The sequence below is a fragment of the Hibiscus syriacus genome, unplaced genomic scaffold, assembly GCF_006381635.1.
Source record: "Hibiscus syriacus cultivar Baekdansim isolate YM2019G1 unplaced genomic scaffold, ASM638163v2 tig00117048_pilon, whole genome shotgun sequence".
Classification (NCBI taxonomy): Eukaryota; Viridiplantae; Streptophyta; class Magnoliopsida; order Malvales; family Malvaceae; genus Hibiscus; species Hibiscus syriacus.
In genome coordinates, this window is record NW_024063538.1 from 352,412 (window position 1) to 422,824 (window position 70,413).

Sequence of the window (70,413 nt, forward strand, 5' to 3'; positions counted from 1 at the left end):
AGTGAGGCATTAAATTTATAAATGAGACTCTAAATTCTTAAACATGTATGAACATATTACTTCATAATGTCACACAATCATTATATATAATATAATGTACACATATACACATCACACATTATTTTCATTATTAATCTTATTCTATTATCCACATTATTATCATATATATCCTTTAATCATACTTTTCATCAACATATGACTCATTCAAACCATACACACATCATCATATCAATCATATAATACAGTTCATATCACAAAAACATACTTCACAAGTACCATCTTCATTGTTATCTCTTTGTTTAGCCCATGTACACTTTTGAGAACTATAGATATGTGAGTCTATTGAGGTTGTGCACTAATGCTGTCACCACAGCTCGTAAAATGCACCGAAGTGCCACGTAGAATTACACCAAAGTGCCACGTAGAATTGCACCGAAGTTCCATATAAAATGTCCCTAAGGACCACGTAGAAAATTCCTTAAGAATCATATACATATGCAAAGGATCAAGTATGTGTCTCAAAAGACATCACACATGTTCCAAGGAAACATATGTGTCCCAAAGGACCACGTAGACCCTCGGCTCTTTGCATGCTAACTACATCCCTAGCTCTCATGACACATAACATGGGCATTATTATTTATGTCATTTCATGTATTCACATAGACACATAATTCACTTTCACCTTTCACGTATCTTAGGTCACATAACTTGGATCACATATACATATAATCACGTAGATCACTTTTACACAACTTATATTAACTTTACACGTCATTTCACATTTCTTATCACATTGCTTATATCTTATTCTTATGTCTTCTCACAGACATATACTCACATGTTCATATAGTTCACCATCTCATCATATAAATATGTACTCATTTCATTTCACATATAGTCTCATAATTTATCCTAAATAATATAAACATTATTCCAACTCATAGTCAGTATATATATATATATATATATCATTTTATACCTATATTCACATGGTTTATGTTCTTCTTATAATACATATATCATATTTAATAACTTATATAATCTCATATAGCTTAAGCTTCATTCTATTATATTTACCTATATCATGAATCTATGACTTATAAACATGTATCACTTCTATCATTCACTTATATATATATAATATAATCTATTTACTTAGTTCAATTTCATATACCTTATATGTCATAATTTTATTCAAGTACATGAGTTTTCCCCTTATAGCTTATTATATGTTATATTATCACTTATGTTCAAGCTTCCTAATTAATATACTATCTCATTTCATTATATAGTCAATCTTATTTAGTTTATCTCAATTCTTATTAATCATAAATTCGAATATACTAATGCATATAAATCACCTAACTATGTACTTACCCAATTCATGTTTCTATTATCATATAACTTTTATACATGCTTACCCAGTTCATATCACTTCTCATAAACTCACTTATATCATATTCTCCTATTTTTACCTAATCTATCTTATAGACATGTATTCACATAGTCTCATATTTCATTGTTGTATGGATTATATTTTATTCTCTTATTTCTCTCTATGCACATATATTTACACATCTCACCATTTATATGTAGTTTACATTACATTTTCATATATCACATGATATTATTTTTACATAAATCATATAGCACATACAAAAACATATCAATACATATAATCATGAATACATACAAATCAGGAAATTCACATACTTATATTCATGACTTAATGCACTACAACTATAGGAATTAGACTTATCACAAGTCTAATTTCCACATAATCCTATATTAAAATAAGATGCACTAACCTTGGCCTCATTGCTATCAATTATCCTATGGCTTTCTTTCTCTTCTTGATCAATTCTAACCTTTCAATCATTACGGAACTTGCTCTCCATCGATATCTACACAATCATGTATTTATACTATCAGTATCTCATTTGATATACTTAATCTATCCTTTCATAAACTGAAATAACGATTTATTCCATTTCTCATTAAAGTGTATCGATACATTCTACAGTGTATCGATGCATTCCTTAACATGTGCATCGATGCACTACCCATGTATCGATACACAAAGCACCTTCGATGTTTTAATCTTAAGGGGGTGTATCGATGCACTCCCTATGCATCGATGCACTAATTGCATTCGACATTGCATTTTTAAGGGGTGCATCGAGCACTTCCGTGTGCATCGATACACATTGAACAATTTCTGGAAATTTACCCTTGATGCATCGGTACAAGTTGAATATGTACCGATGCACACTAGCCCAAAATTCCATTTCGTGCACGAAAAACCACTCAAATCAACTCAAATGCTTCATCTTTCATCCCCTGTCATGTTCTTAACTCATATACACATGCTTAAACCAATTTTATCCATATAAACCATCTTTAACTTTAAAATTATATTCCTCATATGTAACTCAAGAATTATACCAACTTTGCAACATGTTTTAATTCCAATTCTATGGCTTCTAACTTCTTAATTAGACCATTGACAAGTCAAATTTAACTTCCAATTTAACTTATCAACTTTCATTCAAGATTTCCTTTAAAAACTTCTAATCTTTAATCTCTCTTGACTCATTTATCTTATGGTTTTAAGATAAATTAAGCTTTCTTTAAGCTTAATTATCATCTAATGATCAAAACCAATCTTAAATTCGGCTAAATATCAACCAACAAGAGATCTTACCTTTGCTTATGGCTTCACGTGAAGAAGAAGAAGAAAGGAGAAGAAGAGAACTCTGGAGAAATCTCTCCTCTTCCACGTGGTTCCCTTATCTTATAAAGGGAAATAAAAATCTTACTTGTCAATTGACCATTTTACCCTTTAATTCATTCAATAATTACCAAACAACCTTCAACTATATTTTCAATAAGTCATTAAACTATTTAACTATTCTACTTTTATCACCAAATTTTAAAAATTCTCATTTTAATCAATAACCCGGATTTCGGGATGTTACACAAGTCATTTCTAGAATAATACAAATACGTCAATGACATGAGGCCAGATCGAGTTATGCTACAAAGCATGGAGAAGAAGCAAGCGAAAGTTTCAAACAATATGCACAAAAATGGAGGAATTTAGCTGTGAAAGTTCATCCACCTTTGGATGAGAATGAAACCATAAAGTTCTTCATGCAAACACTTAAGGCTCCTTACTTCGGGCACCTGGTTGCAATCACATCTAAAACTTTATGACTTAGTCATGGCCGGGGGAGATGGTAGAAATGACCATAAAGAAAGGCAAAATTGAAGAATGAGAGGCCAGTAAGAAACCTCATATGAAAAAAAGGATGGAGAGATTAACAACGTCAACGCTTACATTTCCAATAAAGGTGTTACAATCTCCAACCCAAAATCATCTGCAGCTGTACCGCTAGGTACTTCTAGACAAGATTCAAGAGAACTTAAGAAGGAAAGGGAACATTTTGATCCTATTTCCATGACTTATAAAGAATTGTATCAACAATTTTTTGACATCCACGTAATGTCACCATACCTGGTGGAACCCATGAAGCCCCCATACCCCAGGTGGTATGATGAGAATGCTTATTGAGAATATCATGGTGGTGTCCCAGGGCACACTATTGAGAACTGTTTCTTATTCAAGAGAATCATGCAGAAAATGCATAACAAGAATTGGATCGACTTTAACAACTCGGGGACATCCTAATAAGGAAGAAGATCATTTCATTCCATTTGCAACATTTTGTTTGAATTTATTTTTCATCTTTTCTCAGTTTTTTTGTAAATATATTTAAATAAATTTATGTTACTTTAAAGATGGTGAGCAATGAATCAAATTTGCATACTTGAAATTCTTTGAATATTAACTGAATTAAAAACTCTGCAAATGTTCAGAGTTACAGATCTTTGACAAAATAACATGATTAAAATTTGATAAAACAAAAGGCTTTGACTTTACCCCAGAAGACACGCTCGAACATCATACTCTTCTCTTGCAAGAACCGATATAGCCTTCTCCTCTCATAAGGGAATAAACAAGAGGTTTTGTATTTAGGTATGGATAGGAGCGGATAACATGGGGCATCTTTTGCATATAACATTATAAAACTATCTAGAACATACTTGTTGATGGCATTCAATGATGATCATGATCCTTACAGATGGAATAGTCGAGTAGGTGAATCTAGTTTAGGCCAGTTACATGGAAATTGAATTCTAAAGATGAGATTTTTTTACTTTCAACAACAACTAGACTATACTAGGTTCTCTTGACAATTTAAAAAATTGAATCTGCTACGCTGAGCTATTCCACTAAGGCAATTGGTTATAGAGGAAACTCGAAAGCTCTGGTTTTATGAATAGGTTATATTTAAACCATGACATTGCTCGGACACTTGGCAATTCGGTGTTTGCTCCACTACAATTGTTAGGTCGAAGACTTTGTGATGAGATGAACACTTCAGTTAACTTGATAATGATTATAATATTAAGATGTCCCTCTAGAACAATTGGTTAAACGCCCCGGCTTTATGGATAAGATTCAGCTAATCATTAAATTAAACTTATCTAAATAAGGTGTTTCAGCAAAGATGGACTAAGGGAGTTTCAGCAAAGATGGACTAAGGGAGTTAAGGAACACCTGTTATAGTCAATTTCACACGAGCACTCAGGAATTTCATTTTTAGATCGATATTATGCACTGCCTTTGTTAGAGGAGTCTACGAAGATTTAACAAATAAAAGATTTCAGATAACTGAAATAAAAGTGTTCTGGAAAGTCTAATAATTGATTATGTTGTTGCGTCATTTTGTCCACTTATGATTAAAATACCAAGCCAAAAAAAAGGGGCATGTTGCAATGTTCAGCAGGATCGAGGAAAAAATGACATTTTGATGGTCGGAACCTTAGAAAATTGGAGGCCAACTTAAAGCCAACTCATCGATTTTTGTCAAAGAGCTATAACTCTGAAAGCATTAAAGACCTATTGATTCTTTTGATTTTCTGTGAACTCATTTGATTCGATTGTTAGCCTGAATTAAGGAGCAATGTTTTAAAAAATTCTTATATTCTTTTTTTCCTAAAATAAGAGAAAGGAGAAAAACATTTTCAAACAAGACAATCTCAAATGTGAAAGGTTGCAACCCAAGAAGAAAATGGGGCATGATCGATTCCAATGATCAGATCGGCAGACAAATAACGAGACTCCATCCAAGAGATAAAACCAGAACTAATTCATGTTGTATACATCTTAGACATACTTAAGAGTATCACATTTATCATTTTGTTCGTATACATAATTTTTGCAGCTTTAGAGTCAAGTTTCAACTTCAGGATGGAAGATACTCGATTCAAGAGCGCCTTCAAAAAAAGATCGATGGTGGTTGCTTAACTCAGCGGCGAGGAGCTACACCTAAACCAACTTCACATATTGAAATATCGACAGATCTTAGAATCAAATTCAGACAACTTCAAGAGCCAATTCAGAACAAATCCAATTCAGCTTAACTCAACGACAAGTGGCTAGTTTCCAGTTAACGTTTTCAAGCCAGATTTCAACTCCACGATGGATGATATCCGACTGACAGAATATACCACTTGAATTTCCTGTGAAGTGGAGTCATTTAAAGAATTATGACCGGCTTAGACCCGTGAAGGGGAGCCATTTTTCACTTAAAAGAACTATTCGCAGCATAGCTCAAGGTGAGAAGGGCGATCTGCTAGCAAAAAACCTTCGAGTTCGATTCCATTCAACTCAAGGGCATATTAAATTTATAACATAGCTCAAGGCGAGAAGGGTTATCTGTCAAGAAAAACCTTCGAGTTCGATCAGCTCAAGGATATATTAAATTTACAGTATAACACAAGGCGAGAAGGGTTATTTGTCGATAAAAACCTTCGAGTTCGATTACATTCAGCTCAAGGGAATGTTAAATTTACAGCATAACTCAAGGCAAGAAGGGCTATCTGTAACAAACCTTCGAGTTCGATTACATTCAGCTCAAGGGCATACCAAATTTACACATTAGCTCAAGGCGATAAGGGTTATTTGTCAACAAAAAACTGTTGAGTTTGATTCCTTTCAGCTCGATGACATATCAACTGCATGGTAGTAGCGAGGAACTACTTTCTGGTTAAACTTTAAACCGAGGTCTTTAAGTCAAGAGGAAGATATGGGGTAATCTCTCAGCTTAGTACAACATAACTCAAGGCGAGAAGGGTTATATGTCAACAAAAAACTTTCGAGTTCGATTACATTCAACTCGAGGGTTTATCAACCACATGGTAGTGTCGAAGAACTATTTTTCAATCAAATTTTCAAACCAAGGTCTTTAAACTGAGAAGAAGACCAAGGTTAACTACGATTCGGCAACAAGAAGCCACTTCCGATTCAAATTTCAAACTACGGTTTCAATTACATGAAGAATAATATCATTTCAAGACTGACTCAACTTCGCGACGTAGGAGTCATCTACAACACAATTTAATAGGGAGTTATACCTAATCGCAATATCATAGTCAATTTTCAACTCCACGAGGGAGGATATTAGACTCAGAGACCCCTTCATATCGGACGAAAATTTGTGTCATTTTATCATTGTCCTATTTTTCATTACATGAAAAAAGGACAAAGAGAGGTAGTTATAGACACTCATTTTCGTCAGGAAGTTTATATATATATAATATTATCATATAGTTTTTAAAAGATTTTTTTTTTGATTTTTTAAAAATCGATTTTTGAAAAAATATATATAATATATAGTTTTTGAAAACATTTTGAAAATATATATAATATATAGTTTTTGAAAACATTTTGAAAACTTATATAATATATAGTTTTTAAAAAACATTTTGAAAACTTATATAATATATAGTTTTAAAAACATTTTTGAAAACATATATAATATATAGTTTTTAAAAACATTTTAAAAATAATATATAGTTTTTGAAAATGTATATAATATAGTTTTAAAAATATTTTTGAAAATATATATTATATAGTTTTAAAAACAATTTTTGAAAATATATATTATATGGTTTTGAAACAATTTTTGAAAACATATATAATATATAATTTAAAAAATGTTTTTTATTTTTATTTTTATTTTTAATATTATATTAATATTATTTATTTTGTATTTATTATTTTATTAATATTTTTCTTTTTTTGATTTTTTAAGGTCCAATAATATTATCCAAATAAGTCAAACAAGGGTTCAAGTCTGTCTGACCCAACAGACCAAGATCAGGTAAAGCCCGAATACCCAGCGGGTAAACTGGGTAAACAAGGGACCCGAGATATATTAAGGTTTCCACACATACCCATACGCAGCCGCACATGAGCTGTTGGATCTGGCCGTTTGATCCAATGGTCAGAATCCATCAAGAACAACCGGTGACAACACGTGCCAGTCTAGTCACTGACCGGCCGAAATCCTCGGCACTCTAAGCCGAAATCGCAGGAAAATCGGAACCAAGACCAACCATTAAGAGTCAAACACGATCACCAGGACTGAACCTGTAACATCCCAAACTACGGGTTAGTGACCTAATTGTAAAATTTCAGAAATTGATGATTAAAGTGAAAAAGTTAAAAAGTTCAATGATTTATTTGAAAGTATTTTCTGAAGGGTTGTTAGTAATTATTGAAAGAGTCAAAAAGCAAATAGGTCATTGAACAAGAAAAAATAATTAAATAATAATTAATAGGTATTATAATACCCATGTGATACATGTGTGAAGAGATAAGTTTCCAGACTTATCTTCTTCTTTTCTTCAACATGAAGTCCAAGCCCAAGGTAAGTTTGATTTATTTTGATTAATCCTTAAAAATTTAGTATGGGTTTTGATCCTTAGATGATAATTAAGCTTAAGGAAAGCTTAATTTGTCTTAAAATCAAAAGATGAAGAAGTTATAAAGGATTAAAGATAAGAAGTGGATAAGTGAAATTTTGAATAAGGATGTTTAAATGAATTTGGAGGTTGAATTTGACTTTTCATAGGGTGAATAAGAAGTTATAAGTATTAAATCAAAGTTTGGATAACATGGAAAATTTGTTATGATTCTTAGCCTTAAGAATTGGGATGAAATATGGAAGATTATAAGGTGTTAGAATGATAGGAAATGGTTAAAGTTGTTATAGATGAATTTAGTAGCATAATAAGGATTTTATACATGAAAATTTGAGTGAAGAGTTGATGATTTTTGGGTTTAAATAGTAATTTTTGGGTAAAATTTACAGATTATGCAGAGGGTACAGATACCCCATGGGGGGTATCGATTCCCCTAAAGAAAAATGGAATTTTGGTTTATTAAACTAGCTTAAGTTATTAACATCAAGTTTAAGGTTTAGGCTTCTGATAATTGTTTTGAAAATTATATTTATGTAGATATTGAGCCTAAACAAGTTCTGGAACAATCAAAGAATTAGGATCGAATCAAAGAAATGCTAAGGTGAGTGCAATTTAATTTGTACTTAGGTTATTAAATAAACATTGGCTTGCGATGAGCCAATAACGGAGTTACTATGGTAAGAAGTGACTCCTAAAATGTTATATGATTGATGTGATTCTTATATGACATGATTTATATGTTTACATGCATATACAATATATGAATACATGAACAAGATATGACATACGTGCTTACATGAACACATGAGAAATAATGTAAGCTATAGGAATATAAAAGAAACTAGGTGATAAGGATATAGGGAATGAAATGAATACGTGGCAATGAGATATGAGTAATATGTTATTGTATGTGTGACATGATTTGAATAAAATGATATGAGTTATATGGAAAATATATGTGAACAAGATATGATATATATATATATATATATATATATATATATATATATATATATATATATATATATATATATATATATAGGTTTATGTGAAACCATACAAAGTGATACGAGCTATGTGACATATAAATATGAAATCATATGATAAGTGATATAAATTACACGAAAATAAACTATGTGATAATATGCACATGTGATATGAGATATATGTTTACACAATACATCTGGTATGTGATAGAAAATAAGGAGTATGTGAATATAGTATAGGTTATATGATATAAGATATATGGTTACACATACATGTGGTATGTGACAGAAGAGAAAGAACAAGTGATATGAAATGTTATAAATGCTAATGCCCATGTTATGTAATATGAGAGCTAGTGGTATAGTTGGCATGCCAAGAGTCGAGGTTACCTATGTTCTACGGAACATATGGACAGAATTACCTATGTCTTTCGGGACATATGGATAGTATACCTATGTTCTAAGGAACATATGGACAGTTTACCTAGGTTCTTCGGGACCTATGGACAGTTGTCGAGGTTCTGTATGACCTTTGGATAGGTCTTTCGGGACATTTATACGAGCTGTGGTGACAGCATAGTTGTGCACAACCTCAATACTCACATACCTTAAGTTCTCAAAAGTATACATGGGCTAATACATAATCTTTAAAGATAATAAATAACTTGATATGAGATTGTGTGTGCTCTATTGTGAAATGACATGGATGTCGATGGTGAGTATAAAAAGGTACAATATATGATTACATGATAAAAATGAATTAGTGATAGTAATATGAGTACTGATAAGTATGTTAATGATATATGTATATGTGTGCATTGGTTATACAGTGGGAGATATGCTTTTATATGATATGATAGTATTAATTATTTATGCATTGATATGAGTAGAGTAATATCATATATTTTTATACCTCACTAAGTCAACGACTTAGCGTGTGATTGTTTCACGCGTAGGTTCTGAGAAGAGGAAAATTGGTAAAAGTTATGCAAGACAGGTCAGTTTCTCCTTTCCAAATATCATATCAGAAAAGAAATTTATAGTATGTATTTTGTAATAAGGATAATGGTTGGCATGTAAATAAAGGTTTAAATCCGATATGTTCTAATCGATTTTGTAAAATCATATGATTGAGTTTTGTAATGTTTCCCTGTAGCAGGGTATCGGTTCTCCTCTGACAATATGGAAAAATTTAAGATTCGGTACTGTAGCAGGGTACTGTTCACGGTGCTGTTCATTACTGGTCACGGTACTGTTCATACCATATTTTACTGTTCATAAATACGTTTTTGACTTGAATTTTTATACTGAAACATAATTTAATAGAATATTGTGGTATTTTCTTAAAATGAGTTCAAATGTTTTGATATTTTCTAAGAATATCATTTTTAAAAGTTAATGTGACATCTCAGACTCGTATCCGGGTCGGGTACGGGTTGGGGTGTTACAGAACCATCCCGGAAGAATCGACATCAACCCAAAATATCTAGAACCACAACGGGCGGTTACGGGTTTATAAAAGCCTCCGATCATGCAACGAACATAACATAAGGAAAACACACAGAGCAAGCACAACGAAAACATCAAAATATCAACAAAACAACAACACAACAACATAAAACAAACCCGAGCAAAAGTCGAATACACGACGACCACGAAAATACCCAAGCCACATTCGATCGAAAACAAAAAACAACCAAACAAAAGATTAGCCTGTAAATCGAAACTGAAAGGGCAAAACTTTGCCAAACCGAGACTCGGCATAAGTGCATGAGAGCCTCGTCGGAGAAGAGGAGTTATCGGAAAACGAAGAGATGTCGGTTTCAAGGTAAAAAAATAAAAACTTTGGGCGTAGATCTATCCCTATAGGGTTTTTTTAGGACGAATAGGCTTCGGTTTTGTGATTATCGGGTTGAGGTGAGCATTTGGTAAGTTTGGATTTTTTTCCGATCACTGGAGGCGGTGGCTGAAGCGGCAGCGGGCGACGAATTTGTCACCGACGAGTGGTCGGTTTTCAGCCGGCTAGGGGAAGGATTGAGAGCTTTTCGGGAGATAAAGGAATTTTTTTTCAAGGTTAAAAATGAATTTTTTTTCTTGTTTGGGGTTATTTATAGCCGATGGACCATTGTGCAAATACTAAATAATTAAATTTTTTTCGTAGTCCCTCATATTTTGATGTGTAATTCGTTTTGGTCACCTGTTGTAATTCTGTCTCTAAATTTTCAATTTATTTAATTTAATCCCTGTTTATATTTTTTATATTTTACGAATTAACCCCCTAATTTTTTCTCTTACAATTCATTTTTAGCATTAATTTCAGTCCATAAATTCCAATTTAATTATATTTGATCCTTTTTTTATTTATTTTTCGGTTTTTTGTTAAAAAAAAATTTGTTAACATTTTTTCTATTTTTTATTTCAAAATTTAACCCTTTTTTATTATTTGTTTATTTTATTTTTAATTTTTTTATCTACTCAATTTTATTTATCTATTTTATTTATTTTATTATTATTATATTAATATTTTTTTCTTTTTTTCACATTTATATATTTCACAATTTAACACTTTTTTTTTGCTTGTTAGGGTCAATTTTAATCAATCAAAGGTAAATAATTTGAATCGGAGTTTTTAATTTAAATTTAAATTTAAATTTTCATAATTAAGACAACCAACAAATTAATTGGTACTGAAAGGGCAATACAAGGGTGTTAATCCTTCTTTGACTGTAACCTACTTCTGAATCCGACATATTTTTGGTAAAACGCAGATCAGGTAAGATGGTGTCCGGTCAACCTAAATATTGTTTTTAAATGATCGGTGGTGGCTCTAACATTTTTCAAGTCGAAGCCCAATTTCAGACCCACCCGAAAGATGGCAGCGACAATATATATATTGATAAATGAAAAAAATTTATTCATCCAAACAAAACTAAAAGAAAAACCAGTTACAAAGACGACAAAACAAAGCACAAAATCAAAATACTATCAGTTCATTCCTAAACTATATTAGCCCCAAATCTTCAGCAAGAGTAGAGGAGTAAGCAGTGACCTTCGCGTACCCCTTTAATCTTATCTGAACAACCTGCTTAATCTGCAAAACAACTTCTGCAACCTGCCTCAAACCAACCATGTGAATCCTACCTTTCTTCTCCTGTCAAATATAATAAAGATAGCCACACCAAGCTAATCGAATGACAGCCCCCCTCAACGACTTATCCCGACCATGACCCCGTACCCAATCAATCATATCCCCCAGCCAATGACAGACCAATTAACATGGCAAGCTTGAATAACCATCCTCCAAACCTCTCTTCAGAAAACACAATCTGTAAAGAGATGACCCTAGTTTCATCATAATTGTCACAAAATCAACATAAACATCCCAATAAAGCATACAATCCCTAATTGGTAATTGATTCAAAACCACCAGCCAAGCAATAAACGAATGGCGAGGAATCAATAATCCACCCCAAAGGACCCTAAACCAAGGAACTCTAGCTTACTTATGTCGAAGGACATCCCACACCTACCTAGGCTTAAAACTCCCATCAATGTTACCAACAACAACAAAAATCATCCTTCAGCTTCATAATCTTCCTCCAGACCCAGCTGGACTCAACCCTCTGAGGCATCTGTCAAATAAAACGCCCATTCAAGATATAGCTCCAAGTCCAGGCTACCCAAAAAGAATTCAGTCTTGACAAGAAACAACCATAAGCTGAGAATGATGAAAATGACTAAACCATGGTTTAATTTTAAAATTACATAAAATTTGAGGATTAAACTTTTAATTTTTCTAATTTTGTTAATCATCTTTCTATAAAAGTATCAGTTTATTATTAATCATATTGTGAATTTTTTAGATTAAACTATAACGAAATTGGAGTCTTCAATTCTAATATTTTCCTTTTATATGTAATTATATACCTTATAAGCCCTCATCTAATATGAACACGGGAAGGAAATTATTCCAAATCAATGATGAATAATTGGTTAAAGAACTTGTCATATCAATGATCGATGAATGTTAATGCATGTATCTATATCATTATACCATTATGGATGAAACAAAGATCTGAACATTTTACGTGAACTTCACACTATACTAACCAAAACATGGATGCATGCATGGAAAGCAACAACCCATTATATATGCAAATAGAAATAAAATAATGAAGCCTTATTAAATGAACCCAATATTTTGCTCATTTGTAGACCGTCTAATGATAAAATTATATCATCATTCGTATAGATAGTTATATATGTCATGTCATCATTTTGGGTGACTAAAATAATTTGTTAATATAATATTAAAAACGGTATAAATAAGTAGTTGCAATCGAAAATCTTATAAATAAACTTAACTTTTTAAGTTGGACATAATATTTTTTTAGATTGAACAATTACAATGAAATATTATGAATATATATTTTTGAATAATTTTATCTACGAGATGGGGAAAGCGAATTTTGCTCTTGACGAGCATTAACTAACAACTTAGAAACAGGAGTATTAATTATAAACTTTTAATCATATATTCTAGAGATTATTGACGAAAATAATAATATATTATCTTAAATTAACATCATGCAGCGTAAAACTACCCAATATACATATTATATTAAAAGCGCAAAGATTTTAGTCACTCTTTCCATACACGTGTAACAAACTAGTGGACCAAGAAGAAAAATCATCGCTAATAATATGGTTCGTGGCAAATAAAAGTTTTGCCACGTGTAACCATAAATTAAAATAAAGGTCCGTGGCAATAGGCTTTGAAAATGTTAATTGAGACGGTAATTTAATATGAAATCAATAGATTTAGATTCGATCTAATTTAATAGGGTCAAATTTTTAAAATAAATTTTGGGTTTAAGTCGCGTTAAGTCGGATTTTATAAGGAAGTGAGGTCGGATCGAGTCAGATTTGGGTGTAGGGTGAAAAAAGTCAGGTTCGACCTGACTTAGAAGTAATAGTATAATTTTTTTGAATAAACTTCACTATAAGAAAATATATCTTTAATGACACACGAACGATGACACACGTTAATTTATGACTTGCAAAAAATGTGTGTCATAAAAAAATGTCATATTTCTTAAAATCTGAACGATTTATGACTTACAATAATGTGTGTCATATTTAATAGTCATAATCCAAAAAATTTAGCAAACACACAGAGTACACTTTTCATTGTGTGTCATCTCTAAAAGTCGTCTTTTAATTCCCCCTTATTTTCATCCTTTCCCGCTTATTTTCACCTTTTGCCTTTGACTAGGAAGCATCTCCATAATCGAAATTTCACCTTTTCCCCCCTTATTTTTTACGTTTCATTTCTATTTGAAATTGTTTCAGGTTCTCAAAAATGACTCAAGATGTGGAGATGAAAGAACAACCAGCTCATTCCAATTCCGTTACTTCCTCTTCTCCATCCACTTTGCATCGTAAGCTCACTCATCTATGCATCTATAACACCCATCCCCCTCTCGTACGCATATTTTTTACGCCTGGTGGTAGAATTTGATTTGCTATTTTCTAATGTTTCTGAACTGGGAACTTGTGGGATTTCTCGGATTTGAATAAATTTTTCTGGGTTTATGTTAGATCTGAAGGAAATTATCAGAGACCGGTGCATATGACCGTGAAGCTCGTCGTATTTTGCAGGCTATAAGACTTACTACAGCTTTAAGAAGGAAGTTGAAGCCGTCTGTGCTGTCCTCATTCCTCACTTTCACCTTTAGCCCTGGATCCGAGGCCCTTACTGACTTTCTTCATACCTTCCTAAGGTAGACTTTTGATGAGGCATTGCAATATTCAGCTATCATGTGGAATAAATTCTTTTTTTTTAGTTTCCTCTTATGCTAGACTAGATGTATTGGTTAATTAGAAGAATTGAAAATCAGACTTGACTAGCTCGTCACCTTCTAGGAAATGGTTGCTAGTCAAGTTCCTCTCGTCTACTTCATGTTCACCTTAGAAATATTTTTGTCTACAAAGACAGTAAAATGATCTTAACGTATTTAGTCTTACGTTGATTGTTCTTTTAATAATCCAATTGTTGAATTTGTTTCAGGAAGATGAGCATGAGATGGAAGTTGATACTGCAACCTCAGGTGCTCAACCTCCTACTAAGCATTCCCTGCCAGAGCTAGAAATATATTGCTACTTGCTTGTCCTGATATTTCTGATTGATCAACAAAAATACGATGAGGTACATTAGCAAATGACTTCATCAGGATGTTTCCTGTTTCTTTGTACATAATGTTATCTCGTTTCAGGCGAAGGCATGCTCCTCTACAAGTATTGCTCGGCTGAAAAATATGAATAGGAGGACCCTCGATGTCCTAGCTGTGAGGTTGTACTTTTATTATTCTCTTTGCTATGAACTCACAGGAAGCCTTGCTGAAATTAGGAGGTAAGTTATACCTTATTCAATTTGACTTATATCGTATGCTGTCTTTAGTATATATTCTGATGTGTGTTTTCTTTTATGGAAATCTCAGTATGTATGTTTCTAGAATACATGATCAAAAGTATTGTGTGATATTCTAGGCCTAATTAGCATATCTTTAATTGATAGTAATCTTCTAGCCCTGCACCGAATTGCAACATTGCACTATGACGAGCTGGGTTAGAAAAATTTTCAAATATTTGAGCAATTATATCTCTGATGTGTTAGGGTGTTATATATAACTGTTTTTATCATGTAGGAAACTCTTCTTAACCTGCTACTTCGCAATTTCCTTCATTACAATTTATATGACCAAGCTGAGAAACTGAGATCAAAGGCACCCAGATTTGAAGCTCATTCAAACCAACAAGTAAGTCATAATCTTAGTTAACTTTTTGTCTTTGAACAGTAAATAATAAAGTAACCCATAGGCTGAGAATAATGCTCACTTCATTTCATCCAATTGAGCTACATTTTTATGGTTATTAAATGGTTTCCTGGAGGTTTGACATGGTTACCTGTATGGTTGTAGCTTAGAAACTTACAGTTAGCTTTTGCTCATATGAGAAAGGTTATCCTCTGCAGTTTTGTCGGTACCTCTTTTACTTGGGAAAGATTAAGACAATCTAATTGGTACACAGACATCAAAGAGTGTCTCCTCCAAGCTGCTAGGAAAGCCCCTCTCACAACACTTGGTTTTCGGGTTCAATGCAACGAATGGGCCATTATTGTCCGATTACTACTAGGAGAAATCCCCGAGAGGATTGTTTTTATGCAGAAAGGCATGGAGAAGGCATTGAGGCCCTACTTTGAATTGACAAATGTGAGTAAAAAGAGTTTTTCATACTTAAATTTTCTTTTCATTCTACATGTAGAAAACCGAGGCTGATATTGGAAGCATGTCTTTCCTAGAAAGAAAACGGAGAGAATCGTGTGTGTATATCTTCATGTTATTATTCAAATATTAGATTGATGTTATTTAAATATGATTTTAGCACAAAAAACAAAGGGTTATTTAAATATGATTTTAAATATGTTATTATTCAAATATTCAAAGCGTTGCAGATCGATTGTCTCTAAGAAAGGATAATGACATCATCCTAGTGCCATATAATCTCGGTTTTTTTTATTTGATTATCAATATATTTTAGTAACTTAATTTAGTTTTTGTTTTTTATAGAAGATATTGGGTTGGCGGTGATAAATATGAAAGTAACAAGTTGTTATTATCTTGATTCCTTGGGGCCCACCAATGTCCATCAGCAGTTGAAGCAGATTATTGATGCGTAAGTAACATAAATTATCGAAACATTATAATATATTATTTGATATATTTCATCAATTTTTATAGGGCAATGATATTGTACACTGCTCAAAGTGGATATAACAAAAGGGTTAGCCTCGATTGGATCAATATTTTGGTGAGTACTTCGATCGATCATTCCTTGTTTAAATTGCAGCTTTCATTTTAACTAATCGTTTATTGTAAACTGTTTGTAGTGCCCCCGTCAGTCGGGAGGTACCGAGTGTGGATATTATGTTTGTAAGTTCATGAAAGAGATAGTCGAGAACGGACTTGAATTGCTGGCCAATAAGAATGTAAGCAAACTTTTCTGATACACATCTGTCATATCATACATACACATTAATCATACAACTATCATATGGACTTGAAGTAAGATACTATTCTAAACAAATTAATGCAAGTACTTGTTAGCAAGACTGAAAACTATGAATTCGTGCCGTGATAATGTATATAATTTATATGGGAAGTTTTACTAATTAAATGTGTAAAATTTATTTTTACATATGCTTCAAAGAATGCATATGTAAAATTGATCATTTTAGTACTCTTTGATAGTTATATACTTCACTTTAAATAAGTATAAATTATATATTTATTTCATATTTTTTAATTAGGTTGGCGATGGGAATGAAGAATACACGGATGATGACATTGATGATATTCGCAAAGAATGAGTATCTTATGTGTCAAACTTTATTATGCCGTGATATTTTGTATCGGCATATGATTACAATATTTTTGATAACTTAATGTTAATATATTGTATGCAAATGGATTGCTTATATATAATATGATATATATATTTAGTATTATGAGGCATTAAATGTGATTTAGTTTGATTATTTATCAATCTACAACATATATATAATTTACGACATACAATCACGACACAATGTATGTTATCTTTTTTAATGACGTGTGCTTCAATGACACGCAATGTAAGTCATAATTACGTGTCATAAATTTATGAAACACAAATGTGTGTCATTTTCATTTATGACGGGGCTTCAATGACGCACAATACGTCATAAATGCACGTCATAAATGTGTGTCATAGATTTATGATACACAATTGCGTCATCTGATATTTATGTCGGTGGCTTCAATGACGCGTATTTGTGTGTCATCTGCACCCATAGATACGCACAATGCGCGCCATTAAAGGGATTTTTTTTCTAGTAGTTCTTATTGATAATTATTATAATAACTCATTTCTATATTTTTTTAATTAAGTTTTTATTTTATATAAAATCAGATCGGGTCAAATTTATATTCTCAAAATTCGAGTTGGGTCTAAATCAGGGGAATGATTTACATTTTTAGGTCAAATTGGCTAAAAGTATATATTTTTTAGTCATGTCAAAATTTTCAAAAACCCGACGCAATTTGATCCCTTACCATTCCTAATGATAGCTAAGATATTAAGTTTTACATACATATATTTAATTACTTTTCAATGTTAATTCGATGTGAAATTTAACATCAATGCTAATTCTTAAAGCTAATGGAAGGATTTTTTTTTAATTTTAAAGATCAATTAAAATGATTATATATATAATTTTATATTTAATTCGACTTAAAGATTTAATTTAATACTCAAATCGTTTTATGTCTAATTATATATACTTTAATTTAATTTATTGGTTTTATTTTATATTTATGATTTTTTTTTTGGTTTGATTACGTATTTGAATTTCATTTTTTTGATTTAATTTAATATTTTTTCCATTAATTATTACTTTTAATATAAAGATATTTATATTTTATAAATATCAAAATTAATTAAATTCGTCTCTAATTTAATACTCAAATCGTTTTATGTCTATATGATACAAGCATATTTAAAATTAAAATAATTGAACTTAGAACATTTTTTATAAAAGTCTCTAATTTTATTAAAAAATTATATAAAATACAATAAAAGTTTACAACCACAACGGTAAACAAAACATATAATAAAATATTTTTCTAAACACAAAAAATAGTCACTTAAGATTACACAATGACTGTACTAGGAAAAGGTTAAAAAAACCTACCAAAATAAACTTGAACAAGAGATAAATATGAATAGATCCGACTACATCGACAAACAAACCACAAAATAAAATACAAATATTGAAAGACCACCGACATACCGTAAATAAGAATTAAACAATGTGAAAAATACTATCCACAAACGCAAATTACATATCCAAATTCAATATAAGGGTCTAAAGTAGAAAATATCATCATGATAATAAATAAACTTCATATTATCAGTCGTTGTGATGTCAAATCTAACATTGAAAAAAGGTAAACGAAAATAACGACAAACAATCGAAAAAATGTCATAAGACATAAATAAACGTGTCATAAAGACAAAAGAATATGTGCCAATAAGACGAAATTATTAAGATTAAAAACAAAAGAAAACAAGATACACTATAATAAAACAAAAGAAAATAATGTATACTGACAGTCAACAATCAATATCAAGATTAGTACTACTGTCGATCAAAAAATAAACGACAATTATAAAAAAAAGAGAAAAAATCCCTAATTCAATTTGAACATAATATTAAATTTATGTACAATTTGCATTAATTAATTAAAATTATGTGCTCAATTAGAGTAAAGAAAGTTATAATTATAAAATTAAATTAAAAATTCAAATTCATATACCTAATGAGACAAAATGATTTATATACCAAATCTAACTATGAAATAAAATGCAGGTAAATTTACCCATTTGAAATTGAAGCATAGGAAGTAGGGGTGTTCGCGGTCGGTTTGGATCGGTTTTGTAAAAATTTATCTATCCGAAAGTATAAATGTTTGCGGTTTGGATCAGTTTGGATGTTTCTAAAAAAATCGATCCGATCCAATTATGTGCGGCTTGATTCGGTTTGAATTTGTGCAGTTTTTGGATTCTAATTTTTCAAAAATAATTCTTGAATTTTTTCATAAAAAAACAGTATATATATAACAAAAGCAAAGAGAATATATATTTTAACAAATGCAAGCTTGTGAAACTTACAAAGAGAATATATATTTTAATAAATACAAGATTGTGAAGTTTGCTCATATTAATAGTTTAGTAGCAGTTTGTAGATAGAATTAAGATTTTTTATCTTTGGGCATAGATAAGTTATTTTTTCCCTTTTGTAAATTTAATATTGTCAAGATGTAAAATTACAGCAACCACTAAAAATATTACTTTTGGACAGTGGTGGGAGATAAAATATTAAAATATTTTTTATTAAACTTGAAACATATCGTTCTATGCAGGAAGATAGTCATTTATTGTAAGAGACTATCGATTCGGTTGATTTGACTTGGATTGATTTCGGATTTTCAAATCAAAATTGAATCAAACCGATAATTTTAAAAAAACAACACACTAAATCGATTTCATTTTTTTTATTAGTTTTTGGATTGATTTCGTTATATTTTTATCGGATTGAATTTGAATACCGAAGTTTCTTCGTTTGAGATATTTTTTGTCCGGTTTCTCTATCTTTATTACCATGGTGGGGTGGGGAGCCCGAGACTGGACCTCTGCTTAGCTGGCTTCAAGCTCTCACTGTTGGTCTTTCATGGGTCATTGTCTGCTGAGAATTTAGAGGGAGAAACAAGAGAGACAGATAGAAAAGCGAGGGTTTTGTTTCTTTTATAGATAAGTTGTTGGGGACCATACCAAAATCTTCTCTTTTCTCAGGAAAAACAAAACAAAAATGAAATTCATCCATGTCATTTCTCTGATCAGTAGTTGAAACCAACCAAAACCCATAATTATTTTTCTTCTAAATCTTCAGTTTGATTGATCCATAGATCTGCAGATTCCAAATTCCATGGTGAAATGAAATTTTCCCTTTTCTATTCCCAGATCCTTCTCAAACTAAAAGGTAAGCTCTTCTTTTCAAAGTTCTCAATGTCAAACATGAGACCTTCTGGATATTCTAATTGCTGACCAACTACTTTGTTGAAAAGAGAAGCGAGCTTTGACTGATTCTTTTGTTTCAAAAATACCCTTTGTTTTTCTGTTGATTTTCTTCTGCATCATTGATTTGATCTGATTAGTTATCAAACTGTATGGTTCTTTGTTGTTGATGTTATTGCTCTAGTGTTCCATTGTTGTGTTGAGAAAGCAAAGGAGGATTCGGCTAGCAGTTTGTTTTTCTTCTGGGATTTGGTTAAATTTTCAGTCGTTTAGATGAGGATGATTTTGGAGGTTTTATGGATGAGATGAGGGATGTTATCAGGGTTGATGAACCTCTTTAGGTCCTGTTTCTGGCCGAAATCGGATCGACACGTTCGCAAAAGTACAGATGCCGCCGGCTGTCAAGATGGGCTTTTGTGGTACAAGGATACCGGACAGCATATTAGCGGCGAGTTCTCGATGGCGGTGGTTCAGGCCAACAGTTTGATTGAAGATCAGAGCCAGCTTGAGTCTGGTTGTTTGAGTTCACACGAGTCAGGACCCTATGGCACTTTTGTTGGCGTATACGACGGGCATGGTGGGCCGGAGACTTCGCGCTACATCAATGTTCATCTCTTGCAACATCTCAAGCGTAAGCCGCCGCCTTCTCTGGTTGTTTGAGTACATTTGAGCCAGTACCCTATGATACTTTTGTTATTCCGATTTACTTGTTATGTTTCAGGGTTTGCGTCTGAGCAACAGACAATGTCCGTTGATGTAATACGAAAAGCATGTCAAGCGACGGAAGAGGGGTTTACGTCTCTTGTTGCCAAACAATGGCCTATGAGCCCACAAATTGCGGCTGTCGGATCCTGCTGCCTGGTCGGTGTTATATGTGGCAGCAACCTTTACGTTGCCAACCTTGGTGATTCGCGTGCCGTTTTGGGGAGAGCTGTAAGGGAACGGGAGAGTATCTAGCCAGTCAGCTGTCGGAGGAGCATAACGCATGCATAGAGTCCGTGAGAAAGGAGCTGCAATTGTTGCACCCTGATGACTCGCAAATTGTTGTTCTGAAGCACAATGTATGGCGCGTAAAAGGTATTATACAGGTAAGTTTTTCGCTATGCAAAGTTATTTGATAGCTTGAACAAGTTCTTGTTCAATTTGAGCACTATAGAGCTTGCCCTTTTTTAAGTATTTGGGAAGTTTGGTTTCACTGTTGTTCGATAAAGACATGAACCCGGGTCAATGTTTTGCCTACTCATGCTTACCTTCTGAAAACAAATGTTTAACTAATAGAATTCTCGACCTTTCAGATTTCCCGATCAATCGGCGATGTATATTTGAAGAAGGCTGAGTTCAACAGAGAACCTTTATTACCCAAATTTCGTCTACGTGAACCTTTCAAAAAGCCGATATTGAGTGCAGAGCCGTCGATATCAGTGCACAAGCTGCTGCCACATGATAAATTTGTGATATTTGCATCTGATGGGCTATGGGAGCACCTGAGCAATCAAGAAGCTGTCGATATAGTTCAAAAGCATTCACGAAGTGTAAGTTTAAGCCTCGAAAAACGGTCATTTATTCTTGTATACATGCAAAGTCATGACTGTTCAACCGATGAGATGAAATGATTACATATATGCAATTAATCTTTGGATTTTTTGTGCAGGGAAGTGCACGGAGGCTGGTAAGAACTGCTCTACACGAAGCAGCGAAAAAGAGAGAAATGCGGTATTCTGACTTGAAGAAGATTGACCGTGGTGTCCGTCGGCATTTCCATGATGATATCACAGTAATTGTGCTGTTCCTCGACTCGAACCTTGTGAGCAGGGCTAGCTCCATAAAGGGTCCAAACCTATCTGTCAGAGGGGCGGAAGTAACTTGCCTCCTAATACTCTGGCCCCTTGTACCACGCCATCAGATTCGGCATGACCTGATCATGCAACACATGTTTTTCTCTGTTGTATCAGTTTCTCGAATGAATATCGAGTAGCTTCCCGAACCAATACGAGGACCGAGCCTTCAACTCCTTAAGGTACACTGTAACTGCATTTAGCTTGTGTCGAAACACTTTGAAAGAACTAAAGAATACCTGGGATAGTTTCCTATGTCTTCATTTAATTGATGATAGTCTCCTTTCTTTCTTCACTTGGTGCATGTGACATTGTTAATATCTTTTCACTCTTAGAGAAACACCAATACTGTTACATCCTATGGATTTGAAAACAGTGGAGGGCTTCGGCAAACAGGTCGGAAGCAAACTTCATTCTGGTTATATTGTATGTCCGTAGTGAAACATGTTATTTTTTAACACTACTGGTAGGCAGAATGATAATCATGGTTGTCTGGTTGCTAACATGGGTTCAAGCAAGCCCAATTATCGCTGCTACTATGCTAATTACCATGACTTGAAAGATGCAGAGGCTAAACCCACAAGAATCATAAGTGTTGGCAGGATGCACATTATAACCAATTCGACCGTGCCCACGAGAATCTTGTACGGCCTTGATTCCGCTGGATGATATATGCTTAGCTTAACTAATGCTATAAACTCCATGATCATTCCAAAACAGTTCGCAGCTGCCATGATCTACTGGAGTCTCATCCTAGACAGCAGTATAACACCAGATGTGGGGAATGAGATCCATAATGAGACCTCTCTGTGAAAAGCACGGGAAGCATCCCTCGAGTCGCCAATCCCTCTTAGCTGGAACGAATTGCTACTCATCTCGGCAAGAAACATCCCCGTGTTTGATAGAGCGGCTGCTGCTTGAACCCATATTAGCATTCCAGACACCTCCAAGCATTTTAGCAAATGTCAGAAATATCCATGGGTAGCTCACGAACGAGCAGAACTGCACCGGTGCCAATCTAAAGAGAAAAGGTCCCGAAATGACCAACAAAAGAGTATAAAAAGTGATTTCGAAAGTGTCTTGCTCGGATTCTCGACCTCACCAGCAAGAGTATTAACGGGGTCCCAATAATACAGATTCCAAAAGAGAGTATTCAAGAATAAACTCTGGTTTCAATCTCGAAGGGTTCGATCTCGGAATCGCTGCAAATCCTATGAAAATGTTGTCACCCATCCCACAATGGTTAAACCCTCTTTAGCTCATATAAGTGAGAACTACGGTTAAAGCCAACACCGCTATCGTCCTCGGCAGACATCGTTCCAATTCTGGGATCGCTGATTTCAGGTAACAGATAAATAAAACCGGACAAACGCATTATCGGTAACCCCACTTAGCCATTTCATCCATGTTGGAAACCCCAGTAAAGACATAAGGCCGGTGAGACCCAGACAACAAAGCCGCCATTCTCCGGGAACATTTTGCCTTATCTGGCCGTTACTAGTGCCTCCGAAATGCTCCATACAATTGGAACTAGCAAAAAACCAAGGAGAGCTAAAAGAGGACCAGCTGCTTTAACACTATCTTCAATGACAAAAGGATCCCTGAGACCTGAAAGTACTCGGCGCCATTGGCTCGGATCCGCCCTTTCAGCCAGCCGCTTTGGTATTAAGTTTCTCTGTTTCTGCAGACAACATTCAAATCTAAACACACAGAAAAAGTGTGGTATTCATAGGACCAGACCAATTATAGCATGAGCAAAGCTTCTCAATATCATATACAATTGAAGACAAAAACAAGTAATAATCAATGAAATGAAAGGGTACATTTAGAAATTAAAAAAACTCAAAAATCCCAGAATTGTGATGTCAAAAAGTGCAGGACATTGAAGCTAAAAGTGCAAAAAAGAATGTACCTTTAGAACTCAAAAGCACCCAGAATATTGAGATACTACTCTTCAACTAAACACAAGTATATTCATCAATACAAGCATACAATGAGCGGCTCATTATGCAGGCTCTTTATACAAGAAGTATAAACAGTTACAACCACGCTAACAGCATAACCAACCCTTAATAGACTCCTAACAGCTAACTGCCATTTACACAGATTACACCACTCACATGCATACATGCATATTCATACGTACATGCATATACCTCTAATATTCCCCCTACATCTTCTCCTTCCTTCCTTCATCGCTGCACAAGCACACCTTCTAGCAAAATTCTTCAAATGCCTCTTTTGACAGGGGTTTGGTGAACCCATCAACCACTTGATGTGCAGCTGGTACATAATTGACACAAATATGCCCAGCAGCCACCTTTTCCCTTACAAAATGCACATCCAATTCTACATGCTTGGATTGTGCATGATATATTGGATTGGCACTCATAGCCATTGCACTAGTGTTGTCACACCAAATCACTGATTTTCCTTACTGTTGTATGCCTAGATCAGTTAGCAACGTGCTGATCCATGTAACTTCAGCTGCGACATCTGCCACACTTTTGTATTCTGCTTCCATGGTGCTTCTTGACACTGAACGTTGCTTCTTCGAATTCCACGCAACAAGGCATTTGCCTATGAACACTCCATAACCTGAAACTGACCTTCGATCATCCTGTTAGCACCCCAGTCAACATCAGCAAAGGCTGAGATTACCACTCTGTTGTCAACTGGAGAAAATTGAAACCCATAGTTTATAGTACCAGCTAGGTACCGAAGAATTCTTTTCACTGCAGCAAGGTGTGTCACTCGGGGAGCATGCATAAACTGAGCTACTTTTCCCACACTCAAGGATAAATCAGGCCGAGTATGACAAAGATAAAGAAGTGAGCCCACTATGCTCCTATATTCGCTTGCATCCTCTAACAAATCTCCTTCTTTGCGAGTCAATTTGCAAGCCAATGTCATGGGCGTAGAACATGCATCAGCTGTTTTCATGCCAGCTTTTTCCAGTAATTCTATCGCGAACTTCCTCTGGCTAAGAACAAGTGAGTTGCTGGTCCTTAACACTTCAATGCAAAGAAAGTAGCTTAACGCACCCAAGTCCTTGAGGGAAAATCTATCTTGCAGCATATCAACAACTGTTTTGACTCTATTTGGTGACCCTCTCGTGATCAGTATGTCATCTACATACACTAACAAATACACTCGATCACTGCTGCTGCCTTTAAAGAACAAGGATGAGTCTGCCCATGATACATGAAACCCTATTTCCAGTAATACTTCTTTTAACTTGGAGTGCCAATTGCGAGGTGCATGCTTCAAACCATACAGGGCCTTCTGCAGTTTGCACACCATGATGGAACCATCATCAGACACCTGCTCAAAACCAAGTGGTTGTTGCATAAACAAGTCATCCTTAAGGTCTCCGTTGAGAAAAGCATTGTTTATGTCTATATGTCTCAGCTCCCAAGCATTAGACACTGCCATGGTGAGAATTACATTCACTGTGCTGAACTTAACCACTAGACTGAAGGTATCGCAGAAATCATGTCCTGGAACTTGTGTGAACCCCTTAGCCACTAACCGAGCCTTGTACCAAAGAATTGAGCCATCAGGATTATGTTTGACCTTAAACAACCGCTTGCAGCCAATTGCAGTTCATCCAGGTGGAAGCTTAACCAGTGTACATATCTCATTCTTTTGTAATGCACCAATTTCAGCATGAGCATCATTCTTCCATTCTGAAGACTGCATTTCTTCCTTTATAGTCGTAGGTACTGCACTGTCAAAGTGACTTGAGAATGTCTTTGGTTTAAAAACACCGCATTTACTCTTGTCAACATTGGATGAACATTCTGCAGCTGATGTGTTTCATCTAGTTCACTCGATTCTTGCACTGCTGTTTGACCACTGCTACTTGCATCACCATGTTCTTCGAGAGGTTTAACAGTATGTTCTTCATGAGTATCGCCAACCTCATTATTTAGTTATCCTGAGTGCTGTTCAACGTGACTACTACTGCTACCATGTAAGTCAGCATTGTCCTCCATGTGTAGATCAGGCTCTCTATGCGTATTAGCATTCTCCTCACACTATGGTGATGAACTCTCCAGAAATTCATTAACATTTTGATTATTGTTACCTTGACTGTCACCTTGCACATTTTGAAGCAATCTGATATTTGAAACAATTTCAAGTTCCTGGGGGCAGTACATATTTTTATCAGCATTAGATGAGAGGTTGCATTTTCCTTTAAAAGGAAATGACCATTCATTAAACATCACATGCCTCGATATATATATACGACCATCTTGAGCTAGGCATTGATGCCCTTTATGTTGTGGACTCACACCTAGGTATGTACAGGGCTGAGATCGAAAGTCCAACTTGTGCCTCTGAAACGATCGAAGGTGGGGAAAACATAAACATCCAAAGACTTTAAGCATGTTGTAATCCGGTTGTTTACCATACAACTTCTCAAATGGAGAAACTCCTTGAAGAACTTTTTTTGGTAGCTTGTTGACAACACTTACTGCAGTAGTCATAGCATATGACCAGAATTTAATGGGCATTGAGGCTTGCGACAACAACACTAGTGCCAGCTCAACCAAGTGTCGATGTCTCCTTTCAACCTTGCCATTTTGCTCAGACGTATGCGGGCATGTTAACCTGTGAACAATGCCAGCCTTGGCTAAAGTATCAGTAAAAGATCTAAATTCCCCTCCCCAGTCACTTTGGACTGCTTTGATGGGCACTCCAAATTGTGTATGTATCATTTTATGAAACAAATGAAACGCTATAACAACTTGAGATTTTGTGCGAAGTAGATAAAGCCATGTATATCGAGTATAAGCATCAACGAACGATATGTAGTAGCGAAAACCATTTGAGGAAATATGAGGAGGCCCCTACAAATCAGTATGTACAAGTTGAAAAGGAGAGTTGTATTCAGTAACAGATTGCACAAATGGCAGTTTGTGACTTTTGCCTACATGACAGGCAGCACAAGTTTTGTTAACATCAAACGAGAGTTTTACATCAAGAACCTTTGCTATTTTGTTGAGAGTGTCAAACGAGGGATGACCTAGTCGCATGTGCCACAACTCAGCTACGGGTAGAGACTTTGAAACTACATTGACATCACCTTTGTTTACTGTACAGGCTTTTCAAAGGAGTACAAACCCATCTGCCTCTTTACCACTCAATGAGACTTGTCAGTCGCTTCATAACGAACATAGCATTTCGTTGCATGGAATTCAAGAAAGACTCTATTATCCTAGCAAGCTTAGAGACCGAGAGAAGATTTTTGGTTATATGCGGGACATGTAAGAGTTCATTTAGCATCAATACACGTGAAGTAGAAGATAAAACAGCTTTGCCAATGCTATCAATACCAAGTGCTACTCCATTACCAACAGTTAGCTTACCTGGCCCAAGAAATTCATATTGGCTTATCATATTAGACGTATCCGGAGTAACGTGGTGTGTCGCCCCCGAGTCCACTGCCCATTGATCAGCAGCTGCAGTAACCATTTTTCCTATGGTTGTGTGCTCAAAGAAGAACCATCCATACATCCTTTAGAACAGTGTTCACAGTATGAACTAGTTTTCCCAGAATTATAGCGCGAACTCACTGGACCTTCTTTAGTCGAACCATAGCCATCAGTTACTACAAGTGAATTCCTCATCATATCGATGTCAGCACGATCGACTAAATGTCCAAGCTTGCCACATAGTTGGCATTGTAATCGGGTTCGTCCACGCCCCCTGCCATGGTTTCTCATACCAGGTCCAGGAGAAGACTGACTTGGCCTATAGTCTTGGCGATTAGAACCATTGAAATGTCCTCGACTTGTACTGCCCTGTGCTAGATTTGCACTCACTGGCAGTAAATCAGTTTGTTCATCAAAACCTGCCAGTTGTGACTTTGCATCCATTAGCATTGTATAAATGCTATCTAAAGACAACGTTTCTTTCATAGTTGTTAAAATGGCCATGAAAGGTTGGTATTCACGAGGCAACCCTTTCAAGATTGTAACAATGTTCAACATGGGAGATAGCACTCCCACATGAGGCAAGCGCATCACACACCTCTTTTACTCGTGTAAGGTAGACACTCATGTTATCCCCACCCTTCTTCAACGAGTGAAGCTTGTAATGAAGGTTCATTAAGGTTGTCGACCTATTTGCAAAGAATTGCAGCACTGTTTGCCAAACTGCTGCACGGTTTCTGCTCTCACGAACTAAGGAAGGAGGTGAGGGCTGATGGTTGAAAGCAGCCAAAAGCTACAACACTATCTTGTACAATAAACTCTTATAGTTGTCATTAACACGTTCCACACCACCTTCATCTACCACAGTTTCTGGTGGAGGAATCATGGCTCCGGTTAAAAGCCGTTCAAGACGATGACTCCGGATCGTAAACAGAATATGCTGCTTCCACAACAAGAAGTTGTCTCATCCAAGACGATACCAACCTTCTTGTTCGAGAAATTCTTCGCTCCTCTAATTGCAAGATCCATACTAACAAGAACTGTACTAGCACGGAAAGAAAAAAAAATGCTTCAAAATTACCAGAACCGTCGGCGACTGATACCATATTGAGATACTACTCTTCAACTAAACAGAAGTATATTCATCAATACAAGCATACAATGAGCTGCTCATTATGCAGGCTCTTTATACAAGAAGTATAAACAGTTACAACCACACTAACAACATAACCAACCCTTAACAGACTCCTAACATCTAACTGCCATTTACACAGATTACACCACTCGCATGGATACATGAATTCATACGTACATGCATATACCTCTAATACAGAAAATCCTAAAATTGTGAGATCAAAAAGGGCCTAGACATTGAAGTTAAAAGAACCATAAAATGGGTATATTTATAACTAAAAGAACCCAGAAAATCCCATAATTATGGAATCAGAAAGCGCAAAGCATTGAAACTAAACATGTAAGAGGAATGACGAAATGGCTGCAATTACATTCCTTTTCCATTTGTTCTTCTGGGGGGAGTTGACAATAGTCTTAGCCGAGAGGCAAGGAGGTGTGTCGGCATTCAGCAAGAGTGAAACGTGACGAAAAGACCAGCTTATCACGGGTCGTCGTCTCTTTGAAAATGTTTTTTCTGATCGTACGAGGTACAAAACTGGGTTTTTCGAGAAAAATGAATACTTGGTATCAGATCACAAAAGAAAAAAACTGGAGTCTAGGTGATGCTCAATTGACAATACATAATTCCCCATATTTCTATATTTTACAGTTATTTGTTTCTCGAAAAAGCAAAGAAACACTCTTCTGTTTTAGAATTTATTTTTCATAGAGAGATTTATTTCTCCTTCAAATGAGTAAATCACAGACTAATTTTTTGTTTCCAAGTAGAAAGGATTGCAAGAGAAAAATGAAGAATAAAACCAGTTCCTGAGTTCCATCGGGCTTTGGATTTCTTTAGGAACAGAAATGGACTTAAGACTCCACAATGGTTCAATATAATCCTTCATAAGTTTCTTCTAGTTCAAAAATGAAAATTTCATTCTTTAAAATATTTTTTTGATAATTTGACAATAGTTATTCAGATTTTTTAACCATTCACATGTATACACATTATATATAATTACTTATAAGGCGTATGCACTATAAACATAATTATTATAATATAAATTTTTTAAAAGTAATAATATTTTATTTTATTACTAATATCGTTTAATGATTCTCTATTGGTAACATATTAATAAACATTAACATTGAAATTATGTTTAGGCCCCAACGTTTGATGGAGACAATTATTGAGATATATTTGTTTTTCTTTTAAAAAAAATACAATTAGGATTTAGACCAAGTCAAATGAAATGTAAATTATATGAAATATAATATTATCCATATAAAGATTCTCCATTCCAAAAAGATCATTTATTTAGTTAATCCGTTAAAATCAATGATACCTTAATCCCCGCATGTAAAACAACATTTTTTTACCCTAATTGCTCATCTTTTTGTTTCTATTCAAAAGTAGAAAAATTAGATACTTCCACTTTCAGTGACGGTGTACTTTAAAACGTCGCTAAAAACCAAAAATGTCTTCGGCTTTTCCCCACGCGCAGGTATAGCTATACGAGCGTCGCTAGTGCTCTGCTCACCGGATGTCTCTAATGTACTGGTGCGTTTTGACTAAACGCTCTATCTCTCGCGTGAGTTATCCTTAGTTTTCCTCCTCCGCTTCCCCGGCAACCTTAAAACATCAGCTCTCTCTGTCATTTTTCCCAGAAAATTTTTCTCTTGTTTTTGTTTTTCATTGTTGATTCATGGAAACCGATAATCCCATAATTGAAGATCCAAATTCAAATACAAACGAAGGAGGCAACCGTCACTCTTCTTCAACAAGCTCTCGGTCGTCTTCACTGAGTTTTTTCTCACACAACGGCTTTGGTTCATCTCAGTTTTCCGACGTGGAGATGGCGAAAGTACAGTCTGGTTCTTACACTAGCTTGAAAGATTTGTTGCCGCGGGGGTCGTCGAGTCCGGTGATCTGTTCTCCGACGACGAGCACGACAGGCGATAACTCGAGTTGGCATGAGATTCCCATCAAGAACCCGCTCCTTAAGCACGCTGCGTTGGCTTATTTGCAGCCCGTCGGTAGTCCGCCGCCGGCCTGTGAAAAGGGTTTGCTCGGGAGGCTTAAGGAAATGTGTTGCCGCGAATGTGGGTGCTTTATGTGGATATTCGACGTCGTTTTTGAGGAACGTCAAGGAGGTGATTTTGCAGTCGGGGGAAGCGGTGATCAATGACGACGAAGATAAAGTTGATTGAATTCACTATTCTTGGGTAAAGTAATTAGAAGTCAGTGAACTATGATTAAATAATCATTTTGAACATTAAACTTTTACAACTTATAAAATGATCATTTAGCTTCTTTTTTTTTGGTTATTGTTTTTCTTATGCATGTGGAAAAACACAAGAAAATGTTATTGAATATTGAACGTTGGACGGTTGAACATAATTTGAGGAGGGACTAATTAATTGTGATTTTGTTGATATAATATATGATTCGTCATTGTCATTTTCTTTATGAAAGCTTTGATGGTTGGTCCAGCTTTGTTGTCCAAGTTGTTAAAGCTAATTACTAATTTAATTATTCGGTTGGATTTGTAATTATAAATAAATGGCTAATACGAGGCTTCGCCCTAACAGCTCTCTCTCTCTCTCTCGTTTTTAGAGTTTGTGTCGTTGTTTATAGGTCGGATTAATTTTTTCAGTTGTCGACCGTCAATTTTTTTTTAAATTTTTAATAAGAATAATTTTACTATTGTGATACTTTTTTTTTTGCCTTTGTAGCATATTTTTGTCTTTTCTCAGTCGTTTGATCGTTCTTTTTATTTTATATTTTCTTAGATTTGATTTAATGACGTCACAATTGATTAAGATGACGTTTATTTGTAATATTATTGATCTTCTTTACTATGGACCTTCAGATTATAAATAGATTTTGACGGCGTTCGACCCTAATTTGTGATTCTCATAGGTCTTTCAATAGCTTAAATTCCTTTTATGGTTCGTTTGTTCATACAATCAGATTTGTTTATATTTAATTTTTGTTTGAGCCTTTTTGTTGGATTTTTAACATTTTCTATGTATGGTCTTTATATGATCTAAATGACTAGTTTCAATGTTATAGGGAGGATAATTGTAAACCCTTATTATAATTTTGGATATTTCTTTTTTTAATAAGACTAGTGACTTCTATTAAAATAAATAAATAAATAAATGGTAAATTATAGTGATAGTTACTAAAGTTTTAATATATTTTTACTTTGATCATCAATTGTTTTAGAATTTGTATTAGAGTCACTTAAACTCTAAGATTTTTACCTTTTGATCAATATTGCAAATGATACTGAATGTGGGCTCTCATGTTATTTTCTTTGGTCATCAAATTAATATCGACACATGTGAATATATTAATTCATTTTAATGTTTTAAAGTTAGTAAGTTACTATTAAACCAAAATGCCATTAGTATAATTTGATTTGATCAAATATTTTATCTTAATTATATTAATTCTCTTATTAAGATTTGAAAGCCAATGTAAAATATAAATATATTGGGTAAACTACTTATTTGGTCACCCATCAATTATTTAGTTTCTGTTTTGGTCACTCAACTATTATTTATTTTAAAATTATACTTAACGTTACATTTTGTTTTAGTCATCAACCATTAAAAAATTAATGCCACGCCAACATTGAAAAATAAAAAATATTACGTTAATCACAGTTATTTTTTTAAACGACGAGTAACCAAAACATAGCGTTAGATATGATTTTAAAAAAAGATAATTACGTGACAAACAAAAACTAAGTAATATGTGGTTACCAAATAAGTAGTTTACCCAAACATATTGAACTTTTTTTTAATAGTCTAGGATAATTATAATGTTGTATATATTTAAGATTTTTTAAACCAATTAACAACGTATACATCCTACCGATGTAGTTGTTCGAATCTCGAACCTTGAAAAAATATATTTTTTACTTTTAAGTCCACTTGATAAATTATATTCGATTTTAAATATATTTGAATACGAAAGCTAAGATATGGTTATATGTCCAAATAGAAAATAATGGAAGGATGGATAGCCACGTCAGAGGAGTCGCATTCAAGAGGATTAAGGCAATTGATTTGGTGTGTTTATTAGCATAAATTTTATGGAAACTTCGAGGGTCTCTCGACATTTCACATCATGCCTTTCATACATCTTTTTCTCTCATGAGAGTGACTCAATGGGTCGGTGGACTTTGGAGATGCAATCAATTTTTTTATTTTAAATATTAAATATTAATTTTATTTTTATTTTGTAAACTATATTCATGATTATTTAATTATGAGGATTCAAATTTAATCATTGATTTTTAATTCTATTAATCAAATCACTTAATTATTTAAACAAGACCAATCAAACTAATAACTATTAATCAGACCACTTAATTATTATTTAAAGAGACCAATCAAGCTAATAACTATTGACAATTACCGTAATACCCTTCTATTAAAAATAATTATTATAATCTCTCTTATATACATTTTTTTCTGCAGAAAAATTATTCGTATCGTTTTAAACCGAACTAATTTTCAGCTCAAAATTCGAAACGAATGAAACATAAATGAAGAGCAAGCCGTGCCCATCCCTACCCATTAATGGCAAATACATAAAGCCATAGTGATTGTGTTCCATGGGAAACCATGTTAAGAATAAACGAGAGAAGTTAAACATAATCTTAATGAAAACAAAGTGGAAATAAATAAAAGAAATTGTGAATGTAGTTGAAAGCCCTATGTTATGTACAATTTACTAAAGCATGGTTGCAGGTTGCCATGAATGCATGCATCATCATTCAACAAAACATGTCCTCCGGACCGGAGGCATTCCCACCTTCATCCGAAGCATCACTATTGGCATTGAATGTCAATATAAGCTGTAGAAGTTCCTGGCTCACTGCTGACGACGAGCTTTCTCCGTTCCGGTCTACTATCCCACCTTCGCATCGAAAACAAGTGCAACATCAGGTCCTGAGGTGAAGAAAATCGGTGCATCCAACTCCTAGGTTTCGGTTTGAACTGGACGCAAAAAAGTGCACAATTACAATCATTGCGATCGTCATTAACAATAAGCATTGATTCTTAACTACGGAGAAACTTTTTAACGCCGTCATTGCTATTATCATCATGTCATCTTCCTCGTCGTCAGCCTCATAGTCATCATAATCAGGAAAAACTTCTAAAAGACAACAAAGGAAAGAGAGTTTGTTTCGGAACCATTTGCAAAGTAATGGCTGAGAGATCAACTCCTCAGCTTGTCATATATCATCATGTCATCTTTAAAGAGCTTGTTTCGGAACCATTCGGTTAAGGTACCTCAGCATCGACAAATACATGTTGGATTTCACACTATTTGCAGAATTCAATTCCATGATGGCTCAACTGAGTGCGATTACGAAGTAGTTTATCTCAAAGTAAAACTAAAGAAAACCCTACTAAAAGCCATTGGACCTTTGTTACTAAATCGCAAGTCGAAATCCGAAACCCTCGCCCCTACACTCACAACGTCACAATGGCTCATTTAAGAACTAAAATACCAAAACCTTACTGTAACAGGTACCTCTATATCTAGAAGCAAATCATAAATAAATGTTTCTAGGAAAGATCAGAAGTAAATACGGATGTTCGATGTTTCCATCGTTTTCCCCGAGTCAGCAGCATGTTTATGAAGCAAAATGCGTTTGATGTCATAAGCTACCTTGTCGATAACCCAAATTGTAATACGGTGTTATTTTCTTCTTGATATTTTTGTTTCTATGGGAGATTAGAAGGACAAGACATACCTGTTCAACATTTATGGGAAGAGTAGGTTTATCAATATCCTTTGGAGTCCATATCTTGATGTCCGACTCGATTCCGCTGCTAGCAAGAACTGTGGTATGAGGATGAGACTCGATACAGTTTACCACATCCTTATCTGCTTCCATAACACGAATGAGCTCTCCTCCTTTCTTCTTCCAAATTAATATACGGCCACAGTCAGATCCGCTAACCACGAAGTCAGATTTAGGTCCAAAGAAGCTCACACCTTTCACCGTCTCACAGTTTCTATGCCCCTTATAAACTTGAGGAACAGCGTTGTCATTGGCATTCATAGCTGAGTGATCAAATCCCATTTCACTTGCTTCATTACATGTAGATAACGGAGATGACGGCACCGGATTGGGCCCCAGTCCCATATCCCGTGTAAAGAGGTAGATGAACTCATCATTGTAGGAGACGAGAAGCTCACTCTGATCTGAAAATGCCAAGCCAGTTATTCCAACTTGATCATCACCGATTAAATGAGGGGGACAAAAGTAATCTGCCGGTTGACCAAAATCAGTTGAGCTATCCCACTTATATTTGCGAATATCATAAAGGCGAGTATATTCATCCGATCCTGCAACTGCAAAGAGATTTGGATTCCTTGGATCGATTGCAATAGCATTGAGATGGATAAATGCCATGTAAGACCTGCTATCATCAATTGGACGGCATGTGAAAAGTTCTGCAGATGCTGCCGTTCTAAGATCAATCTGAAATACAAGTGAAAGTGCTGTCTAAGTCGGCTGCATTAAATTCAGTAAAGAAACTCAGATTATTAGAGGAAAGGTTATCAGACAACATAAATAAGAGAAAAATAACATGAGAATTCCATGTTGAGATAATGTTCTTTCATTTAAGACACTTTTTTTGGTAGTATTAGATACGAAAAATAAGTAGAAAACATGAGATGTAAGAAAATAATTAATTGCAGACAATCTGGTATCGAAATTGAAGTTCTCAAAAGGTTTTTCCAACTCGGGGATGTATCGACTTAATAAAAAAAAATTAACCAACTGTTTCTGCTGCTTCAATCCTGCAATCTTCCCTAAATTATCAACTAAAAGAATTTAAAAGAAATAATGATGACTTTGGAGTTAAACACAACACTACAACATACATGCTGCACTAATCCATCTTCACCACAAGTGTAAAATATATGAGGGCTCCCTGGTTCAATGGCCAATTTATGAGCTCGTCCCTGATGTTTGGCCAACAGCTTAGTTTCGACACCTCGTTCCGAAATTTGAGCTTGTCGAACCTACAATTATGGAACACTTCTCAATTAGGATTAAAAAGAAATCCCTTAATATTCAGTATACACAATTATTTGTTACCGTACATGCTAAAGGTTGGCTGCTTAGCACACCACTTCCATTAAAGCCTCACTTTTCTTCTAAAAGGAAAAATGTACAAGTAGATGCAATGCAATGATGCCCATAACGGAGGAAGATAAAAGTATTGCAATTTAAAAGAAATTTTGGTACTTTGTTAGTGTAAAATATAAGATAGAGAATGCTTTCTTGTATTTTATTCATCAACATTAAGGATATATATACAAGTATAAATGTCCTATAATAGGTAAAGTAACATCGAACATTAATTACAATGTATACCATTCCTAAGATTTAGCCTAACAAACTGTAACAGTTACTAATCACCACATGCCATACAACAGGGGAGTTGAAATAATTCATACTATTGGTAGATTAGAACATAAAAATCTTAGGCATCTAGAAAAGAGGAGGAACGTTAAAGTGATTGCTAATAAAAAGGTTAGTAACACTATGGTAGATTAACAAAACCAAAACGTAGAAATCACTATTGATCTCACTTTCTTATCTTATGCATCAAACCCTCTTAAACCTGTCTAGACAAAAACCATGACCTTCAAAATTGATTTCGCTTGCTTGTCTTATTCATTCATTAACCACTCCAAGGCTCATATCCAACAACCCATCATTTTCTTTAAACAGAGTCCATAAAAACTTCAACTTCATACCGGAGAAGTTTAATGGGTCTAAACTTGATGGATTATTTTTAAAAATATTGAATGCTGGTGAGAAGCTTAAGAAATTTATCCAATGATGCTGATAAATGAGAATAAATTTGTGGAGGTCCACGACCACCATCACTTTCGACTATTGGTAACGAAAGGAACATTTCACCTAGTTTATCTTGAATTCAAGCTTGAGGAGAAACTCTATCTCCAGGAGGGGAGTAATCTTATGAACCAATCTATGTTAGAAAAGACCATTAAATTCGATTATCTAATAAAGGCTTAGGTTGCAATTGTTAGAAAAAATGTATTTTCGTGATACATTAAAACCATTAAAATTTGCACAAAAGAGGACAAAATACATGTTGAAAATTGATCACTAGACTCGAGGAACTTTCTAAATTGATCCTCAATCTTTTTTAGAAAAAAAGGCATGCCTAAATAAAAATTCACCTGGACATCAGCAGCACAAGTAACCATGGTGCGATCATCTGAGCAAGGCATGATTTTTGCTTGAAAAACATTGTTGACATGGCCTGATTGGAAAGTAAGCTTGGCATGCCCCCTCTCCCAATCCCATAGTATAACCCTCCTATCATCGGAGCCGGTGACTAAAATGTTACCATCAGCATTAAAGCTCACAGCATTCACACAACCTCGGTGCTTTTCGAGTTTTTTGTAAATCTCGAGTCTGAGCACAAGATCCTGGGAACATAAAATAAATTAACCAATAAAAAATTATTCCCAAATAAAAAGATTAAAAGTTCATATTTTCACCTTTAAAGCATTTGCTCTAAGTTGTCTCAAACTTATATTATAACCATATTAGCAATAAAAAACAATGTAACAATCACATCCATCCATTAAAAACATTAACACACAAGGAACCAAAGCTAATTATCAACAATGACATCAAATGGCAAAAAGCTATTCCCCCATTTTGGGTTCGATCCGACTCGAATATGGCTACCTAACTCCGGAATTACATCAAATGGCAGTCCATAAGACTAACAACAATTATACCAGTTCAAAGGAAAGTGATGGCATTGGAATTTCTAGCATGACTATTACAGTTATTATAAAATATATATATTTATACTCTTGAAGAAAAATTGAAAGAAAAGGATCAAAAAAATTTCTGATAAAATCTCTGTAATAAAAAAAAGACATTTAGATCACTGCTTTTCCTATCATTATTTGAGACCCATCGTTATTTTGTAGATCCCAGATAAACTGAAGTTGGAAATAAAAAATATCAGCTAAAATACCATCAATCAGAAAACAAACAAATAAATATAATAAACTCCGTATCGGTTTCCTTAACAAAAGATCACTATTAAACTCACCCATTGAGAACAAGTGGAAGAACAAGAGAGAGAGAGAGAGAGGGGGAGAGAGAACGGGAATAAGGTTATCCAGGATAAGAATAGAGTTAGACCTCAGAAGCTGCAAGCCGGTGGGCGAAAATCCTAGTCGAGAGTGCCCGACTTCCCGTTGCCAAACATCAACCACCGCCTTGTCCACGCTCGTCCTTGCCCTTTTAGTCTTCATCATCAATTAAAACCAAAAGTGATTCTTGAAGAACTATTTATATATATAAAGAATTCAATCGAACATTGATTCGCAATTGAAACCCAAACAAGTTTAGATTTTCTTTATTACTTTAATAATCTTTCCCGGAAAAAGATCGAAATGCCGCTAAAGCGTCATCATCTCTGCAGTTTTATATGAGTTTTCTGTGCGTTAATGCACGCGATTGCATTGCACGTAAAATCAAAAGCCAAACGGTAGCGTTTTTTTTCTGTGAAGGGCTGATCAACGGCCGATTGACACGTGGATCGACAGTCAAAACTTTTGCTAGAAAGAAGCGTTCAAGGATTTTACATAACCCTATCCAGCATTCCCTTCTATTGGTTTTAACATGCAATGTCTGAACGTGTCAAGTCATATGATATTAGTCAGCAATCTGTTATTAATTTCCTATTTTAGTCACTATATAATGTTTTTTAACAAAACATCAAGAACGTTATGTTTTTTCACTTCAATTATCAATGGTTATAAAATTAACAGCGATTGTGATATAGATTTTTCTATTATTTTTTCTTTCAACCACTTTATTGATTTAAATAAAATTATTAAAAAAATAATACATAGAATATTAATAATGAGAGATAAATAATGAGAGACAAATAATATAAAATTTTTAAAAAAACATATATTTTTCAATGATTAATGATCAAAATAACATGTAAAATATTGGTATTTAAAAAAATATTTGAATGATAAAAATAAGAAAATAATAATAGATTGATGATTTATAGTGTAATTTATCCTATGATGGTTAAATTTATATTTAGATAAACTATCTTTTGGTAAAATATCTTAATTTAATTTACTAATAATATATAAAATTGATTAAATATAAATATTTTTTTTAGTTTAATCATCTACTATAGATCGTTTAGTCTAGATTAAGTATTGTAAAGAGCTAAATACCTATTTATATAAACGATATTTCCTAATTTAATTTATTCTATTTACAATATCAAGTTTCGTACGAAATTTTATTTACATATTTATTATAAATTTTTATTATTTTATAATTATGTTAAAAGTATATAATAAAATCGAATGTGAATTTCGACCAATATAAATTTATAAAATCTAGTTTTTATTTATTCATGTATTATAAAATCGAGTATGAATTTCAATCAATATATGTTAAAGTGTGAAACTATTCTTTAAATGCATCATTTAAAAATGAAATAAATTTTAAAATTTTAAAAATCAAAAGAATATTAATAATATTTTATTTTTGAATAAAGTACATATTATTAATTATAAGGTATCTATTTGTATCAAATAAACCATTAATATTTAGTTTTATTGTTAAATAAAAGCATATGTAATAAGGCCGCGGTGGAAATAACAAGTTACAAAGCTCATTCAAGGCCACCATTCCTTGTTGCAGATTGATAAACTAAAGCCAAAAGAACAAAAGGGATGGCCAGTTAAACAACGATGAGAGAGATGAAGAAATCGAAACAAAATCCGATGGAAAACTCGATCGGCATATAAATTACTGTACAGTGCCGGTGAAAATGGTGGGAGTGGGCAACATAGTTAAAAGATTATGGCTAAGGATCAGGCTATGAACATCTCTGCATAATAATGTCTAACCTTGGTGGCTGCCGCCTCCTCTTCTAAGGATGGACAGAAATCCTCCTGAAGATTTATCTTTACGGCGGTTCTCCCCTTCACCTCCGACCTGTTTTACGAACTCATCCCGTGTTAGAATTTGATGCGTCTACTTTTAACTATTTGTGTTTACAAATGGAAATAGAAAAAGGGAAAAGAATTCATGACATGGGCGGTTCTATTAGTACGGATATAAAATATTACGTATTTAAAATATTTTTTAGGATAAATACATATGTTGATAATATAAAATTTTGTATGTCACAGACATAAATAAAATTTTAAGATAAACACAATTAATAAATAAATAATTATTCGTAAAAATTTAAATTTTAGAATAAACACGTATATACCCGGAACTGAAAGTCAATCCAACATTAATTACAAATAATATGATGAAACGTGTTCATATAATAATTTTTCTTTCATTTGGGAACCTCTCACTCAAACACCTCACTTGAGAATATTCCAACAACTTCCCTAAACAATTATAGTTTAGAGATGAAATTAAAATAATAAAAAAATTAAAAATTAAAGTCATAGTTTAAAGATCACTTTAAAATGTTTAAAGGTTTATAGATTAATTTAAAATAAAAGTAAATTTAAAAATAAAATTAAAAATTTAAAGACTTATTAAAATAAAAGACATAAGTTGAAAATATATAATATAATTAACTCAAACTTCTATTATTAGTAAATTGAGTTTCTTCTATTAATTTCGTTAAATAATTTTAATGGGAAAATTGACTTATTAAACCGATGTTTGAGTCTAGCCAAGGCATAGCCTTGGGAGTATCCCAACACATAGGGATGGCCCAAAATGATAAAATTGCTGTTTAATCCCTTTAGAAAATGTAAAAATTTAAATTGGTATAATAGTAAAATTACATTTTGGTCTCCAAAACGGTAACTTTATAGTTTAATCTCTTCAAAAGTTGTGAAATTGTAAATCAATACATCGATGAAATCATATATTGACCTGACCTCTCAAAAACTTTTAATTCAACAATTTTCCAAAAAAAGAAAGTTTGCAACTTCGTCTCTGCAAACAAAAGAACAAGTTATGGGGGTAGAGAAGAAAAACGAACCTCCTTGGCAATTTGTTGTAAAGTCTCTATAATCTCAGAAAAATCAGGTCTTAGTGTTGGATCTTGTTGCCAGCATCTCTCAAGCAGTTCAGCAAGCTTTGGGTTAGTGTTCTTTGGAATTATTGGACGTAGACCCTAACATCAATATGTCAAACGAAGAAATGAATACGTCAGTGTGGTAATAAAGTCCAAGCACCATCAAAAACTCCTTCCATGTGCGACCCTAGGAACTTATATTAAAAATTTAGGGAGGTCGGAATTATAAAAATTCAAGAGGTCCTGATGGAATACCTTTTGAACTACTCCGACAGCAGCTTGTAATGGGGTTAAACATTCATATGGAAGCTGACAATAAGAAATACAAGCAAGTTACCATGAGAACCAACCATAAGAAACCAGCAAACGGCTTCATGAAAACAATCCGAACATATTAAATAAGAACCTTTCCGGTTAACAACTCCCATAATACAATTCCGAAACTGAATACGTCGGCCTTGTGATCGTATGGCTTGTGTTCAATAACCTTCAATGCAAAAGAACTGTTGTAAGAAAACGACCGCACAATAGAATGAGATATCTAGATTTACATGAAAACTCTAATTCCTAATCTCTATTATCTAAAGTGAATTATAAAGTTAAAATTATACTAGGTTTGTGGCTACAATGTTTTTTTTTTTGGCTTTTTAGTCTTGATTTATAACCCTAATCTATGTTATCTATTTATAGAGATAATTACTTGATGACAAAGAAATGTAAGAAAGGACACATTACATCCAGGGATGGGTCGTGGGGGGAGCTTCTCGGAGCAATCGCCCCCTGAAAATTTAAATTCTCGTATAATTTACATATTTCATTTGTATTTTCTTTTGATAGTCTATTTTATCTCTTAAAATTTTATAATTCGTCATCTAATATAAAATATTGCATCCATCCTTGATTGCATCTGATACCATATATATTCAATTGAGAGCTCACCTCAGGAGCCATCCATCTATACGTTCCTGTTTCAGCCGTCATAACTCCAGATTGAGCTTTCACTCTAGCAACACCAAAATCAGCAACCTTAACCACCTGTATGAAAAGCACGTAACAAACTTTTATTAAGAAGTGAACGTTACATGAAAGCTGTATATTTGATTTTAATTACATGATTATTTCTGAATTTCACCTCTCTACTCTACAAAAACTAAGAAATTAGGTCTTCTATTTTAATTTATTCGAATTGGGTTCATATTTTACGAAAACTGAGAAGTTAGTTTAGTTATGACAAATGCATGAAATTCAGTTACTGAGTTTTGAATTGTTGAACTGCCTACTTCTAGGCCAATGATTTCAATGTCAAGGTTTAACTATATTACTCGATTGGACTACTCGGTTTTTTCTAAAGCACATGAACCGAGATCTGACAAATTAAAGTAAAGAGATTAACCTCTAGATTTTCGTAAAGTGGAGGGATGAAATTTTAATTAGATCATTACAAATCACCAATCATGTTATTAGGGGAGAAAAGCAAGTTTAAGCATCTTACTTCATTTTCATCCATAAGAAGATTGGGAGCCTTCAAATCCCGATGGATTATTGTTTGGTGCAAGTAGTTCATTCCTTTGGAAACATCTATTGCAACTTTAAGCAAGGATGGAAGCTTGAAAACACCCTTTGCTTATGAAGGTAATCATATACACTTCCACCGGACATAAAATATAATACTTTCTTTTTTCATTTAGAAAAGAATAATAATCTTAAATATCACTTTCAACATGTTAGTACAACAAATAAAGAATCGGCAGGCTACCTGTTACAATATACAAGTTTGGAGACTTGGTACATGCACCAATCAATTGTACACGTTCTTGTGCCTAACCTTCCTGCGAGTTTTGAAGGAAACAGTCGATTAAAGGAACAGATATTTCCTAAAACTAATGTAGTCATCCCAAATAAAGAATATGTAAAATTAAAATTCAATATTTTCGCCAAAAACCTCATGATGAAAATCTCCTGGGAAACTCTCTCGCAAATCGGTATTTATACGCTCCGGCTTGAGGACCTTAATAGCCACTTCCTGACTACGGTAAGTACCTTTATACCTAAACAGGATAAGAAGGACAATATGTTAAAGCTCAAACAAAAAGAACACGATCAGAAGTTACCAGTTCACTCACCAATATAATATATATATACACTCGATCAAAAGTTATTTCACTTACAGATCACCATATGACCCAGATGCAACTTTGTTCTCGAACTTCAAGTGTCTAGGGTCAATTTCCCAAACATCAATCCCGTCATAGGAATGCCACATATTCTGGTCATCATTGGTGCCCATTTCCTCATCCAGTTCACTCACCAATATATATATATATATACACTCGATCAGAAAGTTGTTATTTCACTTACAGATCACCATATGACCCAGATGCAACTTTGTTCTCGAACTTCAAGTGTCTAGGGTCAATTTCCCAAACATCAATCCCGTCATTAGGAATTGCCACATAATTCTGGTCATCATTGGTGCCCATTTCCTCATGGTCTCTCGAAGGAGGAAAGGAATGTTGCTTCAGCCAATACTGCTTCTATACAACAGAAAAAACGCATAAAAGAAAGTATGATTTGAGTTGCTCATGGTTTAAGCACAAACTTTTAACTAATATATTACTACATTGTCAACAACCTATATAACAAGTGGTTAAAAGCTTTCAGTTGACACCTCCCTTCTCTCTTAGATTGTGGGTTCAATACCCATTAGTAGCAAAAATTCCCTTCCCCTCCTCTTAGGTAGAAATTGTTCAAAAAAAAAAAGGCCGAGTTCAAGAAGAGCTCAGTTTCCTCAATGCAAGGGCTAATAATGCATGGAGATCAACAATAGTATAATGATATTGTAAATTTGAAACATTTCAAGCAACAGAAAGCCATACAGCTGATCAATTTTGTAAATATTATCATGCAGCTTCACTTGGAAAAGTTAGAGAAAGCCAAAAGAAAACTATCAGCAGAATTTTTTTGTTAAACTAGACTCTCAAGTCTCAATAATCCAGTACGTTAACCTGTTATAGGTAAGGTTAAAATGATATACACGCTCAATGCTGGACTAACACCCCAACATTCCATATTAATCAGTAGAGGATGATAAAACTAGACTTAGCAATGTGTATTTTTGATGTCTCGTGTTTGTATTATTTTTCACGACATAATGACTATATAACTTGACATATTAATAATATAAATTTTAATATGTCACGTTATATAAATTCTAACAAGTTCATGTATTTTGTCATATTTAAATTATTTTTATGTTGTGATAGGTGTTTTATTTAGTTATTATTTTGACTTTAAATTGCTCATTAATTGTTAGTTTTTGTGGCTGATTTGTTCGTTTGATTCATTTTTGTGTAGGACTAAATTCTGGAAATTGCACTAAAATGACATAATTATACAATTTTTTTATTTTCGGAATCAAAATTAGATTAATGGGCATGACTCCAGTCATTACGCATCTGACAAGGTGATGAGTCAGCAGCTTCTAGAACGTCCAATTAACGCTTCTAGAAGGACGAATGTATCGGTCACACGTTTCTGCAATTCGAATTTAAGTTAAACTCATGTTTTTATGATATTAGTTTAAATATTATATTTTATCTTATCTTTATTTTTACTATTTTAGTTTAAATAGTTTAAATATTTTCATTATGAATTATCTCTTTATTTTAAGAATTATATTTTCCTTATTTTTAGGATTTTAAAGGCTATAAATACCTCTCAGGGTAAGCTTAGAAACTCATTCAGAATTCATTCTTCTTATTTCCTCTAGTTTTATAAAAATTTTCTTTTATTTTCCAAAGTTTTTCTTTGTTTTTATTTTTATTTTTAAAATATGCCAAGTATAATTGTCATACTTAACTAATTTCTCCATAGCCAAGTGCTGAAGCGATGACTCAATCCCTATTGTGAGGGTTGAAAACACTAAAATAACTTCGGGTTATTTCTCAATTTTCTGAAGGAATAAGATTGGTAATCGACCAATCTTTTTAAAATCAAACGCTTTTAATCAAAAAGTCGATGTTGGTTCGGAAGTTGTTCTGATTTATAGTTGGGAGGAAGAATCGACTGGTAGCAAGTTTGACTTCTTGTGAACACACTTAGCGTTGGTCCGCTACGGGAAATTGAGATCGGACTCGATTTTCATTGAGACAACATAGTCCGAGTCGAGTTTTCCAAATCTATAAAACAATTTGTCGTTAATGACGATAATCGTAGTTAGTCTCCGTAAAGGACTGGTATCCAAAATAGATTTTGGGTTATCGATTCATAAGAGAGAAAAACAAGTTACTGGGGTTGGACCATGTAGACTGTAACCAACGAATAACCGAAGCACACTTTTATCCGATGATCATAGGAATTTGAGGCAAGATGAAGGCAAATGCTAATTCACTATAAGTTTCTTCATCTCAATCACTTTAAATGATTTAATTAATTATTTTCTTTTATTTAATTATTATATTTTATTTTAAAAACACCTTTTAAACCCCCTATTTAATCTTATCCAAAACTCTACTTTATCTCATCCTTTTCTAAATCAAAAAGTTCACTTCATCGGAAACACCAGAGTCTTTGTGGACTAACTTGCTTTCTTACTCTACTCTCTTTCTTTCTTTCTTTCTTATTTTTAAGAAGTCGAAATTATTTTGACAGAAAACGACACCTGTCAAAATTGGCGTCGTTATCAAGGACTTCAGCTAAAGTAACTGATAAAGTTGTTTCTTTTTTTATTTATGACCAGAAATAATTCAAGTGATTGGTAGAATTTGATCCAGAAACGAAGCTCGAGCCAGACGAATTTACGCAAAAACACTTCTAGAAAAAAGAAGAAAACAACAAAGAACAACTGGAGCATTGAGATCTATAATTAAATCTGGGAGGATCATATTCCTTTGATAAAAATAAAGAATTGATAACCAAAGATACACTAGGTGAAGAGAACATGCCAGAACCAATGGCAGATCAAACGATTCAACAATTAGTTGTGGCTCTGTATCACTTTTCCTCAAGGTGCAAACTCCATTTACTCTTAAAAACGAGCCATATTCATCTCCTTCCTATATTCCATGGGCTTCCCAGTGAGAGTCCACACAAACAACTCACAGAGTTTCATATGGTCTGTTCAAGCATGAAACCTGAGAGAGTATCTGATGACCAAATAAAACTACGGGCTTTCTCTTTTTCTGTATCTGGTTTAGCTAAAGAATGACTATTTTATTTACCTCCCAATTTTATAAATACTTGTGCTGATTTAACTCGGATTTTTCTTGATAGGTTTTTCCCAACAAAAGCAAGTGAATTAAGGAGATACATTATGAGAATAGACAAAGGATGGTGAATCGCTTTATGATTACTGAGAGTGATTTAGGAAGCTTTGTGCAAGCTGTCCACAACACGGATTATCCAAGCAAACACTCAAGTATTTCTATGAAGGGCAGCTTCTAATGAAGATGAAAACTATAGACGCTGCTAGTGGATAAGTCTTGTGAACAAAACACCAGCTACAGCAAGGGAAATAGTTTTGACAATGGCTTCCAACTCTCAACAGTTTGGCACTTCAAGTGACCCAGCGACGGGTTCACAAGATAAGTATTATTTCCTTAGAAAAAATCGAAATTAACTAACATAGGAAATATTGGATCACCAAAAGTATGCGGAATATCCACAATCCCATATCATCCGACAGACTGTAGTCCAAAGAGGAAATTGGCGGAGAAGAAATTATGTAAGGAACTTTTCGGGACCTCCCTAGAGACCCTATAACACATACTTCAACACTTATAATCCGGGATGGAGAGACCATCCAAATCTGAGCTATGGACAAAACCCAAGGCCTAATCATGCCTATCAATCAAGGCCATCTCCACCACCTCATGAACGCGAAAGTCCTCTTTGGAATTTATCGTTGAGATGTTGGCTTTCTCAAGAAAATTCCAGAATCACTGAGGCTCATTTACAAGAAATAGATAAGCATATTAGTCAAATAGCTCAGTCCGTGGACGTTTAGAATAACAAGGTAAGCTTCCATCACAAATCGGCGAACCCATAGGAAAATGTTAGCACCATCACACTTCGAAGCGGTATAATTATCGAACAACCAGCCCTAGACGATGTTGGCACAAATCCAAAAGAAGTGAAAAAAAAATTCGAAATCCCAATAGAAGAAGAAGTTGACACAGATCTCAAGGAAAAGGGATTGACGCAAATCCTCAGAGAAATAAGAAAAAAGTTTCAAAGCCTGATCCGACCATCTCCCTATGAAACTCCACCATATTTTCCTTCCAGGTAAGTAAAAGAGAAAACAAGCTGAAGAGAAGGAAATTCTGGAAGTGTTCCGAAAGGTTGAAATCAACCCTCCTTGATGTAATTCGAAAATACCAAGGTATCCTAGATTTCTTAAAGACTTTTGTACTAAAAAAATAGATTTCTTAAAGACTTTGTACTACAAAAGAAAAGCTTACCGGAACAAAAAAGGTAAATATGGGAGAACATATCTCAGTTGTTTTCCAACGAAGTTATACCAAAACTAAAAGACCAAGGTGTGTTCGCAATACTCTGTAAAATTGGTAAAGTTTGATAAAGCGAGCCATGTGTGATCTTGATACCTATTAATGTGATGTATCTCTCTGTTTATAACGATTACTATTGAGCCTTTGAAGGATACAAGAATATAAATTTATTCGAAAAATATCATTCAATCTGTCGACAGATCTGTCATCTACCCGAAAAGACTCTTGAAAAATGTGCTGGTAAAGGTAAACGCTTAATATTTCCCGCTGATTTTTATGTAATTGACATGGAGAATGATCGCACTAATACTTCTTCGATATTCTATTGGGGCGTCATTTTTAAGTACTGCACACACAAAGATTGACATAAGAAACGAAACTTTAACCATGAAGTTTAATGGTGAGATCATTAAATTTGATGTGTATAAGAAAATGAAACGCCCAGACAAATTGGCGAGCATAAATTATGTTGATATTATTGATCCTTTGGCAAATGAGTTTGTAGAAACTAATGTATCTTTTGATCTATGCAGGGAGTTAGAAGACTACAATGAGGAAATCATAGAGTTAGAAAATTTATTTTCTATTAATTCTGATTTGCGTTTGATTCTTTCTAAAATTATGCCTTCTATTTTGCAGAACTTGAGATAGAACTGAAAGAAATACTGAAACACTTAAAGAATGCCTTTTGGGAGAAAATGATACTTCATTGGTTATTTCGGATAAACTTTCAAAGCTAAAATATCCAAAAGAAAACCTATGAGAATACTAAATTCTACAAGAAAGAAATAAAAGAATTATACGGTTGTAGAATTTTCATAAGGAAGTTCTTAGTTAGAAAAATGTATGAAGTGGAGGAAGTATTTCTTTCGAAATCTATAGTCTAAACAGGTCATCGAGATAACGACGTTAAAAAAAATCACTTGATGGAATGCAACCCATTTTGTTTATTTTTAGCATACTTTATTTCATTTTAATTATTTCATTCTATTTTATTTATTTTATCAGATGCTTAATTTTATTTATTTTTCTCTAAACAGATTCGAATTTCGAAAATATAATCGAGGGAGTAGTGTTTCAAATATAGAGACAAGAGGCGGTGCAGGTTAGAATAACCCACCCCTACAGGTACATGATAGCAATCCCCAAGTCAAAGTTTTTCCTCTTCTCAATACTTCTAACTTCGGGGGGGCTTGAAATTTTTTTCGACGGCGTACCTTATCATCTCTATCTTACCTTTTTAAATCTAATCTTATCACATTCCTTTTGAATTTCTCATGGGTCCCGTACTAAAACAAAACAAAAATCCAAATTGTTTTGGTTTATCGACCACTTCTTCTATCTCCCAAAATTGTTTTAAATTTTTTCCTATTTTTTAATATTTAATGGACCCACCTATAATTTTCAAATTCTTTTTAACTCAAATTCTTTTATCCTTTTTTGTTTAATAACACACGTAACCTAGCTCCCATTTAACAAACAACACCATTCCTTTTCATTCGTTTTCTTCCCTAGTCGTACGACAACAACCCTTTTCTTATTCTTTTTACTTTCACGATCGACCTCCACACCCATCGCACCACCTCCTCCACTCCGACTTTCTTTGCTTTTTCTTTAATCCAATATGGTGAGAACGCGTAACCAAGCCAAGCAAGGGTCCTCCGCCGCTCAACCTTGGAGGATACCGTCGCCATACCGCTCTAGCCTTGTGCCGTCCTAAGCGATTCCAACACGCTGCTCGCTCCACCTCCTCCTCGTCGTGGTGGGTGACGGTCGCAAGGATCTCCACCGAAATTCCAAGCCCACGTATGAACCCACCGTCGCTCCATTCACCGGCCATTTTGCCCCCTCAGCTACTACCGGTCTAAGTAATCCACGACCGCCCAGACCTTCATCATTGGCTACCCCGACGTTCTACTCTATATCGTTGGTTGCACTTTCCAATCGATGTCGGATGTCGTGCTACAATCATCTGCTATCCCTGAACAGCCCGAGGTAACTCTACACTGTTGGAAATTGAACCTTTACTGATGTGGCACCTATTTTTGGTTTTACAGAGGACTTTGAACAGGTTTTCCCATTCTAACAGGTGTTTGTCGTTGCTTCCTTTTCTCATCAGTATGTTGCGCCACCACCATCTCATTCATTTGCTGCAAGCTTTGCCTCTGATTTTGTGAGCATTCTGCTCATGGTGGTGATGTTGATAATGAAGGTTCTTCTGAAAGACACCGTCGGGGTCGAACTTATTCGATCCTAATTGAAAAAGTCCATGGATATCTTTAATTTGATAATGACGAGTCCTGAAGGTTCGACAGCATCCGACATTGTCGGTTTCAGGTTTACAAATATATTCTCTCTCGTACTTTTGATACTTTACATTTACGAGATTTTGTTTCTAATTATTTGTTTGTCATTGGTTAGGAATTGTATCATGAAATTAGGAGTAACACATATTTTGGATTAGTGTTCAAATTTTATGCTACGTTTACCTTTTTATCATCGAGTCGTTCTATCGACTCTCCTGATGTTATATCATTTCGATTGCTTGGCCAGTATTTAGAATGTCTGTGAATGATTTCACTTTTTCTATGGGGTTCGTGACGGATGTCACGGATCATGGATATCTGGCTTTTTACTTGAGATGCCTCAAGATTCGACACTGACATAGCTTATGAGGCACTCACAGGATCTGTGGGAGTTCAATACAATGCACACACTATTAGAGCATGGCACATTCATGATCATGCTCTCCACTATATCCACCGATTTTTAGCATACAATTATTCCAGAGGTAATGATACTATGTCTACATTAAGTAAGGTTGAAATATTCTTTTTATGGTATATGCAAACCGATACTAAGATAAATTTAGGATTTTGGTTCGCCCGCGCCCTTGAGCGGGTTGTGCACTCCAATCACCCTATTCTCGGACCTTATATTACTTACCTTGCATCTCGTTTTTGTTCTATTGACGTTTCACACTGCTCAATTTACTTATGCTTTTGCAATGGATGCTTTGGATGCTAGGTGTTTGGATAATTTGGGCCTCCTTGTCGGCAACCTCGACATTCCTCACATAATTTCTCCTGGCACTATCATGCCTCGCAATCAACGAGTTTTTTTCTCCAAATGACTACTCCATAACCACCACTAGACAAACATCCACACAGTGAGATCCATGCAATTCATGGGCACCTCGATTCCATTGAGGCTAACTTAGCTAAGATCCTGTCCTATATTTGACCGGGTTCATCTCGTCGTGGTCGCGGCTGGGGTCATCATTAAATCAGGGGAGTAATTTTGTTCCCTCTCTTATGCTTTTATATTCATATTGGAATAATATGGTCTAAGTGGGTGGTAGAATTTGCTATCAAATTCTTCGCTTGCTTATTTGATTGTTTGGAATTAAGTTATTTTGATATTGATGTGTTGAAATCTTTAGTTGCTTATCTTGAAATTTACTTTATACTCTTGTTTCCTTTTGGATTGTGACATGTTTTGATCGAATTCAATTTGCATGATGGTGATTAGTATAGCTGGTGATTTTCTGCTAAGTATTGATATTTCATGCATTTATTGATGAAGATGAACTTACTCAGTACATATAAGCCTTTTCTTGTGAGATTCGAGCCTAACGAGCATATATTTCTTTCTTGCTAATTGTTTGACTTGAGTGTACCATAATAATTATGATATTCTAGAACTTGTAATCAATGCATATCGAAACTACATGTTGGGTATAATGTTTTAATGTTATAGGGGCACTTAAGATTAAACTCACTTTTTCCCAAAAAGCCTACCCATTTATATATATGCTAGTGAACCACTTTTTGAGCCTTTATCATTTTTTTTTTATTTTACATCATAATTAAACCCAGCCTTTATTTTTATCCCTCTTTCTACCCTTATCAAGACAAGTAGTAGTTGTTTACATTGATATATATTCCTTATTTTATTATTTCATTATTTTTTTCATTTTTATTTAAAAAGGGTGAAAAAGAACAAAAAAAAAAGAAAAAGAATGAAAAGAAAAAAATATTATGTTATGTTTTTATATGTTTGCTTTTATTTTATGTTATAAAGATTAGGAATAATTTGTAAATATCTTGTCTTGGTACTTAAATCTGTCATCATGGTCTTTTTCTCACCCTAACCTAAGCCCCATTACACCCTGATTTAAAAACCCTTTGATTATTGCATCTGTTCACTTTAGTAGTGGAGACTGATTGGATTACAAGCCTATGGTAATATCTTGATAAGTTCCGGCTTGAGCGATTTACCATAAACAATTTGAGTGGATATGTGTGAATCTATGTGAGGTATTGAGTTATGTTTTATTGATGTTGGCAATTAATTGTGATATCTTGCTTGCTTAAAATTCTCCTAAGTTGTGTCTTTGCTTGATTGTATCTTGAATTCGACAATTGTCATGAACTTAGTTCGATTGGAAGTTTGAGAAATAAATTGAATTGAAGATGGCAATTGGTGATTTTAATGTTAATTGAGGAATGCTTGAGGACAACATTGAACAAGTGAGCGGGAATTTGATAGTGTTTTATTTAGTATTATTTTGACTTTAAATTACTCCTTAATTGTTAGTTTTTGTGACTGATTTGTTCATTTTTTATTTATTTTTTGTGCAAGACACTAGATTTTAGAAATTACCTAAAAGGACAAAATTATGCAGTTTTTTATTTTGGAATCAATGTTGGATTAGTGGGGACTCTAGACATGAACATCTGACGAAGCGATGAGTCAGTATCTTCTAGAATGTCCAGTCAGCGCTTCTAAAAGGACGAATGGATCAACCACACGTTTCTGCAATTCGAATTTAAGTTAAACTCAAGTTTTTAGGATATTAGTTTAAATATTTTTATCTTATCTTTGTTTCAGTATTTTATTTTAAATAGTTTGAGTATATTAGGAATTATCTATTTTAGGAATTATATTTCATTGTTTTTAGGATTTTTGAAAGCTATAATACCCTTTCAGGGTAAGCCTAGAAACATATTCAGAATTCATTCTTCTTCTTCCTCTGGTTTTATAAAGTTTTCCTTTTTTTTTCTCCCAAAGTTTTTCTTTGTTTTTATTTTTATTTTTAAAATATGCTAAGTATGATTGTCATACTTAGCTAATTTCTCTATAGCCAAGGGCTAACGCAATGACTCAATCCCTATTGTGGGGATTGAAAAGCATTAAAATAATTTCGAGTTATTTTCTCAATTTTTTGGAAGAATAAGATTGGTAATTGACCTATCTTATTAAAATCAAAACGGTTTTTAATCAAAAAGTCGACGTTAATTCGGAAGTTGTTTTGAATTATAGTTGGGAGGAAGAATCGGTTGGTAGCAAGTTCGACTTCATGTGAACACACTTAGTGGCGGTCCGCTAAGGGAAATTGAGATCGGGCTCGATTCATTAGGACAACATAGTCCAAGTTGGATTTTTCTAGATCTATAAAACAATTTAGCGCTAACGACGATAGTCGTAGTCAGTTTCCGTAAAGGACTGATATCCAAAAATAGATTTTGGGTTATCAATTCACAAGAGAGAAAACAAGTTACAGGAGTTAGACCCTGTAGACTGTAACCGACGAATAACCGAAGCAAAAATTTATTCTGATAATCAATAGGAATTTGAGGAAAAAGCTGAAGCCAAATGCTAATTTCACTATAAATTTCTCTTTATCTCAATCACTTTAAATTATTTAATTAATTATTTTCTTTTATTTTAAAAACAACTTTTAAACCCCTTATTTAATTTTATCCAAAACTCTACCTTATCTCATCTTTTTTTTAAATCAGAAAGTTCACTTCATCAGAAACACCGGAATCCCTGTGAACCGACCTTGCTTCCTACTCTACTCTCTCTTATTATTTATTTTTAAGAAGTCAAAATATTTTAACAGTAAAACGACATGTCATGCTGAGTTGTGTTTATATATCTTTCTCGACTCATGTCATTTTTAAAATTGCCAGGAGCCCTGGACTAACCAAAAAACACCTTGCAAAAAAGTACTCCATATTTAATATCTGAAGATTCAATACGTTTCAAAAAAAAAACACTTAAACTGCAGTAGAGAATTACCTCAATTTTTAAGATTTCCTTTTCCAAAGCAACTTTAAGCAGCTCGGTTTCCTGACAATTAAACAATTATAATTTGTAATTCCAAACCTTAAACCATTCCGTACAGCAGGATGCACTCATTACCTCTCTCAATGGAATTTTAATAAATACAAGGAAAACAAAATAATTACCTCTAAACTAACAATGAAGGAATCCATAAGTTGAAAGGGGGGAGGGATATAAACATAAGAGAAAAACAAATAATGAGAAATGTTATTCTTAGTTTTAGTTAAATAATCATTGTAGAAAACAATATGTTTATAGGTATAGCTATAGAAGTATATTAAATGAAAAATACCTCATAAGGCCAACCATCAACAACATCCAGAGAGTAACCATCGATTGTGGAAAATACATGTGCTTCCTGGATGTTCAGCCAAGCTCAGCAAGCAGTGCGCTGAACTGCAGTATTGCATAGGCAAAATCAACGGGTAAAGAAACAATACTGCATGGTCAAAATTTAAAAGATATACATTTAGCATATAAGCTCAAGAACTCTACTGGAAGTAATCCAAATTTTGATAACAACAGAATAAATAGTTGTTTTACATGCAATATGACCAATCAGAATATGTGCCCGCAGTTGATTGAACCATGAGTCATAAGTAACTAAGGAGCATTGTTATTATTTTATTCCAAAAGATTTAAGGGCCCAACCATCCGAGTTCATAAAGCAACTTCAAGATAACAGATGGTAAAAAATTACATGTAAGCCATAAATCAAAGGGTAATTCTCAGACTCATCATTCCAATACACTGCTACAAAAAGTCAATGACAGACGTCACTTGCTGGTGCAACATACAAAAGTAGAGATTACGGCCAACGGGTTATCAAAGGGAAAGGAGATTCCACTAATTCTGAAGGTCTATTTTTGATGAGGAAACAGGTCTGCATATAATGTAATTTCTTACTTCTTGTAACCATGGGAGCATATATAATATACCCCTTCTGTGCCACATTTTGGAGGTAAGATTTTATTCACACGGTTATGGAATGTATAATTATCACTGGCCAGATTTTCTCTGTGTGCAGCTCCTAGGAGTTCAAAAACCATTTCCAAGAATTTGTGTGTATATATACACACGTTTATAAAAAAAACCAACCTATCATATACCTTACTAAGAAGTTTCGGTTTGTCTTCTGTTGAAAATGTAACTTCGTGCATGGGCCTGCATCGCATGAAAGAATGAAAATTTCACCATAAAAAATGGTTATAAAGTATTTATAATCTTCACCAAAAGACACAAGTTTCAATCTGTGAACAATAAGTCAGGCAGATGAAAGCTGAATGTGACTAGAGGTCAGCATAACTGTGCAAAAACACACTAAAATTGAAGAAAACACAAGATGGTGGATGAGGAAGCATTGTTTTCTGGTAAGAAAGTTGAACTTTACAAGACCTTATCAATTCATGCACTCCTAATTAAAAAGATCCATATACATTAAAAAAAACTATAAAGTGATCAAGTCCAAGAAAACAAACTGCTACTAACTTAACCAAAGTTTAGTAGAAACAATCGCCCTTCCTAAGGACATTTTAAGGCGTAAATAAATAGCTAAATACGGGAAAGATGTGAATTGGCAGGTACAGAGCTATTTCCATCTTGATCCTTAGACTTATTTGCTTCAAGTGCAAGGGCTTCAAGATTAGGCGATGAGCCAAATGCAGGTGGTGGATGTATGCTGGCAATTGAAAAGCCAGCTAGAATTGTCAGCATCATTACGACTAGTCAATGTGCAAATGTGCAAAGTGGAAAATAAAAGCAAACCTCTGTCTGCTAGAGTGTCTTGGAGAATTTGAGCAGACTCCTCACATGGGAGGTTTGAAAGGGAGGAATCAGCCAAACTCTCATCAGAAATAGATGGACCTGCACAAGTACATAACCCTCGTTATACATTTGACCACAAAGAAAGTTTTAAAAAAAGTACAAAACATTTAAGAACAATAAGAGCTTGAACCAATAGGTTATGATATAAGACAACACATTATTTCAAATACAGAACTTGAATGCTTAGAAAAAACTCGCAGATGCTCACAGGAACATATCCAGAGATGGGTATAAAGCAATAACAAATAGATGAAACATACGTTAAGTTGTCAATGGAGAGTGAGAACACAAATGCCTTCTAAAGTAACAATGAATGCATAAGATATCACATGGTTGGGGTTTTAATAGGGAGAAAAGGAAGGGGAAAATGTTTGGAAAAACATATAATTAAACTTCTAACAGTGTTGAGTACGCATTACATCAAATATAACATTTTAAGGTCCGTTAGCTTTCATAACTTCATAGTTTATGTCTTTATTCAGTAGTAGCAAGTGCAATTGTCCACTAGATATTGATGTGTTTATTGAGCTATAATTCAATGCTAACATTCATTTTAGAAAGATTTAAAAGGGCCAACCTACAACTTAGATAAACAGCCAAAAGCATCTACAAATTCCAACAAGCAATCAAATAACGTTATGTTTGTGAAAAACATTCTAGGTTTCACCATTAGATCTCTCTATCTTTCCACTATTTATCTCTTTATCTTTCCATCATCCTATGAATAGAAAAGAAAGCATGAAAATGACTCCAAGATGAGAAGATGAAATAGACAGACACAAACTAAAAGAATATCTTCAGTCAACTAACTTGAGACACGGTCAAAACCAAAAGACCTTATAGCCTACCAAGATTGGGCAAATCTCTCAGAGTCCAGAACCATAAACCTAACACTAATAATTATGAAAATTGATACATGCACTTCTGCACTAATCACTGCACGAGTCGAACTTCCAGGGCTGGTCTGTTGGCAGGATCATGAGCCATACAGCAATCTCTTGCATCAGACATCTTCTGCTCTTGCACATTCACATCCAACGCATAGCTGAAAATATCACACACAATCAATTAACAAATAATATTCAATTTATGGAGAAATCAGAAGAAAATTGTAAAAAAAAAAAGGAAACTATCAAATCTGCTTCACTCTACTTGTTTCGGATCTTAACGGCAGCAAGCCAACATTAAAAAAAAGTCATAAAAGATATTATACACAATTAAAATTTTCAACAAAAACTTAGTTAAAATTGCATATTAAGCGCTACTGATTAACCGTAATATTAAGCAAACAATTCTTAACTCAAACGCTTTATTCGTCGATGCACAAAATCCAAACATTAAAAAGCAAAAATCATAGCTGAGATTCAGTCCTCAACAGATACAGATATATAACAAAAATTATGTGAAATGTGATTTTTTTTTTTGAATTTTTATTTTGTATGTGGTAATTAGAAGGAAAGCAACAAATGCAAAACAGATCATACCGAGAGTACTTGAAGTGAGTCCAAAGCTCGTCTTCGAAACCAGGCCGATTAGCCTCATCTTTGCGGATTCTCGAAGCCGCCGCAGATCATTGTACACTTCGAGTTTCTGCCGCTGTTGGGCGGCTGTTCTGAAAACGGCGACGTGTCCTTCGCTTTGCTCCCGCAACTGTATATTCAATTTATGGAGAAATCAGAAGAAAATTGTAAAAAAAAAAAAGGAACTATCAAATCTACTTCACTCTACTTGTTTCGGATCTTAACGGCAGCAAGCCAAACATTAAAAAAAAGTCATAAAAAGATATTAATACACTAATTAAAATTTTCAACAAAAAACTTTAGTTATAAAATTGCATATTAAGCGCTACTGATTTAACCGTAATATTAAGCAAACAATTCCTTAACTCAAAACGCTTTATATTCGTCGATGGCACAAAATCCAAACATTAAAAAGCAAAATCATAGCTGAGATTCAGTTCCTCAACAGATACAGATATATAACAAAAATTATGTGAAATGTTGATTTTTTTTTTTGAATTTTTATTCTTTGTATGTGGTAAATTTAGAAGGAAAGCAACAAATGCAAACAGATCATACCGAGTAGGGAGACGCTTGAAGTGAGTCCAAAGCTCGTCTTCGAAACCAGGCCGATTAGCCTCATCTTTGCCGGATTCTCGAAGCCGCCGCAGCACTTCATTGTACACTTCGAGTTTCTGCCGCTGTTGGCGGCTGTTCTGAAACGGCGACGTGTCCTTCGCTTTGCTCCCGCAACTGTCGTTATTTACTTCCATCAGCATTGAAAAAAGAAAGGAAAGGTGAATGTGATGATATTTTTGCTTTTCGTTTACGTTGAGTTATATAAGATTCGCAGATTTAACATTTATCAATAATATCATTTTCTGCAAATATTATCATGCTTGGATTGAACGAATATTAATGGTTTATTTATAGTGTTCGCACCACTCAATCAAGCCGATATCGATTATTTATATGAAAGTAAATCTCGATAAATATAGGGTAAACTATACCATAGTTCATTCAATTATTGATAAGATTACAAATGAGTCATTATATTTCAAATAGTTACAAATAAATCTTCAAGTAATCGATTGTTACAAAAAACACTATACCGTTAAAAGTAAAAAGACGTAAACTTTTTAATTATAGTCACTCAAGTAATCGACTACTCAATTTATCAATTATAACAATTTGATCACTTAGTCTATCAATTCTTGTAATCATGAACTTGATTGTAATTGAAAAAATTAATGTTTGTTACACATTAAACTATAAATTGACCTATTTATAATAATAAATTAATCTATTTCTAATCTTATTAATAATTAAGTAACATATGAGTATTTTATCCATAAATATAGTAAAGTCTATTAGGTTAAGGGATAAAAAATCATTTAACTTCACATCAAAATATTTCTAAATCTTTGAAATTTATTAATTGATCGAGTAGTTAAAAGTATTTATGTTGTTTTATTTTTTATAAGTTTAAATTTTGACATTCATTTTAATAATGTAATATCTTTACATAATAAAAAAATATTTTTTAATTCTTTCATTAAAATAAGTTAATTAAATAATTATTGCATGAAACTCATCAAGTGATCTTAGTGGTAAAAGAGAATGTTTTTCTCCCAATAGATTATATATTCAAACAGCTACGTTTGTAGGGTGTTTATATATTATCAATTGATTAAGAATATTTTAAACAAATATTATCTTATAATTCCTCAAACTATTAAAAAATTATTATTACATAAGATAAAAAAATCATGAAACTCAACATAAATATCTAATATTATAATGATTTATGAAATAGTTAATCCCAATTAATCAAAAGAAGCTCCGGCATATTCTTGATGCCCACTAAAGTCTAATTGGATAAGGTCTGGACCGGAAAAGACATTTTACCCCCACCTTACTTTGTGATCGGCTATTCTTATGTTACATTAAATTACGATGATGCTGACTTTACAATAATATATAAACGTCCAATTGAATTTAATATTTATTAAAATAAAAATAATTTATATAAAACAATTTGATTAAATTATAATTTATTTATGCATTTTCATTTAAATTATATTGCAATAATAATTTTATTCTTAAATTAAAAAAAATATAATTTGATATTTAAATTTAATTTCAGCGTTTAATTTAGTTTCTTTTTCACCAATTAAATATTCAAACAACTCGACGCCGACTCTATAAATGTGACTCAATGAATATTTAACACGTGTGCTATATGTAGACACCCGTTTTTGTCCGGGGTTTTTTTTTATCGTTATTTATTATTATTATTATTTTTATATTATTATTATTACATTTTTTTTTGCAGGCCAAAGCCCAATACACAAGGCCCAACCAAGGCCCAAACACGAGCCCAGTAATTAGGTTTTAAACCCTAAACCTATCATCATTCAGCCGCCGCCGCCGCTTCTGTTGGACTTCCAGCCGCACCGCCGTCATGTTCCGGCCACTCCGATGGTCCAGCGCCGTTCCCGCGCCACCATCGTCATCTACAGTGAAAAATCAATCAAACAGCAACCCCATCAGTGACCAAATCAACCAAAACCAAACCCCAAATAAAATACCAATAAATCCCTAATATTCGGGATTTATATCTTACAAAATCAGAGAAGGACATGGGCTATTCTAGACATCATCATCACCAACGAAAAATCAACATGCAAAGCAAGATAAAAGGAAGCAAGAGAACAGGGGGGTCATTCGGTTGGTAAAAAAAACAGAGAGAAGAACAAGAGAGGATTCGGGAGGCCAGAGAAAAAAAAAAAGAGAAAAAAAAATATATTCGAGACAAAAAAAAAAAGAGATAAAGGGAGGAGATTTTTACCTTTCTAGGGTCTTCATTGGAGTCCCTAACTGTTGAGTTTAGATTGAGAGGATGCTTCATGGCTCAAGGAGGTGGTTTGCGGTGTTCTTCGAGCCTTATGAGGCTCGGTTGAACCAGGGTAACAGAGGGTGAGGAACCGGAGGTCTTTGGGGGTTTATTTAGTCCCTGTGGCACCGTCTACGGTGGCCAGGGAGCCCTTGGTGCTCTGTTCTCCTCGTGGTGAGGAAGCAAGAGGGAAAGGGGAGAGTATAAAGGGAGAGATGAGAGCGGCTGAGAGAGGAAAGTGAATGGGAAATAGGGTTTCAGAACCCTTATTGGGTCTTATAGCCTTCAAGCAAAACGGCGTCGTTTGACCAAGGGAGTCTGAGCGTCCGCAAAGGGTATAACTACACTTTTAATCCCTGTGACTTTGTAAACTTACGCGTGTTTTCTCAAGGTTTGGGGGGTAAATCTTAGTTAGGTCCCTCCTGGTTTGTAACATCTCGTTGTAGCCATTAATGAAATCTCATAATATTTTATTTGGGCATTTATATTTCCTTTTTATATTTTAGTCCTATTATATTAGTATTTTGTATGTTTCAATATTTAGATTTTAGCTGTTAATCTTGTGTATTATTCATTTTGGTCATCATATTATGTTCTATTTGTTTCATTTTTGATATAATATTTGCTCACATTTCGTTTTAATCACTATTTGTTCACTATGTGTGTAGGGTAAATAATTTGTTTTGAGCCCGATTTGTGAATGAGCTCATCCTAGTCCCTATTGGTTATTGATGTCTTTGATGATTTTGATTTCGTAAGGAAGTTTGTTAACTTTCTTTTAGTCCCTATTGTTGGCATATTGATTTATTTTTATTTTTATTCTAATTTGACCACTAATTATGGTACTTTCATTTTGGTCACTAGATTTATGGTTAATCACGATTTAGATACCTATCTTTACCATGTTGTTCATTATAGTCACCAGGAGGTTCTGTTTTTGTTATTCTGATATTGACATTCTGTTTTATTGTGTTTCAATTTGGTCACTATGTATACTATGTTGCTTATTATGATTTAACTACTGATTTTATTCTTTTTCATTTTAGCCCACTGATGATCACGTTTTTTTTTTTTTATTTTTTTTTAATTCTGCTTGTATATTTCGATTTATGGTTAGTTACTTGTCTATAAGTTTATTTATTTATTATTTGTATGTCATATTTCATGTATATATTTTAACCTATGCTATAATATCTATGTACATATCATGTTTCAAATATATTAATTATTTTATTTCATTTCATACGCATGTTGCATCATATACATTTTATACTTATTAATTTAATTTAATTTTTCCCTTTGTATATTCATGTATGAAAATATATTATTAATGTTTATTCCATTTTATTCAATGTGATTACATATGACTAATTTTTCAAGAACGCGAATTTGTAGAACGGGCGTGGAAAGTACTACTTGATCGAAGCGGTACAATCCAATACGACATTCGAACAAATACGAACTTAAAATAAATCCATTTTCTTTTACTAATTAATTTATTTTAATGATGCTATGTGTGTGTTTTTAATTTACTCTTTATTTCCTTTTATTCGAATGCAAATGTTAATTTTATTTATATTCGATTCGCATATTTATCAATAAGAGAATATTTTTATTGACAAGAAATAGTCGAGTTAGTTTTTCCGATGGAGGATTACTAATTTTGATATTTCTTTTCGAGTTAAAGAATTTTCTGTAAATAATTTATTCGAAGTAAATTAATTAAATTTCAATAAATAGATCACATTTTAACTTTATATTCGAATCATAAATTCCACCATTTACAACGATGTGTAAGCGACACAGTACCAATTTTGGGCGATGTAGGGGTGTTTATCCTTCCCCACACGTAACCGACTCCCGAACCTGTTTTAAATGAATCTTTGGTAACGTAGTTCAAATTTTTGTCTTATAAAACTATTTTTCTTAAAATTGTTTTTAAAAAGACGTTTTTAGGTATTCGACCTACCTAACCCAAAGGTCGATGGCGACTCATTTTCAATTTAATTTTAATTAATTCATAATCACCAATTTTCTAAATTAAAGTCGTAATCGTTTTAAAAATAATATTTAATTGTTTTAAAAAAAAATGGTTATGACAGCTTGGCGACTCTGCTGGGGACTTTTTTTTAGAGAGTCAGGCTGTATGTCGTTTACATATTGTCATCTTGGTGGAAATTATGATTTCTAGTTTTTAGTTAATTTATGATCCGTTTATTGGAATTTTTAATTGCTTCGTTTTTTTGTCGTACTAACATTTTATTTTTGGCTTTCAGCTTTGTCAGGATTTTATCATTTTTCCTTGTTTTGTTTTCCTTTTGGGTCGAAGGTAGGTATGTTCCTCCTCACACACATCACTCGCATTGGCATAACATAAGCTCTAGACACGAGCTTCGATCCAAATTAGTTGGGGTGAATGCTTTACTCTCGTAAGAATTTATTCTTCGTATGAGTTTTAGCAAATAACCCATGGGATACATACCTTATACTTTCGTAGGGATTTATTCCTCGTACGGGTATAAGACAATGAATCCCCTCGAATTGAACTCGTCCCGTTTGAAACCTGTAATGGGTGAGGATCGAGGGTTTGGCAGCCCAAGGGGGCACCGACATCAAGGACAATTCGAGTTTCTTTTCCGTTAGAGCCGAAACCAAGCATATAGTGAACGTCGAACTATCACCCTAGGTATAGTCATACCGAACCTTTGTCCGTCAGTAGGTACCCAAACTAGGTGTACACAAAGGAGGAATATTTCTAAACCCTTATCTTTTGTTTTAATTTCGTAGAATTTGTTTTCTTTTTGAATAAAAGCATGCGAACTAGATACCATGTGGTTAGGACCATTTTTTGAAATTATTCATTTTGGGTAGATAACATGTACGGGTAGGACTATTATCTATTTAAAGCATGCTCGGGTAGATATCATGATGGGTAGGTGTTATATTCATCTTTAATAACACTTTTATCTATATCGATTGTCTTACCTGTACTAACTAATTTCTTCTATTTTCTTTGTGTGCACTAACTTATTTATTTTCTGTTGTTTTGTTTTTTTCATTCTTCTTTACATTGCATCATCATAAATAATGCGAAAATGTTGATCAGCAAGGGGATATTCGAGAGAAAATTTTCACAAGAAGAGATAAAAGTTTTCAACCAAGCAGTCGCGTACACAGACATGCACCGAAGGCTAAAGAAATGCACAGAGTACAAGAAGGAGACTTGCTCAAGACGATCGTGCAACGTTCGAGACTAAAATGATGAGCCACTGATCCGATGAGTGATCCAGCAGTCGATTTTTATCTACGATCATTTCATCGCTATTTATCAAGGAGCGACACACTGACTTCCGCACCACTGGGGTATTAACAGAGTTAGGTTACAGAATGCTTTAGGGGCATCAGTTCCAAATACAAAGATCCGAGACAAAGCAGTGAGCTCGAAGATCGTGCAACATTTAAGACTGAAGTCTGGGGATTAATCCAGCAGTAGATTATTATTTACGATCGTTCCGACGTTATTCATCGAAGAGTGATGCACTGACTTCAGCATCGCCGGGGCATTAAAAGAGTCTGTTTACAAAACGCTTGAGGGGCATCATTTTCAAGGATGAAGATCCAGATGAAGCAGCGACCCATTTCAGATTCAACATCTAAGAGAAGTCAAGTCTGTAAAGTGGACTGTCTTGTAATGTGAAAACTTTTATTTCTGGTGAAAATTGTTCTAAAATATTCATTGTTGGGATCCACATTTCTGCATTTGCATTTGCATCGTTGCATTTTGCATAACATTCATTTAAGCATGTTTACATGCATTAATCATACCTTGCTGGAAACTTTGAGGAAGCACTTCTAACTGTGCAATTGCATTCACACAGTACTGAGAATGGATGCAAAATTTGAGGAATTAAAGAAAGAGCTGAACGAGAGTTTGCAAAAGATGCAAGTTGAGTGGGAGGTTAAAATGGAGCAGATGCAAAAGACCACCGTGGATCGTATCTTACAAAACCAAAAAGATCTAGTTGACCAAATGGTAGCAAAGATGGCTGAGCTCAACCAAGAAAAAGGCAAAAAAGAAAAAGATTGACCGTGAAACAGTTAAATGTGTGAAAGCACAGGCTAATTCACAACCAATTATCTCGCCCAACAGGATTTCTAGTCACCAAGCGACGAGAAGAGCCAAGAACGAGATCCCAGAGAATCTGAAACAGTGGTGCAGAGAGACATTTCAGGGAATGAGAGGACAAACCTTTCACAACGGGATGGATGCAACAGAACTAGTACTAGTTCCCGACTTGGTGCTCCCGCCCAAATTCAAGATGCCCGAGTTTGAAAAGTACAGGGGAACCAGTTGCCCCAATGCCACCTCACGATGTTTATTCGAAGAATGACTGGATACACCAACAATGATCAGATGTTGATCCACTGTTTTCAAGACAGTTTGATTGGACCTACTTCAAGGTGGTACCACCAACTGAGTCGTTCTCAAGTCCGCTCCTGGAGGGATTTGGTTAGTGCTTTTCTGGGCCAATACAAGCACATGATTGATATGGCCCCCGATCGAACAATGCTTCAGAATATGGGGTGAAGAATTATGAGAGTTTTCGACAGTACGCACAACGATGGAGGGATATTGCATCTCAAGTGCATCCACCAATGACTGAAAGAGAGTTCATCACTATATTCATAGATACATTACAGTCTCCTTATATCGACTACATGATAGGGGTTGCCACTAAGAGTTTCTCTGACATTGTCATGTGTGGAGAAATGATTGAAAGAGCTATTAATAATGGCCAGATATGTGGTACTAGCCATACTGACATTGAGGAAAGAGCTGAGGTCAGTCTAGTGGATTTAACCAATCTGGGGACCGTGTCTCATAATGTTTTTCGTAAAAAGACATGCATCAATCCAATTCCGATGACATATGAGGAATTGCTCCCAGCTTTAATTGAGAACTGGTGATTCCAGTTCAATCCAAACCAAGAACTGACCCATATCCTGAAGGCCATGATATTAATGCCATATGCAGCTATCACATTGGGATCTCAGGGCATACCACTGAGAATTGTAGGGCATTAAAGTGCAAGGTCCAAGATCTGATCGATTCAGGGACATTAACGTTCAATGTGTAATGGGGCATTCTGATCGGAAGTCGGTCGGGGCATCCATCAGGAGATTTTGTTGCATTCTCATGCATGACATCTTGTTTGAATTTGTTTTTCTTTCGTTTTCTTATGTTAAATTTTTGTAAGTCACTTGACGTTCGAACATTGTAAATAAAATACTTCCTTTAAAAAATGACAATGAGCAAATTTTAATCTTGAATTCTTTGAATATCATTTTAATTAAAAGCATTTTAATAATTGAGGTTGTAAATCTTGACAAATGACAAGATTGAACCCTGCAAAACAGTGACCCCTTGATCCTAATCCAGAGGTACACCAGAATACATACCATTTCTTGCAGGGACCGAGCTAGTTTTCTGTTCACATAGAGAGTCAATCAAGGGTTTGGCATTCAGGTATGTGTTAGGAGCGAACAAAATGGGGCAACTAGCACATGAGATTGCAAAACTAATTGGTTAGTATTTCTGTTTATGACGTTCAATGATGATCATAATCTTCTCAGATGGAATGGTCAAGTAGATGAATCTAGTTTAGGTCAGTTGCTTGGGAATTGAACTCTAACGATGAGATTCTGACCTTCAACAAACACCGAGACTATAACAGGTTGTCCTCAGCGAGCTTAAGAAATGGAATCCGTAAATAAACAAAAACATATGTATACAATAAAGCTGAGCTATTCCGCTAAAGCATTGGTAATAGAGGAAACTCGAAAGCCCTGGCTTTATGAATAGAGTACATTCAAACCATGAATTGATCGGGTATTTGGCAATCCGGTGTATGCTCCACTGTGGTGTCAAGTCGAAGACTTTGTGACGACATGAATCCTTCAGCTAGCCTGATAAAGGCAATTAAAATATATGTACAATAAGCTGAATTCAGCTAGCCAAACAATGGCAAATTAAATCAAATTTACTAATAAGGATTTCGGTGAATATGGACTAAGGGAGTTGAGGAACGCCTGTTATAGTCGACTTCACAGAGTACTCAGAATTCTTAGACAGATATTTCTGCCTACCTTGACTAAGTCTACGAAGCTTGAACAAATTGAAGATTTCAGAGACTGAAACAAAAGTGTTCTAAAGAGTTTAGAGTAGTGTTTGTTCGCCTTCGATTAAAATGCCAAATCAAGAAAGAGGGGTATGTCATTACCTTCACGAGGACCAGTGGATGAAAACACCTTAGAATTTAGGTAGCCAACCTCTAAACCCACCTGTCGATCTTGATATTTGTCAAAGATTTGTAACATCAATGATTAAAAGAGCGTTTGATTCTTTTGATATCCAATGAATTCATGTTTATGATTGGCTTCAATTGTGAAACTTAGAAGGAGGCAATATTTTTCAAAATTTTGAAAATTTGAGAAGAAGAAAAACATTTTCAAACAAGATAATCTCTCCGGAAATATCTTGGAATTCAACAAATATCTCCGAAGCTCAGAATCGAAGTTGGGCAAGAGAAGCTATTTTGGGGCAAATTTGCTGGGGCAAGGAAACAAATTATCTCAGGTCAAGGTGTGCAAAAACACCATGGTGGAAATGAAGACAAACTAAGTCAGTGATAGAATGAAGACTGCACAAACAACCCTTCCCTCACAAATCAACATACATACATCAATACAAACATATATCAATACATACATACATCAATACATACCTATATAAACATAAAATTTGCATCAAACATTTATCATCATATATATAAAGACATTTTCTCCTCACTTGGGGACAAATTGGACAAAAAAATCAAATAAATTTCATCTTGACATCCATCATAACATCCATATAGTCAGTCAAAAATGCATCATTTTGATCTCTCAGGAAATCAAAGCTCGGAAATGACCAGATGTCTAACTTACAGAAACAATGATTTGGGCTTCCTGAAGTCAACAATCAAGACATTTCCTGCATGAACAAACAGACTTTTTATCGCCTTTGAGGGTGTTTTTCTTGAAACAAAATTTTTGTCTCACTTGAGATATTTTTCCACAAATGTTGAGAATTAAAACAAATTTTTGTCTCGCTTGAGACAATTTCTTTCGAAGCAAATTTTGTCGCTTGAGACAGCTTTCTAAAAACAAATTTTGTCTCGTTTGAGACAAATTCTCTTAAAACAAACTTCGTCTCGCTTGAGACATTTTCCTTTGAGATACAAATTGAATTTGATTCACTTAAAACAAAATTAATCTCACCTTAGATGTTGTTTCTTTTAAAACAAATTTCGTCTCGCTTGAGACCTTTTCCCTTTGAGATCCAAATTTCGAATTTGTTTCACATTAAACAAAGTTGATCTCACTTGAGATCGTTTCCTCAAAAACAAACTTTGTCTCATTTGAGACTATATCTTAAAGCAAATTTCGTCTCGCTTGAGACATCATTTTCTCCATAATACAAATTCAAGGTTGTTGTACTTAAAGCAAAATTAATATCACTTGAGATTTTCAAAGCTGATTTGTCTCGCACGAGACAGTTTCCCCTTTTAACAAATCCTGAAATTGTTTCATTTGAAACAAATAAACACTTTTGAAAACACCTTTGAGATTATTTCCATATAAACAATATCGACAATCTTTGAATCTTTCTCTTAAAACGAATTTTGTCTCTCTGGAGACAGTTTCTCTTGAGATAAATCTTGAGTCGTTCCTTTTGAAAAAATCTTTGAGTTTGTTTCCTTTGAAACAAAATTTGTCTCTCGAGACAACTTCTTTTAAACTACCCACCTTTGAGATTGTTTATTAAAACAAATTTGACTCCCTTGAGGCAGTTTCTCTAGAAATACAAAATCTTTGAGTTTGTTTCACTTGAAATAAAACCATTTTTGAGTCGTTTCACTTGAAACATTTTCTCTTGAAACATTTTCTCTTAAAACAAGATCTTTGAGTTTGTTTCTCTGGAAACAAGGTTTTATCCCTTAAAAAGTCTTTTGAAGAAAAGTCTGAGTCTGTTTCTTTGGAAACAAAATTTACCATCTTTGAGATCGTTTCCCTTGAAGTGAATTTTGTCTCATTTGGGACAATTTCCCATGAAACGCCGATCTTTGAGATCGTTTCTCTTGAAACGAATTTTGTCTCCCTTGAGACAATTTTTATCAAAATCCAATCTTTGAGTTTGTTTCTACTGAAACACATCTTTGAGTTGGTCTCCCTTGAAACCATTATCCCTAGAGATAACCAGCCGTCCTCATCACGTAGGAACCGCGTTATCACCTTTAGATGGCCAGAACTCTTCATCATATGAGCCGTGTCATCCCAGACCAGATTCCTCATCACGTAGGAGCCGTGTCAACCATAGATAACCAGCCTCCTCATCACGTAGGAACCGTGTTATCACCTTAAGATGGCCAAGAAATCTCATCACGTATGAGCAGTGTCAACCCTCGACCATTTCCTCATCACGTAGGAACCATGTCACCCTTAGACGACCAGAACTCTTCATCATGTATGAGCAGTGTCGTCCCCAACAACCAATATTATCCAATTTCTATGTATAAATGGAGGAGAACCAGACAAAAACGTGTTGTCTTATCATCTTTGCCCTATTCTTGTTAACACAAGAATGTGCAAAGAGGGGCAGCTGTAGACACCCGTTTTTGTCCGGGTTTTTTTTATCGTTATTTTATTATTATTATTATTATTTATATTATATATTATTATACATTTTTTTGCAGGCCAAAGCCCAATACAACAAGGCCCAACCAAGGCCCAAACACGAGCCCAAGTAATTAGGGTTTTAAACCCTAAACCTATCATTCAGCCGCCGCCGCGCTTTGTTGGACTTCCAGCCGCGCCGCCGTCACTGTTCCGGCCCACTCCGATGGTCCGCCGCCGTTCCCGCGCCACCATCGTCATCTACAGTGAAAAATCAATCAAACAGCAACCCCATCAGTGACCAAATCAACCAAAAACCAAACCCCAAATTAAAATACCAATAAATCCCTAAATATTCGGGATTTATATCTTACAAAATCAGAGAAGGACATGGGCTATTCTAGACATCATCATCTCACCAAACGAAAAATCAACATGCAAAGCAAGATAAAAGGAAGGAAGCAAAGAGAACAGGGGGGTCATTCGGTTGGTAAAAAAAACAGAGAGAAGAACAAGAGAGGATTCGGGAGGCCAGAGAAAAAAAAAAGAAGAGAAAAAAACATATATTCGAGACAAAAAAAAATAGATAAAGGGAGGAGATTTTTACCTTTCTAGGGTCTTCATTGGAGTCCCTAACTGTTGAGTTTAGATTGAGAGGATGCTTCATGGCTCAAGGAGGTGGTTGCGGTGTTCTTCGAGCCTTATGAGGCTCGGTTGAACCATGGGTAACAGAGGGTGAGGAACCGGAGGTCTTTGGGGGTTTATTAGTCCTGTGGCCACCGATCTACGGTGGCCAGGGAGCCCTTGGTGCTCTGTTCTCCTCGTGGTGAGAAGCAAGGGAAAGGGGAGAGTATAAAGGGAGAGATGAGAGCGGCTGAGAGAGGAAGTGAATGGGAAAGGGTTTCAGAACCCTTATTGGGTCTTATAGCCTTCAAGCAAAACGGCGTCGTTTGACCAAGGGAGTCTGAGCGTCCGCAAAAGGGTATAACTACACTTTTAATCCCTGTGACTTTGTAAACTTACGCGTGTTTCTTCAAGGTTTGGGGGGTAAATCTTAGTTTAGGTCCCTCCTGGTTTGTAACATCTCGTTGTAGCCATTAATGAAATCTCATAATATTTATTTTGGGCATTATATTTTCCTTTTTATATTAGTCCTATTTATATTAGTATTTTGTATGTTTAAATATTTAGATTTTAGCTTAATCTTGTGTATTATTCATTTGGTCATCATTATGTTTCTATTTGTTTCATTTTTGATATAATATTTGCTCACATTCGTTTTAATCACTATTTGTTCACTAATGTGTGTAGGGTAAATAATTTGTTTTGAGCCCCGATTTGTGAATGAGCTCATCCTAGTCCCTATTTGGTTATTGATGTCTTTGATGATTTTGATTTCGTAAGGAAGTTTGTTAACTTTCTTTTTAGTCCCTAGTTGTTGGCATATGATTTTTTTATTTTTATTCTAATTTGACCACTATTTATGGTACTTTCATTTTGGTCACTAGATTTTGGTTAATCACGATTTAGATACCTATCTTTACCATGTTGTTCATTATAGTCACCAGGAGGTTCATGTTATTGTTTATTCTGATATTGACATTCTGTTTATTGTGTTTCAATTTGGTCACTATGTATACTATGTTGCTTATTATGAATTTAACTACTGATTTATTCTTTTTCATTTTAGCCACTGATTGATCACGTTTTTTTTTTTTATTTTTTTTAATTCTGCTTGTATATTTCGATTTATGGTTTTAGTTACTTGTCTATAAAGTTTATTTATTTATGTTATTTGTATGTCATATTTTCATGTATATATTTACCT

At 34.2% G+C, this 70,413-nt stretch overlaps 5 pseudogenes; 2 read left to right on the plus strand and 3 right to left on the minus strand.

Annotated features, from left to right (window-relative positions):
• The first annotated feature begins 14,097 nt into the window (after nt 1-14,097).
• On the plus strand, nt 14,098-16,247 carry LOC120197478 (annotated as a pseudogene).
• A 3,870-nt stretch (nt 16,248-20,117) lies between these two features.
• LOC120197730 lies at nt 20,118-22,628 on the plus strand (annotated as a pseudogene).
• Nucleotides 22,629-22,832: 204 nt separating this feature from the next.
• Nucleotides 22,833-24,731, minus strand: LOC120197297 (annotated as a pseudogene).
• An 8,853-nt stretch (nt 24,732-33,584) lies between these two features.
• LOC120197711 lies at nt 33,585-38,245 on the minus strand (annotated as a pseudogene).
• A 1,501-nt stretch (nt 38,246-39,746) lies between these two features.
• Nucleotides 39,747-57,791, minus strand: LOC120197712 (annotated as a pseudogene).
• Nucleotides 57,792-70,413: the final 12,622 nt, after the last annotated feature.